General features: G+C 34.0%; 1 protein-coding gene across 2 annotated transcripts; it reads left to right on the top strand.

Annotated features, from left to right (window-relative positions):
- Positions 1 to 11987: 11987 nt before the first annotated feature.
- On the top strand, positions 11988 to 57740 carry LOC115218859 (transmembrane emp24 domain-containing protein 7). 2 transcript variants are annotated; one of them, XM_029788810.2, is made up of 3 exons: positions 11988 to 12834; positions 16812 to 17060; positions 42761 to 43112. In XM_029788810.2, the coding sequence occupies exons 1-3, from the start codon at positions 12655 to 12657 to the stop codon at positions 42983 to 42985; spliced, it is 654 nt and encodes a 217-aa protein (XP_029644670.1). In that variant the 5' UTR covers positions 11988 to 12654; the 3' UTR covers positions 42986 to 43112. The 2 variants fall into 2 exon arrangements, with proteins under 2 accessions (XP_029644670.1, XP_029644669.1); XM_029788809.2 differs by lacking the exon at positions 42761 to 43112 and adding an exon at positions 57431 to 57740 and having other exon boundaries at positions 12004 to 12834.
- The last annotated feature ends 10280 nt before the right edge of the window (positions 57741 to 68020 follow it).

Raw genomic sequence — 68020 nt, 5'->3', positions numbered from 1 at the left:
GTTGAAACTTACTGTCCTTGTTTCAATTAAATAAAATATCTTTGACATTTATCCACTCTGATATAGTTGGCATCCAGCCATATACACCATGCCAAAACTGATAGTAGAGATTGCTACAGTAATTCCCTGGCTTATGGGTTCCTGTCCAACCCATGCCAGCATAGAAGACAGATGGTAAATGACAATGGATGATGGATCCAGTGATTGGATCATAAATTAACATGAAATTTTGATGGGAGGCTTTAATTTACGTCACTTTAAAACAGGAAGTATATGATATTGAGGTGTGTCTCAGATGAGTTGGTATCAAAAGGATTAATCAGGTAGGTCTATAATCAAAGGCACATTGGCCAGGAATATCCTTTCAGACATTGCTGTACTCAAGAAGGTCAATGTGCCGTCTAAGCATTAGTGTTGGTGCTGGTGCCATGTAAAAGGCACCCAGCACACTGTAAAGTGGTTGTTAGGAAGGACATCCAGCCAAAATACCATGGTACCTGCTTTGAACCCTGGCCATGTCAGTTCCTGTCAAGCCATCCAACCCATGTTAGCATGGAAAATGAGCATTGATTTTTTTTTTTTTTCAAGGACACATTAAATTGGTAGGGTGTAGTTTGGATTTAGCTGCTATTTCTAGCAGGTTGGATGTCCACGTAGCGCTAGGGTCTTCATTGTCATGTTATTTCCCTCTTGGCTACCAGGCTGTACATCACTGTGCTAACAACACAATATTTTTCTCTACTGACTCCTGTGACAATATTTTATTTTCAGTGGTCATTAGTTTGATTTTATCAGCCAGCCATAGCACACCTAACAAAATATCACCTTGTATTTTTTATTAGTAATGCAGTTCTGCCTGATGAGCTACGTATTATACAGCCCACTTCAAAAAAGGTAGCTAAATAGCTTGGTGGGGTTACACTTGAAGGTACAAGCTGGGTTAGTGTGCAGAGCAAGCATAGTTTGGACCACAAGTAAATGAAATAATAATTTAGCAAACATAGCACGCAATATATTATTTTAAGCAAACCGTAAAAAAGATTATGAAGAGAAAGGAAATTGGAATGAGGCAGCTTTGAATTTGATAATGTGCACTTGCAGTACAGAAGGTATGGATAACTGGGATATCAGGCGTAGGAGTGGCTGTGTGGTGAGTAGCTTGCTTACGAACTACATGGTTCTGGGTTCAGTCTCATTGCGTGGCACCTTGGGCAAGTGTCTTTTACTATAGCTTCAGGCCAACCAAAGCCTTGTGAATGGATTTGGTAGATGGAAACTGAAAGAAGCCCATCGTATGTATGCTTGTGTGTCTGTTTGTTCCCCCAACATCACTTGACAACCGATGCTGGTGTGTTTACATCCCTGTAACTTAGCAGTTTGGCAAAAGAGACTGATAGGACAAGTACTGGGGTTGGTGTGCTTGACTAAAGGCGGTGCTCCAGCATGGCCAGTCAAATGAAAGAGTAAAGAGAGTTAAAGTACATATGGAAATAATTTTATGATCTTCAGTTTGTCATATGGATAATATAATGCAGAAGGCAGTTGCAATGATATACTTGTTAGAGTAACAAAAGTGTCAGTAATACTGTTGTCAACAAATGAATTGTTGAATCAATAAAAAAAAACTTTTGATTTTGTTAAATGCCAAAAAGTTTTAAATATAGTAAATCCAAAAACAAAAAAACAACACGAGAACCTGGTACATGTAAAGTATTAGGAGACGCTCAGGGAAAGAAAGAAAGCTGGTTTAAAGTTTTGAGCAATGCTTTTCTTCAAAAACAGAGGAAAGTCCAATAGAAAGGAAGGAAATCTCCAACAATTCACGTGGTTTATATATGTGCAGGAGTGGCTGTGTGGTAAGTAGCTTGCTTACCAGCCATATAGTTCCATGTTCATTCCTACTGTATGGCACTTTGAGGAAGTCTCTATTACTATAGATTTGGGCTGGCCAGTGTCTTGTGAGTAGATTTGGTAGACAGAAACTGAAAGAAGCTTGTCGTACAGGAGTGGTTGTTCTTCACTCCTACTCCAGAGCGTCAGTTGCGGGGTCACTCCGAAAAGCTCAATCGAAGGAGAGGGGCTTTCTCCGTCCGGGTTGCGGATCCGTGGAATAAGCTGCCAGATGAGATAGAGAAGATGCCGACAACCACTCGGTTCAAAGTCTCTCTTGACCAGAAATGGCCTGAACTCTTTGCATGAACACCCTCCATGTCCCCCTACATGGCCTTGCTTTTTGAGCCAAAGAATATTAACTTAAGTAGCTTGCTTACCAACCATGTGGTTCTGGGTTCAGTCCCACTGCATGGCACCTTGGGCAAGTGTCTTCTACTATAGTCTCGGGCTGACCAAAGCCTTGTGAGTGGATTTGTTAGACAGAAACTGGAAGAAACCTGTCATATATAGATATGCATGTGTATGTGTGTCCCCAACATAGCTTGACAACCGATGCTGGTGTGTTTACGTTCCCGTAACTTAGTGGTTCGACAAAAGAGACTGATAGAATAAGTACTAGGCTAACAAAGAATAAGTCCTAGGGTTGATTTGCTCAACTAAGGGCAGTACTCCAGCATGGCTGCAGTCAAAATGACTGAAACAAGTAAAGGATTATGTGCCCCCAACATCACTTGACAATCAATGTTGGTGTGTTTACATCCCTGTAACTTAGCAGTTTGGCAAACGAGACCGACAGTATAAGTACTAGGCTAAAAAATAAGTCCTGGGGTCAATCTGTTTGACTAAAAGTGGTGGTCCACCATGGCCAGTCAAACAACTGAAACAAAAGAATATATACTAAAGTAACCCTGAATACAATATGCCAGAAAAAGGGACATGATGATCATATCCTGAATATTTCTTTATTGCCCACAGAGGCTAAACATAGAGGGGAAAGGCAAAGGGATTGAGACAATTACATTGATCCCAGTGCATAACTGGTTCATATTTAATCGATCCCCGAAAGGATGAAAGGCAAAGTCGACCTTGGTGGAATTTGAACTCAAAACTTAGCCCTTCATATCTTGAATATTGAGTGAACAATATATATTTTTTATCTTTTACTTGTTTCAGTTATTAGACTGTGTCCATGCTGGGGCACCGCCTTAAAGAAATTTAGCCAAAACAAATCAGTCCTAGTACTTACCTTCTCAAGCCTGGTACTTGTTCTATCGGTCTCTTGCCAAACCACTCAGAGGAATGTAAACACACTAACACCAGTTGTTAAGTGGTGGGAGGGGGACAAACACTGACACAGGTATGTTTAGATATATATATGTATATACACATACATGATGAGCTTCTTTCGATTTCTGTTTACCAAATCCACTCAAGGCTTTTGGCCAGCCTGAAATTGTAGCAGGGGAATCATTTGCCCACATGGTTTCCAACCATGTGGGCAAAACTTCTTACCACAGAACCATGCCTGCACTTTGTATTCATCACACAAAAGTACTTTTCATAACATGTCCAAGTGGGGTCAGAAAGAAAGAGAAACTATAACTCTACAGAAAACAAACTGTTAAAATCTCTAAAAATGTGTTTTGCAAAGGTATGAAAATACAAACCACATTTACAAAAATGACAAAAAAAAAAAAAGCAATATGCATTTACAGAAACAATATCAAGGAAAGTAAGTGATTTGCTATTATTATCTCCCTTCACATTGTCACAACTCCGAACAGAATACTTTACAGAAAGAACACTCTACATGCAATAAACTTCATAAGAATGACAAAAGTTTAAAAATAATACTACATTAATGGTCTAAAAGTACCTTTATGGAGCTAGGCAGAAAAAAGCTTCATAACATACATAAAATTAGGCATCCAATACATAAATACAATTGATATAAACTAACAGAGAATTCCACATCAGAAATGCAAGTTATAAAAACAAAAACTGGCAACTCAAATACATAAGAATAGACAATATATATATATATAGTCAATTCAAATAAATGAATAATAAAATTAACAGACAAGAGGACGTGCACAAGGAATGTATTAGCTTGACACGTGGTAAAAAGAGAGAGTTTAATGATTTGAGCATAGCTCTTTGTCAGACAGGAGAAAGGGAAAAGTCCAAAGAATGGAAAGAAATCACCAACAGCAGTTACATTGCTGAATTATATACATATATATATTCTTTTATTTGTTTCAGTCATACTGTGGCCATGCTGGAGCACCTTTTTTGGTCGAACAAATCGACTCCGAGACTTATTCTTTGTAAGCCTAGTAGTTATTCTATCAGTCTCTTTTGCCGAACTGCTTAAGTTACGGGGATGTAAACACACCAACATCGGTTGTCAAGCAATGGTGGGGGAGACAAACACAGATGCAAGCATACACACACATATATATGACGAGCTTCTTTCGGTTTTTGTCTACCAAATCTATTTACAAGGCTATAGTAGAAGACACTTGCCCAAGGTGCAATGCAGTGGGACTGAATCTGGAACAATGTGGCTAGTAAGCAAGCTACTTACCACACAGCCACTCCTATACATATGTAAATATTCAAATATTATGGACTTTTCTATCGTAAATAACAGATGGTGAGGCAAAATGCTTAGTGGTATTTCGTCTGTCTTTAGGTTCTGAGTTCAAATTCCGCCAAGGTTGACTTTGCCTTTCATCCTTTCAGGGTCAATAAATTAAGTACCAGTTGCTTACTGGGGTCAATCTATTTGACTGTCCCCCTCCCCCAAAATTTCGCAGAAGATTTGTTTATTGTGATCAAATTCTTGTGCTCACTCTCCCTACCAAATCAACATAACCTGTACTGGTGCATATAGTGCCACACAGTAGATGTCAAAATGATCACAGAGCAAGTGTTTTGCTCAGGAAGAGAATGTGTTCCAACACAACTTCCATGCTAAGTTGGAGATCAAGATTATTTTTTAGTATTAATACTGCTTATGTCTTATTTTTAACACTAGTGCCAGCAAAAACACAATGATCCTATTGTGTCATTGATGGGAGATTCAGCTGTTACATTGCTGCTGAACATCTGTCACTGAAGAATCCATACCAGCAGTGGCAGATGATTCTTTACTGTCCAGTGTTTTTAATGCACTACAAGTCCTTTCAAGGTAAATAAATACAGTTTCTGTGTTCTAATACAGCCTCCACATAAAGTTGGAGATCAAGATTACTTCTTTGCAGTAATTATTTTTAGGTGTGGCTGTGTAGTAAGTACCTTGCTTACCAACCACATCGTTCTGGGTTCAGTCCTACTGTGTGGCATCGCGGGCATCTACTATAGCCGCAGGCTGACCAAAGCCTTATGAGTGGATTTGGTAGACAGAAACTGAAAGAAGCCCATCATGTATATATATATATATATATATATATATGTGTGTATATATGTTTGTCCCCACCAACATCACTTATTAACTGATGCTGGTGTGCTTACATCTCCGTAACTTAGCGGTTCAGCAAGAGACTGATAGAAAAAGTACTAGGCTTACAAAGAATAAGTCCTGGGGTTGATTTGCTCAACTAAAGGCAGTGCTCCAGCACTACCCCAGTCAAATGAATGAAACAAGTTAAAGAATGTATATTCATTCTTGCTGTTTAGCATGCTCATTATAGTGTGTGTATGTGTATATATCACAGAGCTTGCCAAAGAAGACCTTAAAATAGAGGAAATAATAACCTTGATTAATTAACTCGGGGAAATCAAAATTGGCAAACATTTTTATCCAACAGAAACCACAAAATCTGCAAAACATTGCACAAACAATAATAATGGCTACACCACATTACATATTTCATTAAGATATACTCACACTGAAACATCAAGCGTACACCATCAGATATCTTATTAGTTATTAGTTATTAAAAATCATACAAAGAAAACAGGAACACAAAATGAAAAATATGTACCTTACACATAGTTCTTGATCCCTTCCTTTTAATAGACATTGAGAAATTAATGTGAAAATCTAAACCTCAGCTCTTCTGGGCTAAGTAATATCACTAATAAATATGCACCTTAAACACTTCACATCACCACAACACTCACAACCATTCATACCAACAAGATCAAATTTCCAAAATTCAGAAATTGAGCAAAATTGTAGCAATTCTAGAGTCAAGCAAAATTCCTTGTGAAGTAACATCATACAAACTCATCACCTTATTCCTGTCTTGAAAATTTTAGAAAGATTAATTCTTGACACCATTAATCCATATACACCTCTCTCCAGATCTCTAAGTCACAACAACATGGATTCAAACCTCAATTTATGAACCTAGCACAAGGAATACAAGATGGCTTCAGAAAAAAAAAAACAAGACAAAAACCTCTCTCTCATACCATCCTAACTACTATTAACAACAATAAAGTTTTTGGCCTCATTTTCCTCAATCTATGATACATAAAAAAATACTCAACACTAAATTATCAAGCCTTTGTAGTGCACAGGAGCATCATTTCCAGAACTTGTAATTTCCTGAATGGAGTGCCACAGGGAACATTGCTCTCATTTGCAAAAGGATTCTTTCTGAAAATAAAAAGCTGAGTAAGTATTGTGCTACAGAATGGTAGTGAGGTATAGCATTGATTGTGGAAAGGGTGTAAAATCCATTAAATGTTTAACGTTGAACTGCATGAAATCCAGGAGTATGAGTAAGGTGAGAAAGAAGGTCACTCATACTCCCATATTCAAAGGGGTATAGATTTGTTCCTCACCATTTCTTCTTTATGTTATGATGTGAGGTATGCAGAAGAAATGATTATCTTTGTATAAACATGAAATAGGAATAAATATGTGTGATAAATGTAATTAGCACTTCTAGAAGACATTGGAAAAAGTGATTAGGTCAGAATATAGGATACTGGGCTTCACAGGTGAAATGACAAAATTAGATTAGTAGATAAGTGATAATATTCCTCATAAAGTAGCATATAAAAAAATGTTGGGTGTACAGTAGGTAGAAAATTCCTGGCTTAAGTAGCTAAGCATTTCCCAGGTAACCATAGATAAATGAAAATTTTTAATAGAAGTTCAATGAAAGTTTCATACAGCTGCTGCACCAATATGAAAAATACTGTCGCTGCCATTCACACTGGGTGCCCACTCCAAGTAGTAACCACAAACGTGACACCAACTACTATATCTACAGCAAACCAGTTCAAGGGACGACACACTCATATACATTTTGCAACTCAAACTGAAAAAATATGATACGTCACTCTCCAAACATATATGGCAATTAAAATAAAAACACTCTAGCATCAATTGGAGAATACTCTCACATGTACAATCATACCAAGATAAGAAACCCTGCCAACCTTGTACTAATGAATCCTACCACATTCTAATATTCATGGGCCAAATGCTGAACCGAAACTCTGAACTAGTCTCTTTATGCAAGCACAAAACCTTAAAAGTCTAAAACACTTCAAACCAAGAATCTTTTCTCATTGCTGCACTTGTTAATATCTCACCAACTCCCCTCCTTCCACTTACATCATAAACAATCCCCACAATATAACATATAATGAAAACAACTCTTACAGCTTTACACTAAACAAGTACTCTAGAAATTATCTAAAAGTTTCCCTATCTCCAACCAACATCCCCTCAAAGATTTTCTAATATAACTATACAAACTACATATATACACATTAAAAAATGTATATTTGTATGCAAGCAAACTGAATGACCTCTTTCCTTTTTTTTTTAGTTAAATTTTATTTTTATACATGAACATATATACACGTTCTATTCAAGAAGTTTTATAAACAAACAGCATACTCTGCCTCCATAAAACACAAAGGTTTAAATCCCTTTAAACCAAATTGTTTATAGAACTGAACATTTAGAGAGAAACATGTAGACCAACCTTTACTTAAATACTTTTGTGAACATCAAAGAACAAGAGAAACAATTTTCTATACTAATAGCACACTGACATGACTAATAACCCTTATCTTACAAATGGAAACAAGAAATACTCTAGATAAAAACAAGTAAAGAAACGATCAGTAGAAACTTACCACCTATCTATATTATTTTGTGAAAAAAAAAGTTGACACACTCAATTACTAAGACTTTGAATACCGGACTTTTTACCTTTGATCTTTACATTGTCAAAGCAGAAAGATTAAATCCCAAATACAAAAAACAACAAAAATACTGCTACACCCTGTGTCTATCTAACAAAAGAGAAACACTTACCCACTTCTTTACAAAATTCTACACACATGGATTAGTTTTAAACAATAACTCCAAGTTTAATAAAAAAAATTCTCCAGAACACCAACCCATAACAACCCACCCTAGAAACCTAATTACCACTCCACTCAAACTTACACACCCAAGGAAGATTTTAACTCAACAGAGACTATATAAAAGCAAGACCAACTTTGATGCACTACAGTCCAACAATGGCTTAACTGCCTGAGACTTCAAGTCACTGTCAACAACATTCTTAGTTAAGAAGTCTACAGTCATCAGATGGGCATGTAATGAATTTAAGTTGAACTAAGTCCCTGTTAGACACCCTCACTATATTCGTATAAAATCACAACTGATTACATATATACATACACATGTTTGTTCCTTCTCAAGCCATGCCTGGCTCATAGGGCCGGTTTCCCGGTTCCCTTGGTGTACAAGTTCCCTACCTGGACGGGATGCCGGTTTGTCACAGGTGAGCTGAAAGATGCAGAAGGAAAGAGTGAGAGAAAGTTGTGGCGAAAGAGTCAGCAGAAGTTCGCCATTACCTTCTACCGGAGCCACGTGGAGCTTAGGTGTTTTCGCTTATAAACACACATTGCCCGGTCTGAGATTCGAACCCGTGATCCCTCGACCACGAGTCCGCTGCTCTAACCACTAGGCCATGTGCCTCCACACACATACACATATATGCACATTTAATTCTGCTTAATTGCATGATGCGTAATTACCTAGTACAATTAATTATATTACTTCTCATTTAGCATCTATGAAGAATTGAGCAATTAATTATATACAGAAATATCATCAAGTTTAGTCAATTTCATGAGATTTTTCATTTTGATTTTTGAATAAAAAAATTGGTAACATGCACCATAAAATCAGGTTATTTTATTTGATATCAATAAAATACCTACCCAGTATGGTGGATTAGTGGAACTATAAGAATGTCAAACCGGATTACCTTGCAGTGTTTGTTCCAGCTTCTTTGAATTCTGAATTTAAATCCTGTTATGGTGAGCTGCCTGGGTAGTTGACCTACTACATCACATGATTTAGCATCTTAGGTGTATTTAGTCAACGTCCACTCTTATACAAGCAGTTCAGCCAGGTTCACCCTTTAGCATTTAAACCAGCCATATCAGGTCCAAATATTCTACCTTCTTTTATGTTCAAACTGGATAGGTTCACACTTATCCTACAGACTTATTTAAAAATAAACAATCACTTCATCAAAATCTCAAAGCTACATGATCCTGTTTGATTAATTCAAAATGGTGTGAATCAATAAGCATTACATTTGATAGAGTAATCTGAATACTAAAGGGTTAAAGATCTCTTCTTCCCACAACTCTCAGAACATGAACATTGTCTTCCATCTTGGCTGAAAAAAAACCCCAACAAAATCAAAACAAAAAAGGACAAAGAAATAAACAAAAGAAAAAGATGCTGTTGTTGATGCTAGGAGGTGTGCTTTTTACACTAAGATATGAGCTCAAAAAGTCTCACATTTTTATTGTATAAATATAGATAGTAATGTTTATTTGAGTTGAGGTAGTTTTCTCTGTAAGTTTGTAGAAGAGGAGCAGTTGAATAATCAATCTCACAACATCTGGTATTTCGGATAGATTTAGGTAAATGATTAAGTTATCACTTGAGGCTTGGGATAAATAACTTTAAATAGAGTCATAACGTGGAGTAGCAGAGGTTGGTATGTAGAGCATTATGATGATGATAATATTTTGCAAATCTTGAGTTTACATTCTCTGTGAATTGATAAAATAATTACAAGTAATATATTAGGTCTGAATTGCAGATGGTCCAGTTGTGAGAATATGAGATTACCAGAAAGTTATCTATTCTATTACTGTACCTCTTTGTCCATGGTCAAGAAACTTAACTCTCAGCCATAAATAGGTATCACGAAAGGTGTTGTGAAATTCATCTCTGCAAGTAATGTAAACTAACAAGCTTTTTCTTCGCATTCAATGCTGGAGAAAAACTATTTGTTGGAGACCAGCATCCTATGCTGGATGCTTGTGATTCTGACAGTATATAAAAGGATCAAGTCAATATTATAAGTTTCGATACTGTTACCATTCTCTATTTTCAGTTTGTGCCGATTTATAGTAGCTTACCTTTCAACTTATTTTAGAACATGGTTGAGTCTATATAATAGGATTTGACTACACCTCCATTTAGAGCACAGTTTAAGCTATCTTTTTGTGGAAGAAGGTTTATGTTCCTATAACCTGTGTTAATTCTGCAACCCTTTAAAATGGAAGATAAGAAAGTTAATTTTCGGCACTTGATGCTTTTCTTTTTCTGTAAAGGGAAGAATGCCTCACAAGCAACCAAAGAAATATGCGCAGTTTACGGTGATGTTTCTTTATCCGAAGTAGTTTGCAAGGTTCCAAGCTGGAGATTGTAGCCTTATTGATAAAGAGCGATCAGGCAGACCAGCCACTACAGATGATGACCAAATCAAGTCATTAATTGAGAATAACCCACAGTGCACAACCTGAGAATTGGCAGAAAGCCTCAACCTATCAAAATCTGTCGTTCATGAGCACCTGGTAAAGCTTGGGTACACAAATCACTACAATGTTTGGGTACCACGTGAGTTAAGTGAGAAGAACCTTTTGGATCGCATTTCCATCTGTAATTTGCTTTATAAATGGAATGAAAACATGCCTTTTTTTAAAGCGAATTGTGACAGGTGATGAGAAATGGATTATCTACTGAAATGTTCAGAGAAAGCAATCCTGGAATAAGTGACATGACCCACCCTTAGCCACCTCAAAAGCGGGTCTTCACCCTAAAAAAGTCTTGCTTTGTGTCTTGTGGGATTGGAAAGGAATTCTGTACTATGAGCTTCTCCCAAGTAACCAGACAATTAATTCTGAGAAATACTGCACACAACTGGACAAGTTAAAAGCAGCAACTCAAGAGAAACGTCCAGGATTGGCCAACAGGAAGGGTGTTGTTTTCCAACATGATAATGCAAGACCACACATTTCTTTGGGAACCAAACAAAAATTGCTGCAGCTCAGCTGGGATGTGTTACCCCACCCTCCATATTCACCATATATTGCTCCTTCGGATTTCCACTTATTTAGGTCTCTGCAGAATAGTTTTAATGGTAAAAATTTCACTTCCTTGGATGACTTAAAAAGATACCTTGATGAATTCCTTGCCATGAAACCACCTCAGTTCTGGGAAGAGGGTATTTTCAAGTTAAAGGAAAGATGGAGACGCATTGTGCCACAAAAATGGTTCATATTTGGTTGATTAAAAATATAATGGCAAGTATTTATTGACCTTTTTCTTTCCTTTAAAAATCGGCACGAACTTTCCGGACAACCCAATACTTTATTACATTTATTGGTGATCAATAACTTATTGATTTCTACCCACATTTGTATCATCGATACATATGCAGTTGATTACTTGTTTCATTCCCATCATCTTCAGTTTTGAATGACGTCCTGAGTATATATATTTTTATTTAGTCGATGTTTTGGCTCGCCCACATCATTATTCAGATGGGCACAAACTCACTATATTAAAAAAAAAAAATTGAATAGTATTGTGTACGAAGTTTTCTTTTTCTTTCCCCTTTCATTAGAAGTACTTACGGATCTTTACAATTAATAACTATTATATTCTGTCTTCAATAATTTAGCATACTTTTAAGCTATATTTTATTATTATTATTATTATTATTATTTTTTGCGGATATACACGTTTATATAGAAACACGGGGCAAAATATCAACGCATCAAAGCGGAAGCACGAAATTCTACCGAAACGCCGTCTGGCGAGCGGAAAAGCCACGTCACTCGGTCCGCCATCACTGTCGCCATTGCCGTCACTAAGCATATAAAACCTGGCCGGCTCCGATACCACTCACACGCCCCTCGAGTTGTAAAAAAAGAAAGGAGAGGATTTTGTTTGCTCCATATTGTCTTTCTTCCTTCTTGATTTTTTTTCTTTTCTCTTTTTTTCTTTTGTAACAATTTCCTTCTCTGGACTGTCATTTCTTTGGAAAAAAAATAACAATATATTCGTCTGCATCTTCTGACAGTGTTTATATAAATATTACCATAAAACATATTTATACGCACGTACAAGCATATGTGTATATTTATATATACATACATAATACGACACATTTACACATGAGTAGTATAAATCATATATATAAGCATATATTTAATTATCAATCGCTGTTTCTTTGAACGATACGACAATAACATAAACCCAGCCGGTTTCAAATCGAAGCCTCGCCACTGTTTGTTGTCGTGTAGTGACTGACTTCCTGCAGTTGTTAGAGTTTGTTTGTTACTGTGATTTTTAATTATTATAACTACTTGTTTTTTTGGGGGAATTAATTTTTTTTTAGGTGGGTGCTTGTTGAATATTTAAATTTTCCTTTACTAGTTATTGTTATTATAATTAAATAGTTACAAATGGAGTGTCTTGCGAGTACTTCGTCGACTTCAATGTTCGTGTTTGTGACAGGACTGCTATGTCTTTTAAATGTGCATACTGTGCTGTCCGGGGAACTTACGTTTGAGCTACCGGATAACGAACGTATGTGTTTCTTCGAGAGTATAAAAGAAGGCCTCAAAAGCACACTGGAGTTCCAGGTGAGTTAAAATAAATTAAAATTATTACTATTATTTTATTTACTATCATCCCTTAACGTTCAAATAACATCGTAATTAGTTGTGCCTTTCATTCCTTTGATATCAGTAAAATAGGTACCAGTGGATAACCGGTTTCACCCTTTCCCCTAAAAATGTGTGCCAATGTTAAAAATCCCCCATTTATATCTTTTTGTTCTGAGTTAAATTTTCGTCTGGAACAACTTTGTCTTTGATCCTCTCCAGGTCTATAAATGAAAGTACCACTCAAGTACTGAGGTCGGTAAAATCTACTGTAGATTTTTCTCAAAGGGTTTTTACTCATGAGTTAGAGTTACAAGTGGAAGATAGGTTTTAGCAAATGGTTGTAGGGAAACCCGATAACGTCTTAGACTACTAATTTGCAATATTTAGTTATGTCCACCAACACTATGAGCTCAGTCCTACAAGGTTATACATAACTTTTATTTTTGCGAGGATAGGTTCAATATATGTTACACATACACATCATCTGTGATGTATCTAGGTATAGAAAGGAAATGCTTGTTTCGATCTCACAAATAGTTGTCTCAATTTCCTTGTTTTATAAATGCTAATTAACGTAACCATCATATAGGTATGAACACAGACAGATACAGGTGTTAGTGGGTGTTACTTATTACGACTGTAACACTGAAGACGAGGTCTTTAGGTTGGCTTCTTCGCCATTCCATGGCGATCACATCTGTTATTAAAGCAGCTTAGGACCTCCGCATGTTGAGTTTAAAAAAAAAAGGGTTTTTTGTGGGAAATTATAAAGTAATTACAAGAGGGAGGTGTCGGTAAACCTCTATGAAACCACGGCTGCGTGTGCATATGTATGAATGAAATATCCTCGGGTATAACGTATTTGAACACCAGTTCACGTGTCGTGAGCTGGCATCCTGTTCATTGTGTCTTATGCAGGACCCTGAATGCTTCAAAACTTCCGTTCCCCTATTTATTCGGGGAAGGTTCGTCTCTCAGTTTGGGGTGCCACATAGAAACTTTGTCATCGTGTATCTGGTCAAGGTCAATTTAACCTGGCAGAACGTACTTCCTCCCCTCAGGTTACTTAATGACCATTTTTTTCGTATATTAATAGATAATTTATATGAATTCATGTAAGGTTTAATGAATGGATGGCTCCATTGAGTTGCTTGTTCTGCCACGTTAACTAGGAGCATACCAACGTTATGATACATATTAGGTGTGAAAGTTGTATATTTTAACCAAGAATTTAAATAATAATAAAAATAAGGTTTAGTGACTGTAAACATTTGGGTGTACAAATGGCTAAATTTTACAGAATTAAATATTACCTAGAAAAAAAATCAAAAATAATTAAACAATATTTATCTGTAAATATGGAGATTATCATTTGACACAAAATGCAATTTGACAATTTTATACGCACTCATGCATTAAATTGGACTGGTTGTTTACCCTTAGTTTAACAACTAGTATTCATCTCGTATGTTTTATGTATAATAAAAATCAAGCTGATGGAATGGCGAAAATAGTAGGGGACAGGATTGTTTTTTTTTTGTTTTTTTTTTTAATAGTTTAGTCTGGAGGAAGAGTTGTATCTACGACCTTCACTGGCCCTCCGAGACCGGTGAGATCGATACTTGAAGGATATGTGCCGGGAGGGAATCCCCAAGTGTCGATATTCTGGGACGAAAGGATTGGTTGTAGTGGTTAGTTTGTCTGTCTTGGAAGTGGTGTATATGTGGAGTGGTGGTGAACAGCGTTTAGAGTCGGAGAAAAGAGTGAATCGAGGGTGCTTGCGTGAAAGTGACACGAAAGCAGTCACATTTGAGGAGCAAGGGGCATTGTAGCATGGTAGAAAGGGCAGTGTGGAGAGAGTGTGTCTGTGAAACAGATCTTGGAGTTTGAGAATTTTATCCTATCTCTCACTATCAGAATTCACATTCTTAAGGCGTTGACTTTGCCTTCTATTCAATTGAAGTTGACGAAAATAAAAACCGGGCATGTGCTGGAATCGGATCAGTCACAGTCATTTCTCCCTTAAATTTTTTGGGTTTGTGCCAATGTTAGAAATCATTCTTATGGTTAAGGAGCACTCGTTTGTAATTTTTGTTAAGCAGACTTAAATTTCTACAGTTAGCTGAATTATACACACCCACCCACACACTTATTCATTTAATATCCATGCTAGCATGTGTTGGGCAAGTGCTTATTTGAGGCAGGATTTTGCAGCTCGAGATTCTTCTTGTTATCAAACCTTATCCGTGTTGTAACACACACACACTTATAACTTTGATTATTAGAGTTTAAGTTTCATGAACATTTTAACATATATTGTAAACTTTTTTAATTGCAGTTAAGCAATTTGGCATTAAGTTACATCTCTTTTTTTTTAACATCAAGTTCAAATTCCACTGTAGTCTACTTTGTTTTCATCTTTTTAGGGTTAATAAAATATATACCAATCAAGTAGTGTGGGTTAATTTATTCAAATATACTCTTCTGAGGAACCTTATGAAGTGCTTAAGGTTTCTATAATCATGTTCTAACACTTCTTTTTATTTTTCATATCGAGTAATCACCAGCCTTTGTGTAGATTTGTGTTAGAAAGTCCCTCATATTTTGCTTGGAGACAATCAGTATCATATGAACCATTATGGGGCTAGCAAAGTTACAATTAGCTGGTTCTTTTAAGACTTATCTAACACTGAAATGCTCTCCACTCCAGGAAATCTTAATCCATTGGCTCACTTCCTTCATAATTGTTATGTGAGATGGTTTATTTGGTAGAGCAATTACTTTTACTACAAGATGCCCTTTTGCTAACCAGTCAAATGGAATCTGTTTGTTTAATAGATACAATATAACAAAAAAAGTGAGTTTTGAACTTATAACTATGCAGTTTGTAGTCTGGCTGCATAACTGTCCTGCAGATTTTCTTGACACACTAAAACTGAATTAAAGAAATCGAGAATATTTAGCATAATTTAGTATCCTTTTCAAACCTGGCTGAAATAACATTGAATATACTAGTATTAATTTTAATGACTTATGCAAGTGGTAGTTTCCATATGTAAGAAAAAAAAAAACAACTTTGTGATGAGATGACTAGGTCATCATCCTCCATTGTCATTTAATGTCCATGTTCTATGCTGGCATGTGTTTGAGAGATTGACAGTGTCTGCCATGATTACTGTGGCTGGTTGCTTTTGTAATGCCAACCACTTTACAGTGTGTAACTAGGTGCCTTTTTTGTGTCACCAGTACTAATGAAGCTGCCATACAGTTTGCAAAACTACAAACTTTCAGGAGCCAGCTTTATCCAAGGTTATGAGGGATAAAAGTATGAGAAGGGTGCACTAGTTCATAGCTATTATTGTCTCACCCCAGAACTATCTTGAAAATAATAAATAATTAGATTTCAGTCATTCTAATTTAAAAAAAAAAAAAGTGAGAATGTATTTTCAAAGTGAAAGTTTGAGAATCCGGTAAATGATGTGACATGAAATTCTGACCATTTCTCTCAATCTGGTGGCTAGCCATATCCAATCTTTTCTTGTGTAAACCATCAATAACAGTATCTTTTCTTGCCCATCCATGAATTATGTTCATCACTATATCTTTTCCACTACTATCTAGGTCTTGCTAACAATATACCACTTCCATCTCAAAACCATTTGATACATACATTGACTATTCTATGTTGTCTTCTAACCAAATTGCTACATTATAAACACTGCTTGATTCTGTTGCCTCTTTCCATAATTTTCTTAATATACATCAAGAGTATTAACGTGAATATTAACTGTAATAATCACATTCAACTATCCCTATGCTGCAGTTTCAAAGAACTTGGAAAAATCAGGGCCACTTCTCTGCTTCTCCAGACTAATTATTGACATTAACGGCTTTAAAACTGGGTGTTTATTATTTATAATCAGAAAATATATAGTGTTTTGTTTTTGTTGCAGGTAATAACTGGTGGTAGTTATGATGTTGATATGGAACTTTCAGCACCAAGTGGTCAGATATTATACAAAGACACTAAGAAACAGTATGATACCTTCACGTGGACAGCTGACCAAACTGGCGTGTATAAATTCTGCTTTAGTAATGAGTTCTCCACATTCTCCCACAAGGTTGTCTACTTTGACTTCCAGGTAGGCGACAAGCCTCCTCTGACTGCTGATATTGACTCACATGCCACGGCACTGACTTTGGTGAGTATGTTATACCTTTACAACTATTAACCGCATTATAGGTTTCAGTCATTAAAACAGGAAACCTGTCTCGTATTATGTGTTGCTTGCTTTATTCTGTTGGAGTGACCACTGGTTCATTTACACTTCAACATTTAACTTCTCTTCATTTACTTATCTACTTTTTAACACTGTCGCATGCTTATTTTTTTTCTGCACTCTTGATTGTCATTTAATACCAGTAATATATCTCATTGCATATACTTTCAAATTGGATCCTTTTTACTTTTATTGTTTTTGTGAGTGGGAGGAATTAATTTTATACCAGGTAATAAAATTGACAGTAACTATTGCAGGGTATAATTTCAAAAATAAAATGCTAGGAACACGGTTTGTATCTGTTTCACTGTTTAAGATCGAAAGCACAATAACCCTGCAGAAGGACTTGGCTTTTCTTCTGTGAAATGTTTTTATCTATATATCATTTTCACTGAGGATTATACACCCATTCTTTTAGACCCAGATTAAAATTTGTTGAGTACCTTATAAATTTATGAGGTGCGATCATAAGTTCTGTAGTGTGCCAACAGATGACAGCACTTGGTTGGATTTGCAGTGAGAGCTAGCAGTGATATCGCTGTGTTTACTTCGCTAGTTGTGAAATTTGTATTTTTACAATCACATACTGTAGTCTGTAATTTTGTCATGGACAGGAACAAAGAGCTAATGTTAAATTTTGCATTAAACTTGAGAAGTCTGCTACAGAGACATTGAGCATGCTTTGGCAAGCTTATGGCAACAAGGCAATGGGTTGTATGCAATGTTTCAAGTGGCACAGGCACTTCAAAAGTAGAATATCCCTGGAAGATGATGAGTGATCTGGAAGATCTGCCATAAGCATCATCCCTGGAAATGTGATATTGTGCATTGAGAATTCATCCTGTAGGGCCAGACCATCAATCAAGAGTTCTACTGTTATGTTTTGAAGTGTTTGAGGGAGGACATTCAGTGAAAGCAACTGGATCTGTGGAACATGAACTGGATTCTTCATGACAACAATGCACTCTGTTGCTGAGCTCTCCTCCCTCGACAGTTTCTTGCCAAAAGCAACATGTATCGCTTCTGCACCTGCCCTATTCACCAGATTTAGCACCTGCAGACTTCCATGTTTTTTCCTCAAATGAAAATGCAGCCTAAAGTTGCTGTTCTAACACTGTTGTTGAGATCCAGAGCAAATTGCAGAAGGTCCTCAACTCACTTACAGAAAACTTCCAAGCTGGATTCTAAAAGTGGCAGGAATGCTGGGACTAGTGTATTGCTGTGCAAGGTGATTATCTTGAAGGAGATAGGACTTAGGTAAATAAGTTATTCTTTATTAAACATATCTAGTCCTAGAACTTTTTGATACCACCTTGTATATGTACTGAAGGGCCATTGCTTATCTTCATTTCTATGTTGAAAAGCAGGTTAGAGATTAATACTACTCTTCATGGGCTGCTGGTCTAAAACTGCTAACATTACCCATCTGATCTGGTACTTAATCCTGGTTGTTTGAATTTGAGTAACTATGTAAAATCCTGCAAGAATTGATTCTGTTTAGCCATTTAACCTGCTAAATTTAGCTCCCAAATCGCTTCCTTCTTTACAGCATTTAAGCAATATTGATTTTACATCGAAAAGTCTCTGTGGTGCTTCTGGACCAGATTTATCTCTCCTTGAAATTTTCATGTAAATGTTATTAGATATTATAACTGTCTGTTTGATATATAAAGAGCAACAGGTCCACTGGTGGGACTTGAATTTATGTGATTATCAAATGTAGTAGATATAAGGTTTCAGTCCTCTATGGGCGTGCACTGTTTTCGTTCCAGTTGCTCTTATAACATTCCTTTCCTGTTATAAAACCTTGCACAACCATCCATCTCATGGTTGTTTCTACTCAACTAACAAAATAAAAACTATAAAATTGTTGTTTTGAGTATGCTAGTGAGTTAAATGTCCAGTTGTCTCTGTTTTTCCTAGGATTAACAATAACTGGATGAAGTTGTATAATTATAGTTTAGTTTAAAATGCTGCATGGTTGGATGTAATTTGAAGGAAATTTAGCTATTTCTAGCATATTGAGAAATCAGACTCCCCATTTGGTTCAGCGGTTTGAGAAGGGACTTTTACAGGTATTAGACACAATGTCTAACATAATTCATTATAATGTAATTTGAAAATATATAAAAAAATTTCTATTATGTCTAAATTTATTAATTTTTCTCTGATTTTACTTCTCAATTGGAATCTTTTTATTTTAGTTATTTATGCTCTTGGAAAAAGAATAATCATCACAACTCCCCCTTTCATTTCTCCCTGTAGTTATGAGTCATTATTTATCTTTTACTGTTCTTATTTCATTTTTTTTATGGTTACACATATCTGTTACTTAGCTTAAATCATCTCTGATTCAGCAGACCTATGATCAAGAACATTCCAGTTATAACTCTTTTCAAACAGTTATCTCCTACTACATTTTCCAACATGCCTTTCTTGTCTTTAAATAACTTTTTTATTTTAAGCTAGTTGCATGTGATTTTATAGTGAGTTGTCTATTCTAGCAGGTTGAGCAACTACATACAAGCTTCCTCATTGGTTGAATATTTGTTGCTATTTAGTATATATTTCTTGCTGAAACTTGTCTGAACACATGATCAGCAAAATAAACGTAAATTTTATAAGCTTCACAAGTTTTACACGTATATTTTTTTAAAACAAAACACTATATGAAACACTTCCATCCGACCCTTATGAGTATGAAAGATCAAGCACAAAAATGATTATGATATATATTCTACATACCATAATTACACATAACTGGATGTTTACTCAGATCAGTTTCTGTTTGGTATTGTTTATGATGAAGAGAAGGCTAAGCCAATTTGCAGAAACAATAATAGCAATAAAAATAGAAAAGTAACAATACATATCCATTAAATCCTTATAGCATATATACATATTTTTTCAGTAGAATAATTATTACAATTACATAGTTACATTGGCAAATATAAACGTGTGTCTATAGATGTTTACATGCATGCTTATATATACTTTTAACCCGGTGTAAATGCACATAGAGAACATATGTTCACCAATATGTGTAAATCTATTCATCGTTAGGATCAGTCTTGAGTTGCATGACAGCTCCTGGGAAATGAAAATATAATTAATGGGAATATAAAGTATTCAAATTTTGCTGTTGACATATTATCAGCCTTTGACTGAAAGACTTGTTAATCAAGGAGTGATCAAGTTTGCACTGATCCAGCAGACCAACCAGGGGCTATGATGGATTGTGTTTAAACTTTATGGATATTATATTGTATATTCCGTCTGCTAACTGTCCCAAAAAGATTTCCTAATTTGTGAGAAAAAAGATCATATTAGATTGTGTAGTTTCAAATAAATTAATGTAGTCCTGAATGCATACTGCTTGAAAAAAAAAAACTTTGGGTAGTAATGGCTAGAATACTTTTGATCATAGGTTTGCTTAAGCAATTACTTGAGCAACCATTAGTTAAGAAAAAGTGTAACTTTACAGTTTAGAGAGACAGCCAACCACCTGGAGAAAATATACAAAGGCTTTTCCAGTAAATCACGTTCTGAAACTTGAATTTACAGAATGATCAAATCCATACTAATATGGAATAATGAGCTTAAAATAGTTAAAAAAAAAAAAAAAAGCCAAATTTTAAAATATAATTGTACATATATTAAAAATATAAGTTAAAGTAAGAATCATGTACATTATTTATTCATGCTTGAGTGGAGGAGTCCTACATTTAAAACATATTTTTATAAAATTTCATTTTTACTTTTGCTACAATAACTAAGCTGACAACCATGAAGTGGAAACTGTTGGCTATTTTCTTTCAGTTAAGCACTAATGCATACAGGCTTGCTTTGTAGTAGTGGTCTGCAGCTACTGTGCTAGATTTTTAAGCTCTTGAGTAAACTACTTATGAATATTGGCACAAATCAGAAACAATACTTGATTATTTCAGTGAGATCTTTATAGTGCAATAGGTTATTTTAGTTATAACTAATATTCATTGTCTTAAAGATTATGAACTTCAAAAGTCAGATCGGAACTCATTACCTTCAAATCATTTATCAACACACTTTCATTCACTTATCCAATTTAATTTTTTTTTAATAAATGAGTTTTACTGAGAGTTAACAATTACATTGTGTAAATTATTTTTTGAAGTTTTAAAGACAAACACTTGGTTTATACCCATATTTTACCTTTCTAATTTTTGTTTTTAAATATGTATTTTTGTCATAAACACAATTTACATAAGCATTATCTTCTTTTGATTAATAATTTTTAAAATCTTAAATACATGCATTGTTATGGTACAGTTAATAGTACTTTACACACTTTACAGCATTCATGAAAGTTTGTTACTCTACTATTCTAAGTTCAAATCTTTTCAGGTTCAACTTTATTAGAGTCAAAAAAATAATAACTCAAATACTACTATTAATGTCATCAGATATTTTTTTTTTTATAAAACTGCACTCCAGATCACTGAAACAAAAATTATTTTCCCAAAAGTTTGAGTAATTTGTGGTAAACTACTTTAGCTATCATTGGGTGAAAGATGAGATTTGGGTATATATAAAAGATAAGGATAAGTGAAATATCAAGAAGCCCATGAAAAAGTAAATAATAAGGTTTGATCTTGGGATGCTGGAATGTAACAAGTAATGAGACAGTGTTAAAGAGCTATCCAATGTTGATGATTACAGTTAAAGATAAACAAAAGAGAAAGAATAAAATTCTAATGAATTGTTGGTTCAAAATAGAACTTTGGAAACTATGATTCTGTAGAGCAAATACTATAGAAATTGCTTATGTGGTTTCTCTTATGGTTCAATAGAATGAGAAAGTAATCGAATAGTTGATTAGAGTGAAAGTCTTTCTTAAAGACTTGGTACAGTGATTGTTTGATCTAGTGACAAGGTGTATAAATAGGACTAAGCTAAAAGTACTGTTGGAGCCACCTGTCAATAAAAACAATGGCTTGAGAAGCCTTTGTTGTTTCTTTAATCCCAGACAACTCTAATTAAAAGAATTCCAGCTGTGACCATCCAGTCTTTTTTCAGATAGTGTATCTAGGAATACATTATTCAATATGACTCAGCATGGATCTCTAGAAATAGCAGCCTAATTTCCCTTCTATCACATCCAACTATGTATGATTGTTAGATATGTAGAAGATATTCTTACAGGGTTGAAATAAGATACTACTGGAACTCCTTAAGTATTGCCTCATTCAGTGCACATACATGGGGGAAACTCCTGTTAATGTAAAATGTGTGGTTACCAGAATTAGTTTACCAGTTCCAAAACATTCATTTAAAATCCACTATTTATATTTTATGTGAGGAGTTTACTTTTTACATCTGTCTGTTCTATTTTCTATTGGGAAGACTCTGGACTTTTCTCTATCTCAAAGAAGAATGCATCCACTTCAAGTGTCCTGAAAAGAGTGTCTTATGGAAATTTACATTTGTAGAAATTCTCAGTTTGTAGTTCAATCTTGCAACTAAGAATAGATGAATAAAAATAATACTTCATAAAATCGAGAAATTGTCAGATTTCTGCTTCTATGTTGGGGGATATGCCACTGGCAAAATAACATGAGCAAGGAGAGTTCTAGTTTTGAGAATTGACTCTGCAAAATGTTTAGTACAGGGTTTGAATGGGACAAGTGCATTCAGTGGACCAAGGTAGGAGATATGTAGCTTGCCACCTTCAGAGGAGAAGTGATTGTAGTCGTGGTTAGGAAGAGACAGAAAAAAAAAAGCAGCACATTTGTTGGTCAGTAAATGTAATGTGTTGGTGAGTATGCATCACTCTTAGTTGACAAATCACTTGCTAGTAATACATTGTCCTTGCTACTTAGAGCATTAAATTAAACTTCCATGCTGGACCTATCTGCACCAAAGCATACTGATTCAAATTTGTATAGCACAATATCATTTTTATTGGATACAAATTATGGCTACTCTATGAGTAGGACTTTGCTAGCTGTCACTTTTTATCTAATTGTAAACTAAAAAAATAATGATTTATTGTGATTGATATATATGAATGCATATACAGTCATAATTTTAAAGACATAGTCTATGAAGCTAGGCCTTATGGTTAAACTACAGTACTTTTGGCAGCTTATGGCAAAAATTTTTGGATGTTTTTTAAAAAATATATTTTAAGACTCATCAGGGATCAGTTACCTTTGTTTATCAAACATCTGAAAGCAAGTTGCTTAGGACTACTTGTTAAAAATGTAAACCAGTTTGTGAGGAGTGGCTCAATATCATTTACATAATAAAATAATAAAACAAAGCTAATTCCCAAGCATTTAATAGCTTGAATACTAACATAGTGTGGATTATGAAGACAAAGCTAGTACCTTCAATCCTCATTCCAAGCTGCTGAAGACCCTGTAATAGAACCATAGTGCCTGATTCTCTCTGTCTCTCTCTCACACGATTCTTATATATATTTATTAAGCATATTGTTGTTGTTGTCTTAGTAGAAGTCATTGTTACATTTTGAGTTTATGCAGTAGAGTTGAGATTTGTAACTTCTACAGTTAACTTGGTCATAAAGACCGTGCCTCAAGCAAGTTTGCTGGAGCAATTTACATTCCATTTGGAATATATTTCCATGGTGAAATGCTGCTTCAGTGGAACCTACATAATTATTCTTAAGCCATGTTGTATTGTTTTAAATTTTTATGATTGTTACATAAATGATACATGTATTTAGCTTAAAATATACATTTCATTGGAATTTAACAGTAACCAATCAAAAAACAAGATTCATTAGCATCAGTGTTCCATGCATTTCCGTAGCATTAGTTGATGATGAATCTTTAATTAAAAAAAACTGCTAGTCCCTTTTGCTGCTACTTTGCCAGCCTCCACCCACCACCATTAGTAGAGGTAATGTAAAATGGTGGTGATGTAAATAATATCCTGATCAGAAATGCATTAAAACATCAAGAGAAGGTTTTGACTACTCTACCTATAAACTATGGCACCTGGTGGTACATAGTAATTAACTTTTTTTTTTTGTTGCTGAACGAAAGTAAATATTTAATGTAAATGTTTTCCGAACATTGAGTGATGGTGTCTTTATTGATTATTTTTGTCAAACAATGCATACAATCCCATTTCTTTCAATAAGTTAAATATTTATAAAGAAATAAAAATCTACCTCCAACCTGTACTTGCAAATGTTAGAGCAGTCAGTTTGTGTGCATTGCCTTAGTCTCTTTGACATTTCGTTGACACAACACCATATGGAGTTTTAAAAAAGATGCGTATAGATTGTTTACAGGTGTTAAAAGTTTATTTTAAAAGAAATATGAGAGGATTTTCTAGTTTGAGTAAAATATATCATGCTTTTAGTGTTGAAATATTTGTTTTGTTTTTCTATTTTATATACGTCCCCCCCCCTTGATTTATATTGAGTGAATTAATACAATTTGCACTGATAAGGGTGGTGAGTGACAAATATTCAAATGATAGACTAAATGCTCTGTGATGTCTTGCTTCCAAGTACGACTCCTACAGAAGTTAACTTTGTCTTTTGTCTTCCTAGGGTCTAATTATCCACCTAAAAACTTTGTAGCCTTCTGGTAATGTGGGCTCAGGCATGGCTGTGTTGTTAAGAAACTTGCTTTGCAATTATGTGGATCCAGGTTTGATGCCACAATATGGCAGCTTAGGCAAGTTTCACCTACCAATGCACCTGGTCAGTCCAACCTGTGGAGAAGCTTGTTTGTTGGACAGTACCTAATTAGATGTGGTTTCTCTTCCCTTTCCCTCCACAAGTCTTAGAAACCCTGCTAAGTTAATTAGTGTTAACTTTCCTCCTCTGATTCAACCTTCATAAATACTCTTAGCATTGATGTATCACTGAAACCTGTCTTTGGAGTTGCTTGTGTCACAACCTTGGCAATAATATCTATGAATTTCCTTCACCAACCTTTGTTTAACTGCAATTAATGTCAGAATATCAAGACCTTGCAAATACTAACTAGATCAGTTGACCATATCAGTAAAGTAGAATATATATTCCTTAATAAGCTAGAATGTAATTACTTAATAAGCTCTTAAGCCTCCCAGTACTTTCTATGTACTATATTTTGAAATACATTTATCTATGAAAAATTGAATTACTTCTTTTCATATAAATTGGTATTCAAGTTTCATGAATTAAAATCTTCTTTGCTTGATTTGACTTCTTGTTTCTCTGCTTTTGGTTTTATGTAAGCATCTGTTTTATAAATTTGAGATTTTAATTAAAAAAAAAAATGAAACAAAATTTGAATCATCTGTTCTGTCAAAGTATATTTTGAGAATTAGAAAAGTAATTTAGACAGCTTTTTTGTATGGTGTGCATGTACATGTATTTGACCAGTAGTTATTGCTCAAATGTTCATGTGAACAATATATGCTCAATTTTTTAGGTGCACATACATGTTTTTGTTTCTTGTGATTATTGTTTGACAGGAATTTTGGTCTTAATAGTATTAAAACAAATGTTGTTTTGGAAGTTATTTTTTCCAGTGGCAGCAACAAAAATGTACGATTATGTAAATAAATAAATAAATAATAATGGCATTTCAGAACTGACAGAGAACTGGTTTTGCAGGTACGATTAGAGAAGTTGCAAGACTTTCATACTTGTAGACATCATTGTTATCATTTTAACATCCACTTTCACATGTTTGCATGGGTTGGACAAATTTCATTGAGGCAGATTTTCTATGGCCAGATGCCCTTACTGTTGCCAAATCTCATCTGTATTTTTTCCCCCATGGCTGGACATGTTTCTATGGAAAATTGGCGCAGCACCACTTGTGACAGTTACTCTCAGTTATGATGTCAAGCTAAATATGTGCACGCGCACACATACACACACACACTCACAACAGGCTTCCTACAGCATCCATCAAATCTACTTGCAGAATTTTGATTACTTTGGGGCTATAGTAGAAGACATTAGCTCAAAATGTCTTGCTGTGGGACTGAACCTGAAACTAAGTTCTTCATCGCAAAGCCATGTCTGTGCCTATCAGGGGAAACAAGGAAATTGAATAGCAACTATGATAATGTATGTGGTATGTGTAATAAATGGCAATGTTGACTTCTTCCAAGCAAATGAATGTGTATGTGCATGGTGCATGTTATATAATTAAAAAGAGCAAAGAAATATTTTAAAGGAGCCATTGATATGATGATGTGGGATAAGATGGTGTGACATGTACTGAATCCTGTACATGAATTTGTAGTTTATTGAAATTTTCCTCTAAGCAATCATTCATTCATCATTTAATGTCTGTTTTTCATGCTGGCATGGTTTGACAGGAGCTGGCCAGGCTTCATGTCTATTTTGGCATGGTTTCTTATAGCCTTTTGTGATTTGATAGGTGTGTTGTGGGTTTCATCTTTTGCTCATTTCATTTGGTATTCCTCAGATATTGAAGCAAATGACATTCTCTGCACAAGTTATCCAAGCTGCTCTGACAGCTGAAGTACCTGAATCATGATACACATGGACAATGTCAGTCTTTATGTTTAGCCCTAATATTTGCTCTGATTCAGCATATTTATGATCAGAAGTATACCAAATGTGGCCCTCCTAACTTTTGTTTTTACTGAGTGTAGTGTTTTTAGGACTACCATGTGTTTTGTTCTTTTTTTGGTTACTATTTATAGCTGATTACATGACTTGGAGAGGCTTCCCCATTGACTCATTTGTTTTTTTTTTTTCCCATTTGCCAGCAAGAATTCAATTATTAAATTCATGTGACCGTATAGTTGTCTGTGGTAAAATATAAGTTTTATGGTATTACAGGAATGGTGAGGCTGTTGAGCTGGGAAAATGATTTCTGCATCAAACAAACTGCTCAGTGGCATTTCTTCTGACTTTGCAGTCAGTTCAAATTCTGTTGAGGTTGATTTTTTGCCTTTCATCCTATCAGGGTGGATAAAATAAATACCAAGTGGAGCACTGGGGTCAATGTAATTGACTAGTGTGTTCCTTGAAATTTTTCAGGCCTTGTGTCTGTAGTAGAAACAATGGTGAGAATTTAGTTTCACTATAGTCTGTTTTATTCTATATTTTCAAGCTGTATGAAATATCAACATGTTTTCTTTTTACTGCCCTCTTAGTTATTTATTCAGCTCATTAGTTTTAAGCATTTTGAGTATCAATAAATTTTAGTAATAATCTTCTATAGTTAAAGTCAGTACAGCATTTTTTTTTTGTGTTTCTGTGAAATAAATTTGGTTAATGGTATTTTTTTAAAAGGGATTAAAAAATTATTGGATTGCCCAGTACCTTTTATTACCTCCACCCATCGTCTATGTATATATTTAACGAACTAGAAATTTGCATTATTTAAATGGTTCTACCATGTTCAATTAGAAAGAAATCCAGCTGTTGCTACAAGTCTTTTTATTTCTATAAGCTTGTTAGTTTATTACTATTGGCTTTTCTTCCATTTTCATCTCAAGTATCTATTTTAATCTACCACCTGTTCTCTCTATGGTCTTAATTTATAGATTATTTGTATCTCTAGCAGCCTTCTCATTATTTCATCAACTAAACAATTTCTAAATTTCATCTAGTATTCTCATCCAGTTATTTTATTTTCTGTTCTACCTGTTGTATTGATATTTATGTCAATAATACATGGGTATATAAGCATACAGTAACATTTAGGCGTGTTTCAAGTGTATTTGTTCATGTGAGTGATTAGTGCTTTTAGGTGTGACATCTGTTTTTATTTCAAACATATACACAAGCATGAATAATTTTTACTTATTTCTCTAATTGAGTAACGTGGTGGTGGAACGTTGTAGTTGACAGGGCCATTAGGGAAAAGAAACAGGCATGGAAGGACTGGAAATGTGGTGATAGCAGGGAACTGTATCAGATTGCCAGAAGGGAAGCTAGGAGACAGGTTTACTTAGCCAGAGGGGAAGCAGATAAGAAAACAATTTGCCAATGTTCTGCATTGTGAGGACCAGAGACTTGAAGTGATTTGTATTGCAAGACTGTGTGTGAGAGAGAATCGTGATGTCACAGGAGAGAAATGTGTCCGCATGGATGGTGGCTCACTTACATTTAATGTTGCTGCAAAGAGAGAGACTTGGAGATGTCACTATGAAAGGTTGCTCAATAAAGAGAGTGAATGGGAGAAAGAGAGTCTGCCAAATGTTGACCAGCTATTCGAATTGATAGTACCTTGGTAGATAAAGCAATTAAGAGTATGAAGACAGGGAAAGCCCCCAGCTCATCAGGAATCACTGCCGAGATGCTTAAAATATCTGGTGGTGTAGGCTATAGTCTAGTCACCTGTAGGGAGAGAATTAGTTTAGATGAGATGCAGTTTGGGTTTGTGCCAGGGAGAAGCACCACTGATGCTATGTTTTTGGTAAGACGGTTTTAGGAGAAATTCCTAGCTAAAGATAAACCTCTGTATTTTGCTTTCGTTGACATGGAGAAAGCTTTTGACTGGGTCCCCTGATCCCTTATCTGGTGGTCAATGCGGAAACTAGGGATAGACAAGTGGTTGGTGAGAGCTGTACAAGCCACGTGCAGGGATGCTGTCAGTAAGGTGAGAGTTGGTGAAGAGTATAGTGAAGAAGGGTAGAAGTAGGGGTTCACCAAGGATCAGTCCTCAGCCCCCCCCCTTATTCATCATAGTCCTCCAGGCAATATCAGGAATTCAAGACAGACTATCCCTGGGAGCTCTTCTATGTTGATGACCTTGTACTAGTAGCTGAGTCACTACCATAACTAGAGAAATTACAGGTGTGGGAGCAAGGTCTAGAATGGAAGGGCCTTAGAGACAATCTAGCAAAAACCAAAGCCTTAGTAAGTAGGTAAGTAGACAAATCACAAATCCCTTCAGGTAGATGGCCCTGTTCGATCTGTAGAAAAGGAATAGGTTGAAACTCCATGAGATGTACCCGGTGCAAGCTTTGGACACACGAGGTGCAGCAATATCAAAGGAAGGTTAACTGGGAAGATAGTTTTTGTGTGTGGCAGATGCACAGGGGTAATAAACACCGACGATGTACAGAAGATAGATTCCATCACATGTTGGAGGAAAAACTAGTAGTAGTTCATAACTTTTGTTACCTAGGTGATCAAGTCAGTTAGTGGGAGTGGATGCTCTGAGAATGTAGTGGCTAAAATAAGAATAACCTGGGCAAAGTTCAGAGAGCTCCTACTTTTGCTGGTAACAAAGGGCCTCTTGCTCAGAGTGAAAAGTAGACTGTATGATGCATGTGTGTGAACAGCCATGCTACACTACAGTGAAACATGGGCTGTGACTGCTGAGAACATGCGTAGGTTTGAAAGAAATGAAGCTAGTATGCTTCACTGGATGTGTAATGTCAGTGTGCATACACGACAGTGTAAGCACCCTGAAAGAAAAGTTGGACATAAGAAGCATCAGATGTGGTGTATAAGAGAGACAACTGCACTGGTATGATCATGTGTTGCATATGGATGAGGACAGCTGTGTAAAGTGTCACACCCTAACAGTGGAGGGTACCTGTGGAAGAGGCAGTCCCAGGAAAACATGAGATGAAGTGGTGAAGCATGACCTTTGAACGTTGGGCCTCACAGGCAATGACAAGCGACTGAAACCTTTGGAGATATGCTGTGCTTGAGAAGACCTGGCAAGCCAAGTGAAATTGTAGCCGTGGTTGATGCCAATGTTGCATAACCGGCCTGTTTAAAAGTACCCTTCAATTATCAGGCTATATGCTGTGCTTGAGAAGATCTGTTAGGTCAAGTGAAATCGTAGTCTTTGCCAATGCCCCTTGACTGGCACCTGTGCTGGTGGTACGTAAAAGGCACCTTTCAAGTGTGGCTGATGCCTGTGCCGGTGGCGTGTAAAAAGCATCATTTGAGCGTGATTGATGCCGGTGTCGCCTGACTGGCCCCCATGTTGGTGGCACATAAAAAGCCTCCACTACACTCTTGGAGTGGTTGGCATTAGGAAGGGCATCCAGCTGTAGAAACCTTGCCAGATCAGATTGGAGCCTGGTGCAGCATCTTGGTTTGCCAGTCCTCAATCAAACCGTCCAACCCATGCCAGCATGGAAAACAGATGATGATGATAACCAGATTGGCTACTTGTTTCTCTGGGATTGGTTAAGTGATGTAAACATCTGATGAGAACCCAATAAGGTTTGAAAATCAATTAAGGCTGTTCATAATTTTTCAGTCTACAGAGAAATAAATTTATCCTCTTTATGTGTTTGTTACATTGACTACATGTGTGTATATTTATAATATTGGACATTTTATAAAGTTAATTCTCTTCTGAAACATAAGGATCTGTGGAAAAGATACATCTTGTTTTCCAGTTCTAGTAGCTTTTTTCCATGAGTAGAAACAAGCTGCAAGCCAATTAATCTGTCATCACTTCCAAGGTGCTGCTACTGTTTGTAGATGCAAGTTATATCATTCCACAGTCAGTATCTATAAATGCTGTTATGTCTAGGAAGAGTTTTTATGTGGTTACTCAACCTGCTAGAAAAAGTTGCAAAATCTCCTTTTGAACCATAGTCTATCAAAAATAAACATATTGGATCCAGAATACATTATTCCTAAAAATAAATGTGATGATTATGATTTAAATACCTTTGATCATAGATCTATGAGATAGTCAGGTAGATTCAGCATCCCTACAATGGAATGTTGTGATCTCAGTCATTTATACACCATGGAAACTAAGTAACAGACCTTATAAGTCTTAAAGCTCAAGGAAAAAAAAAAGATTCACTATAGATAAGTACCTTCACTTGAAACAAAACACTGATAAGATAAAAAAAATTCTGAGCCTTCTGATTGGTTGTTTGGTATACTGTCAACTCTATCTGTAATATTAGAATTATCAAATATAATAAATTATATGGATGAATTTGATAGCAGCTAGAACATTAAATTAAAGCTATTGTTTTGTCTTCAAGTAGATGCATACAAACTTAAGTGAATGCATGCATATTGAAGATATTGATATCACCATATGCTTTGTATTTTGCTGCTATTGACAGGAAATGAGCTGGCAGCATATGAAACTGTTTGGACGGGGTTTTTAATGAATTATTTTTATTGACTTATGAAACACATTAGATGTGAAAAAAATTGGCAAGGTATTTAGAGGTAATGATTGCACTTTGTGTGTGTAATGTTAATAAGGTTGTTAACTTTAACCTTTTTTGTTGGTGCCTTATTGTTAGCAAGTAATCCTTCATTCCTCTGTCAGTGTTTTCATGAGAAAATTTAATACAGTGATCTAATATTTCAGTTTATTCAGATACTTCAGATCATCTTGTAAGTCTAGTATTTTTGGAATGTAAATGGATATAAAGTATCCAGAGGATTGAGGCTGAATCTTCAAAAGATAAATTTTTGTTTTCTAGTTGTGATCATCCCACCTTTACCTTTGGGTAGCATGTATAAGATTTAGACCTTGTAGTTTTTGTTAAAAAAAGATAATAAAATTAATAAAAAATAAAACAAAGTACACATAAGAATTGGTTGCTATCATGTAGAATGGTTGAACGAATGTGGAAAGTCCCACATTAAACTGCTCTGGTCAACACTTTAAAGGTACTAAGATGTTTGAGGCAGATGCAGTGCTGCTATGCTGTGTAGGAAGTTCCTTTGATATTTCCTGCCTCCTAGTCTTTTAATATCCCTTCTAGGGCAATAACTTAGCAAAAACTAAAAGAACTGGAGTAAAATATAATATTTATTGTGTCTTTAGGTTCTAATTTTGAGCCCTGCTGGAGGAGTCCTGTTTTTCTTCCTTCTAAAGATGATAAAGCAGTAGTCATTTACTGTGATTAGCTTAATTGACTATATCAATTTCTTTATTAAAACTATACTGTTGACTTTACTTTTTTATTTAGAACCTATAGTAGTATTTATAGTAGTGGTTATTTTGCTTTTTCAGCTTTATATGTGATTGCACAAGCTGTCAGATAACTCCTTAATAACACAAATATTGTTACTATAAAGTTAGCATGTTTAAGTTCAAGTTTCTTTATGGAACATGAAAAGTTCATTAAAAGAAGTACATTTTGTATGTGTCTATGTGAATGCATGTCTAAGTGTGTTGAAAAATTGAGCATTGACATATTAGAAGAGGTGATTGTTGATATTGACATGTAATGTAAGTAGATAGTACATGCTGGTTAAACAAAATGATGTAGTAGGATCACAAAGGTTGAGAGCGGGTTGTGTAGAAAAGAGTTGAAGTTACATCTTGTCTGAGGTTAGATCCCCCATATAAAAGAACATGAAATCAAGGCTCTTGAAGAAAGATTTATGAGAGGCCTATTCAATCATTCCTGTTTTGAAAAAGGGATGCTAAAATAAGGGTGATTGTTGGTTACAAATTAAAAAAGGGGTTGGATGTTATTACAAATATTGGATTGGGGCTAAATGGAGGCAGAGGAAGATATGTTAGGAGACAATTATTGTCTGATCCAAGGATTTAGGCTTCACAGACAAGATGACATAGGATTGTGGAGAATGGTGTCATGCCATACTTAGAATACAGAAATCATTCCAGTATCAGATAATTAATAATGTTCTTTATATATATTTTTATTTGAATGAGAAGAGTTGGTTAATGTCTGTGTATATTCAAAAGCAGTGTTAATTTGATTAAATACTAAGTTACAGCTGAGATCTGATGTACATAGTGCATATACAATAAAGCTGACACATTTAGTGCATGTATATGTATGTACACAGAAAATTTAAATGATATTAGATTATGAGTTCACTAGATTGAGTTCAAATCTGCAAGTAGGCGTTAAAAAAAAAATTTTTTTTGTTCCTGAGTAGGTCACTACAATCTCAGTTAACTTAAGCATTTGGTATAAAGATACCAAACTTCTTCAGTTAGCTGCAATATGCAAACAGTAAACTAATACTATATCAAAGGAGAATATTTATTGTGAGCTTGCTCCTTGGAAATCAGTTAATCACCATCTTGAAAGATCTCTAATTTTTATGGACAGATTATATTTGTAGCTTTTAAAATCAAAACAGTTTGAGGCACAGTGGTTGTAAGATTAAGACACATTGCACTGTTTGCTTGGTTTCTTGGTGATAACAGGTTTATTTTTTTACTGCTCACAATTGTATGGTTAGAAACAAGAAAAGTGTATTGTTGAGCTAGTGGCATGAACAAAAGGATATATAAGAAAAGTTTATATGCATCCTTGTATATTGTTTACTGATCTTAGGTTGAGTAGAGTTTTTGTTTGAAGTTTTCTATTTTCTTAAGTTACTCCAATATCTCTTATTTTGTGCCTGTCTATTGTTTCTATTAAGTTCTGATTTTACAACTTGAAACATTTCACATGGCTGGCAGTTCTATGTATATATATTGTATGTGTGCCAGGCAACTAATGGCAAAACAAAATACAATGAAAAACAAAAGCACCAAACAAAAAAAAAAAAAAGGAAAAATGAAGCAGTTGCATAACAGGATAAGGTGGCTGCCACTTATTACCACACTAACAATGAAAACCTCTGACAAATAGTTGGTCCTGTGGGTTGATGTCTAGTGGCCCTGTGAATGTTCTGTCACCAACAGTATTCAGTTCAGGTGATTTAAATCTGGAGATTTAGAAAGCTATTTGATGTTGGAGTTGTATGATCACATGGCTGTCTTGGGTCTTGCCAAACATGAACTGTCCTCTTACGTAGAACTTGTATGATTCTTTTTGCACCACTTATCTTTTAAGCTTCTTGGTAATAATTCACATTGGTCTGCTGGAGCTCTCATTTTTATAATAGATCTTAGCCATAGATGCCAAGTCCCTTGCTTGAGTCTTCTAGTTTTTTCTTGAACACTATATTCAAGAAGCTGGTGATCTCTGAATTGCTAGAGCCACATGCACAGTGTGCTTTTTCAGTTTTTGTGTCAAATTGGAATTTGCCATGTTGATGCTGTTGATACATTTGAAAAAGAAATGAGCAAGTCGATGTTTGTTGCATACTACAAAGTGTAATTTGGGCCACCTACCATTTACAGCCCACTATAGTTTGTTCACAAATAACCAATACACTTTGCATTTTCTCTAATTTCTTCCTGTGTCTTCCTTGGTTTTCCTCTCCTGTAGGTTCCTTCTACTTGGATTGTCAGGCTTTACTCAACAGTCGTTTTTAAGGTGCCTCACATGTCTATACCAACTCAGTCATCTCTTTTGCATGCTACTTATGATTCCTCTTGTATCTTTTTTACTCTCAGCTCAATTGTGCTCTGTCTATGCACACTAATATGACCCATCCAACAGAGCATGTTCATCTTATTTCTTTCCAATCTTTGCATATCTTCTGCATCTAATACCCATGTCTTGCTACTATACAACATTGCATGTCATACAAAAGCATCATGCAATCTGTCTTTCACTCTGAGAGAGAATTCCTTTGTTAGCAGTGTCAATAGTTCCTCAAATTTTTTTTCATACTGTTATTACTATGGTAGCTGTGCTTTCAGAATACTCTTCTCCACTGCTAATTAGATCACCTAATTATAGGGAACTTTTTGAGCATTTGAAGGAATTTATTTCATGTATACTCTTACTGTTAATTATATCTGTTACGTATGAAGTCTATCTTTACTGTCAGCCTGCTTATACTGCTTGTGATCCCACTACACTTCTTGTGCATCCATAGTTTAGAGTACATCATTTGGAATTCCTGCCCCCTTCTTTTCTGCAGATCGAGCATGGCCACTTCCAGGATGGTTATGGCTGTTTTCTTTTATGCTAATACTTTAATCTTAGATTTATTTAAAGGTCTTTTGATTCTTATTTTGCTTCCAATTTGAAATTTCCTCTTCTGGCTGGTGTGTATGCATGTGTGTAATGAAGTTTATTAAATAGATATTTGTTTGCAAGTTAAGTGGCTATGTGCAGCTCCTTTGGGTTGCCATTGTTGTATCTTTGTATAAGAAGCGTTAGTCTGTCCACACAAGTATTGTGTAAATCTGATGTGTAAATTGATTGGCAATATACATTTAGCCTTTGGCAATAAATCTGTCAATCTTTTATCCAATTCTCATCTAACTCAGAATCTATATTTCAGTAGAGTTCTACTTATTGAAGCCACATTTTATGCTATATTTATTGCTTCATACTATAGGCACATGTATGGTTAAGAAGTTGACTTAGCAACCACTTGGCTCCAGGGGTGACCCAACTGTACATCATTTTATGCAAGTGTTTTCTATAATTTAGGGTTGACTAGTACCTTGTAGGTGGAAATTGATAAACAGAAACTGTGTAGATGTCTACCATGTGTGACTAAGATTCTTTATTCTGGTCTATAAACTGGCGTTGTTTCTGTAGGTTCCATAAAGCAGCAGTTTGACAAATAGAGACCAGTAAAAGAAATTCTGGGCTCATATATATTAACTTAGATGCAGTCCAATGACTGAAGCCAGAGAAAGAATAAAGGAATAAAAGAATCTGCTTTGCTTCAAGTCTGATTTTCACCATGATTTGCTGATTTTCATCATGGTTCTTCTACTTGAATGTAAAGCTCAAACAGTGTGTTATAAAGCATTTTTTAAAATTTATAATCTTGTCATGCTACATTCTCAAGAAACAAGGGAGATATTTAATATGTGTGTGTGTATATATATATATATATATATATCTCAACATTAAGGGAATCTTAATTTAGTTTAGACCTCAAAATACATTAGAATTTCCTATGTAAAAATTCCATCATAGCTACTGCCCAATGACTGAAACAAGTAAGAGATAGAAGATATATTTGTTTACAACAAAAGGGTGGAAGCTTGTATGTAATTATTGTAAAGTAGTATTTCCTTAGTCTTTTGAGGCTTTTAGGTTAGTCTGCTCTTTGCAAGCATTTACTCCCACCTACAGTTTTCCTGTGGGTATTCAAGTTTGATATCAGCCTTATCAACCACAGCATTCTGGGAGAGCCTGTAAATGTTATAGGTACTGTCCTCCTTTTGCTAACTTTGACATAAAAACATTGACAAGTGTCAAATCTGAGCGGGCTTTGATTCATGAGTTACTGTAGTTCAATTATTGTTGATACAGCTGAAAATGCTATGAATGTCACAAAATCCCATTTCCAGTCATCTATAAAACTGAGCCAAAGTAAGAAATCGCTATAAACTTACTGTTTCACATGTACCTCCCTGGATGGGAGATAGGAATTACTAATTTCTTACTGATTGATGTACTTTCTACACACTCTTCTATTGCTGCTGCTTTGTATATGTGTGTGTTTTGAAGCAAGGTAATTGTACTTTTAATTTGAGTTATTGCTACGACGACTTACACTTTTCGGATTTATTAATCATCTCTTTTGTGTATTTGTTTGTTATACAACGTTGTGATTAATTTGGTCTTCAGTTATTCATGTACACTATTTACATTGGTCGGACTGGTGTTCTTATCTTGATTGTTGCTTTCACTACATTTTCATGCCTATATTTAGATATATGTATATATATTTGAAGTTCTAGTTCAGAACCTTTATTTATAAATGTTGAGTTCTAAAACCCTGAATCATTTACCTACTGTTTTGAGATTCACAACATTGATATCTGCCAAGTAGAAATATTAATTCTACATTCTACTCAGCCTATGTTTATTAGTAAATATAGGACACGTGAAGACAATTGTCACTCAAAGGTGAAACTGATCAAACACTGATGCACATATAAAAGATTACATTAATAGTCTGAAAGAAATTAAATTGTGATGGTTAAGTTAAAGAATAAAACACATGTCAGTGAATCCAAAGTGAAAAATTCATGATGTGCGTTAACCATGCAATGGTCTAGAATAATAGTAATAAAAAGTGGAACATTATCTCAGATAAACTATTCCATTAGATGGTGTGTTTAAGCTTTTTAACATGCAAGTAGTTGCTAAGTACTATAGTATTTCTTAGCTCCTATTTTGAAATATATATATAAATATATATATGTACATATACACAGTGAGGAACAAGAACGAACAAAAATAGTTTTTCCAAATTATATACACCATTCATTAATGGAAAACCATGATATGTTTTCTCCATATACACTTGGTCTATGAACAGTTTCAGTTATGAATCAATATAAGACTGTGCTTCTATATTGATAAATGTTATAAGAACAGTGTAAGCAATCATTTCTCTAATCTAAGAAACAATTATTAATCCAAAAGTAATTCAAATAACAATAACATCAAAATAATAACACTAACATCTATAGCAGCTGTAACATTACTACCACTTCTAAGCTTTAGCAAATGAGTTCTGTTCTGTCTTGGCTTCTTAACACATCTGCATTATTGGCTGATGTTTGTTCTTTGTTTCTGAAAATGACCAAAACTTTACTACTATACACCACAACAATGGGGGATGGATCTACACAGATAATCAGATTTGTGATTGCTTCTGCCTATAATTACACCTTCTAAGCAATGAAACTATAGAAGTGGCTGTACTTCATTGTGGCAGATTCTTGCAATACCCTGCTTCTTACAGTGAAAGATTTGCTGTCTGTGTGTGTGGTTTGAAATCGCTTGAGTCTTGACTTACACTGTACTTAGATGATGGTGAATAAGGTCTGCACTGGATGATCAGCCCCAATCTCTCGTCCCTGATTACTTTCTGGAACAATAGCATAACATCCAAGATGATTGGGGTTTTATCAGCAATGCAGTGAGAAGACCAGGTAATGCTGCTGGATATTGCCTTTCTACCAGTTGAAACTTGTTGGATTTCTTCTGTGCAATCAACTGAAAATTTAGTCCTTTCAAGCATCTTAAACAAAATTGGTTGGCCATTGATTCTTCTGAATTCCATTGTCTACCTTTTGGTAGGTTTTTTTTTTTCTGAGATGGTTTGTTGAAGTCATTGATATTACCTGACCTTTCACTGACTTGGACATAAAAAAGTTGACAAGTGTCATTTCTGAGAGTGGGTTTTAATTCATGATTGGTAATAATTCAGCTATATTAAATAATACTGATGAAAATGTCATGGACACCACAAAATCCCCAAATTACTTTTTTCACCAAGCAAGCTTGATGGGGCTATTGGTTTAGTCACCAGTGACTTGACTATGCAACAGATTGTATTGAGTTGCATGTAACCATTAATACTTGTAATGACAATAAGCTACATTATGAGCCCTCTTGCACACCTAGAGTTGGTGGCTGAAAACGTATTCCTATGTTTTCTGAGATTCACTTTTATTAGATTATTGGTTGGAATAAGTCCTTCTCATGTCATACTAGAGTTACAGGCTTGTTTTATCTATGTTGAAAAGATGAGAAGCTGAAATGGACTTCAGCAGGACTTGAACCACAAACCAGCAAACTAGAAATATATATATATATCTTGTCTGATGCTCTTACCACTATTAAATTATTATCATCCTCTTTTTAAATTACCTAAATATATTGAAAAAGTTTTTAAAAATGGGGAAAATTCTGAAGACAATCATCAAATTGGTGAATAATAGTTTTAATCAATCCTGTGGATAGTAGGGGTCATGAAATAGTCACACTTATAGTGTGACTGTGATAGTATTTCCATCATGCCTCAACAAGGTCATAATAGATATCCTAACTAGCAGAATGAGTTAACTTATTTTAAAATGTTAGCACCTATGTACAGCTAGATGTACTGTGCTATTATAGAGTTAAATATTTAGATCGTGGACACCTCACTGTTACTCTTTGGATACAAACTGCTGATTCCTCAAATAGCTGATATTTTATTGAATTAGATATGTTCAGCACTCCCTTACTGTACAATTACATTGCTGACTCTCAACAGTAAGTAAATTTTACCTGTACAATTAATCTGTTGTGATTTTTGACCACAACCTGAGCAATGCACATAAATCAAAAGGCCTTAGTTAACTTGCTCTAACAAAAGTAATCCCATAATATGGTTAGCTATTGGGAAAGTTATCCATTCTTGCTTCAGTGGCATTCAAATTAATAAACCCTCTCTACTCATGTCAATTATTATTAATTTCAACAAAATATATCTATTTTTGTATTGTTTGTTTATCCCACAATGTTCTCCTTTATTTCATAGTTGTTTGACAAAATCATATTTCATCATGTATCCATAACTCAGGCTGGCCTGGCCAATATACAAGCCATTTGTGTGCATTCACTCCATCACTGCTATTCATGTACACCTATGTTGCTGTCAATATTGTAGTTTGGTTTAGGCTTCCATGATTTTCAAACTGAAATTGGTTGGTGAGACTGATATGAATGATGCTCAGTTTAAACATCTGTATTTTAATATCTGCAAGAAAAATATGTACAGAAAGGGATTTCGAGCATTTGAAATTTTGGTATTGAAGGATTGGGAAGTAATTTGTGTGGGGTTTGGAGATATATATATATATGGATATATATATATATATATATATATATATATATATATATAACACAGTATGGATGACAAGAGGCAATAGATAAGAGATTTAAGTGGAGGAGGTATGCATCTAGTTAGTTTTGAGAAGCAGAAGCCCTTATTGCAGCAATAATGGAATTAAACAGAATAAGGCAATCTGTTGAATGCAGTTGCATACAGTTAAATATGTTTGTGTGTGTAGCAGCATAATTGTCTTAGATGTAGGCCTACTTAAACTTTGTTGCTGACCCTGAGCAGAAAGATCTGGGAAGCAGATCTTATGTGAAAGATGATCTTGCCAAGAAAGATCATATTTTCATGTTTAGCATTTGTAGTAACTTTGAGGTTATTGTGTATTGGAACATCAACAACCACAAAATTGTGTTACAAAGATGTGGTTCCTTAGAAGAAAGCTGAAGGTATCTTATGCTGACAGTAATAAACAATGAGCTCCTTAGATGAGCAAAAAACCATTGGAAAGCTTCTCACTGACATAAGGAGCTTTGAGCATTTGGTGACAACTGAGAAACTGAAAAGAAGAAGCAGATAGAGGAGAAGATACTCAATGGCTTTACCAGTTGGCTTCAGGAAAACCATCCCAATTATGTTGTGTTGGGGTACTAGAGGGTATGGAGGTTCATGATTATTGTTATCTTAGACATGGTACATGGAGAACAAGATTGCTGCTTGCAGTGATTGTCAAAAAATATAAGATTGTCATATCTCACCCTACCATTGAATGTTTTCAAGGTCTCTGTTCATGAAAGAAGTGCAGGTTTCATATGGAGTGTTTAGATTGTTTTTCAATGTTTTATTCTTTATTTAATCATGCATCACTTAGTGCAACTGAAACTAGATTGATCAGACAATTGCATTTCCTTGTACTCAATATATTTGTGGCGTCTTGCCTGTATAGCAAATTTGTTTTTGCTTGTAGCAATAATGATTCATACAAACCTGTTTTAATTTCTCATTGAGACCTCTGTGCTTTAATGTCCTTGAATGCATCATTGTTATTCAATCTCATATCTTTCCTGTATAAAATCTATGGCTTTTATTCCTGTATATATATGAATAGGTGTAGTTACATATTTGTGCACACTGGCATATGCACATTGACAAATGCATCTATTAATATGCAACAGCATGCACACTGGCATTTTAGTTTTCACATAGACCTTTGGATATGCATATTTAAGCACTTTCTTTGCTCTATCTCCTTGGTTGTATTAACATTATCCATGAAAATGTGTGCATTTGTTGAACTATCCAACCTATTCAAGCATGAAATAGATGTAGAATAAATATAAAGATAATGGTAATTATTTAAAAGAAAACAATGATTAGAAAAGAGGAATACTGAGACAAGTAATTAAGCAAGTTGTTGCCAGAGACATAACAAAACATTGCTGTGAGCCAATAGTTCAATATCTTACTCACTTAGCTATTGTATTAATGATAATATTTTCTGGCATTTGCACGAAATCCACCATAATAATAATAATAATAATAATCATCTTAAATAGATATTTAATTGGGGAAGGTTTTATATGCAATTGACTTGATCTTGCCAGTATATAACATTGTTTTATTCTACCTTAGGTTGAAGCTGACCTAAGTAGAATGTAGTTATTGAATTAAATGTGGAGGAACTACTACTGTTAATAATAATCATTATCTGTAGTAGATGAGAGTTCCACAATTTCTTGCTGAACTAGCTGTGCAGATTTGTTTATAGTAATCAAATGTTTGTGCTGGACATTATCAGCTCACTCCCTCCATCAAACTGACATTGCCTGTACAGATGCACAATGTGTCATATATTAGATGCAGAGCTATGTGAAATGAAGAGGATTGCTCAAGAACACAATACCTTGGCCAGTCCAGGAATTGAAATCACGATATTGCAATTTTGAGTTTAACACCCTAACCACTAGGCCACAATAATAGTAATGATAATAATAATAATAATAATCCTTTCTATTAAAGTCACAGTGCCTGAACTTTTGGCTAGGTTGGGGCTGGTCAATTACATTGACCTCAGCGCTTGACTGGTACTTATTTTACCAACACTGAAAGGATGAAAAGCAATGTTGCCCTCAGTGGAATTTGAACTCAAAACAGACAGATAAAATGCTGCTAAGCATTTTGTCTGGTATGGCAACAATTCTGCCAGCTTGCCACCTTCAATACTAATAGTACTAATAAGAAGCTACATGGTGTTAATAATAATTTTCACACAGTGATGAGAAACAAATAGTTTAGTTTTAGTCATAGAATATCAGGGGCTATTTTGGTGTGTGATCTACAATTTAAAGGCATATTACTTTAGGTTACTTTTCAATTTCTAAAAACCCTTCAGATGTTACCTAAAGATTTTTACAATGCAATAAGCAATGAGATAAAGGCAGTTGTATCTTCATGAAAAAATGGCCTTTTAAATGATGCAGAAAATGTTGCACCATGTCATTGTTGTGGTGGAGAAATGCAGGAAGCTTGAAGAGAAGAGAAAAGTGGTGAAATTTTGCCAACTTTACGTTGCAAAACGGGCAGCTCTCAAACTTTTGTGATCTACGTGCTTATTTTAATTAGCATATTGTTTATTCTTGGTTTTTTATTATTTACTAAGACATAAGTGAAACATGGTTTTATTATTATTAAAATAGTAACAATTTTGAAAAAAACACATTAACAATGCTAAGTATGTACAAAAGAATTTATAAAAAATTTAGAAATTGCAAAGCAAACTAAAAAGTAACCGAAAGTAATTTCTCTTTAAATTGTAGATCACACACCAAAGTAGCACTGAATATTATTTTCATATCATCTGTGTAAAAATTTAAATAAAAGCATCCATGTCCTAATTCAAAGTTGTTAAATTAGCTTTAAGGTAGTGGAACATCAATACCAAAAATAGTCATAACTAAACATTAGCTCTTAAAAAGAAATGGTTGGCTGGTTGGCTCATAATCTCTGTACAAATCCACTGTAGCCATGGCTTTTATTTGTGCACAACAGAATAATTAGCTTATGTTAGTCATGAGCAATACAGCAACAACAATAATATTCCTTGCTACATTTTGTTATATTTATTTTGATTTTGTTTATTTCAATTATTGCTTATTTTTATTTAACTTTTGTTTGTGTGCGGTCAACTGGAAAATGGTGTTTGTCTGTTCTCTTGTAGATGGAGAGCTCAGCTGTGGTTAACCATGAACATTTAAATCAGATAGTGGACTATCAAACTCATTTCCGACTTAGAGAGAGCCAGACTAGATCATTTGCTGAAGACCTCAATGAGCGTGTGCTGTACTGGTCCGTGGGTCAGTCTTTAGTCATCTTAATCATCACAGTTGGGCAGGTGCTCATCATGAAGAGTTTCTTCACTGATAAAAGAGAGGTCAAGACGTAAGGCAGGGCAGAAAGCAAGAAAAACTACAAAGAGGTTATGAGATGCGGATCATGTTTATTTCACAACCTTACCTTTTTTAACTGGAAAGAAGAGAAAAAAACCCATCAAATATATATATAAACAACAAATATAATAAAGTAGGGATGGGGTCTATTATTAAAAAAAAAAAATTAATGAAAACCAGAAATTTGGACATTTTATCCAATCAGAAAACAGACATTGCAATTGATTTTTTTTTTTTTCTTTTGTGAGAAGATTTAAACTTTAATTATAGATGAAGCCAACCATATATTTCATTGTCAGATAAACAGAAAGACACTGGCTTATAGATTATACCAGTAGCTGCAAATAATTTCTTTTGCTTATATTTGCAAACTACAATTACTGCTGCAATTTAAAATTGTCTAGAATTCTAATTGATAACCTCTCCCATGAAAACGAACAACCTTTATCCATACAGCAACACCATCTTTCCCTTTGTCTTACTATGCCCTACTTGATAATAAACTCCTTTAAGTTAATCTTTTAATGAAGACAGTATTCAAAGGTTCAGTATTATTATTTTTTTTTTTGCTATTTCTGTGAAGTACATGAAATAGGAATATAATCCCTTCCTGCTCATCCTCCTATCAATTTTATACATTTCCTTGAAGAGCCATGAACTTACCCAGCTTTTCCCCTACCTCATAGCAAAATGAACTGTAGAAGTTGCCTGCTCATCTAAAGTGAGTGTGAAACTGAATGATAATCTATCCAGCCATCCAATTCCTTATCTTTATCTTTTTACCTCTACTGGCATTTGTTTATTATTGGTTATGTAGAATAAGAAAAAGAAAAGATGATTTTCAACAAGACCTAGGGTCTTAAAAAGTTTTTTTGTTTGTTTTCAGTTTAAAATTTCAAATGGATGATACTAAAATGTTTAAATAAATGAGCCAATCAAAGGGAAGAATAAATAGAATTAAAAATATTTTTAAATGTTAAAATTGAAATTCATTTTAACATAAAAACTAAATTGATTAAAAAAGTGAATTTTGATTTGAGTTGAAATTTTGATTTCAGTTTTTAAGTATTTTTTTTTCAGTTGATTTTAAAAAATTTTTCACTCATAATTCAAATTAAGATGGCTATGATAGTTTTATCATTTTGAAATTTGAACCAGTGAAAATAATTGAATTTGGTTGTATGTTTGTCTGTATTTTATGTCTTTGGGTATGTTGCATGAAAACCAGTATTTTTTATTATCATTTGGTGAATTGGCAGAATTCTTCAGAACATCAAACAAAATACCTTGCAGCAGTTAGTTATGGTCTTTTACACTCTGATTTGAAATCCTGCTAAAGTCAACTTTGCCTTTCATCCTTCTGGAGTCCATAAAAAAAATTTCTGGCCTTCTGACTACATCAGAAATTATTTTTATCACAAAAGACCAACAATTGGAAAGAGTGAAAAGAAAAGGTAGAGTTTCGGGCAAAATGCCTCACTGTATTTAGCTACCTCCTTTTACTCTTTGAATTCAGATTTTGTCAAAGCAATTTTATTGTTTATTTTGTTAAAGTCAATAATATAAGAAACAGTATTTTATAGTTGATTCAATTGAGTCAACTATGCTCCTCCTCTATAAGTTTATCCTTGTACCAGTATAAAACCCATCATGTTCTCATATATAAAGAGTTCAAATCCCATTAGAGTTGACTGTGTGTTTCATACTTTCAGAATCAATGAATATTTCATAATATGAATCAAGTTCTGGGGTAATTTAAATCAAATATTCCTCTCACTGTATATAAATGGCTGTGTGCTGATGGTTGAGTGTCAGAATTAGTAAAACACTGGATAGAATGCTTTACAGTGTATAATTATATCACTTTACATTCTGAGTTCAAACCCTGCTGAGGTTGATTCAGCTTTTCAACTTTTTGGACTTGATAAAATAGATATTTGAGTCAGTTGGATTGACAATACTTTCCAAATATTTGTGGCCTTATGCCTGTGTTACAAATCATTTTTATTATTTCAGTATTAAAACTGACTGCATTTATTCAGTCATGTAATATAATAGTTTGGAGAGAAGTAGTGAAATATAATAGTTTGAAATGTTCCAGCGTTTTATGATTATTAGGTGAGAGTGGCGAATCAACATTCATTGTCTTCGTGTATTTGGTTTCATTTCTGTACTTTCAGAATTTAAATTTCTCTGTAGTTTACTTCATTTTTCATCTCTCTCTCTCTCTTTCTTTCAGTTTAATAGAGTTGTAGTAGTAATAAAGTTGATTCAACTGTCTACATCCCTTCACCGTTGTGAAAGTTGGTCTTGTTTTTATTTATATGAAATTATTGGGTAGTATATACAGTATTATATGTGTAGTATTTCTAAGTGTTATTTTTCTTGTTACTAAATCCAAGTTTTGTCTTGTTTGTTTTTCCCTTTTATTTCCACGATGATCAATAAAATTACACCAATGTTACAGTGGGGTTCATGCATTTATAATCAATAACTCTGTAACAAAAATTAGCTTTGTGATTAAGAAATCTTTATCATCTTCATTCTCATAAGTTTTGTAATTGTCATAATTATTGTAAATTGGTAGAGCCAAGCTATGCCTTTCATTATATAGTTTTATCTGTCTACATTGAATTTAATTCTCCATACACTCAATCTGTAAGCACTAGATGTAAACTGAGGTTGAGATAGTTTACTGAACAATTACTTTGTATGTGTGTGTGTGTCTTTGATTCATAATTTTTAATTATTTTTAATGAACAAATCTACCACTAAATTAGGGTGTTATGATCTCTGAGTTACAAAGCAGTGAAAGAGTTTGTGAGTTCCGTTTTCAGACTGACTCTGCCAACCTTAGTTGAATTACTCTGGGGTAAACTTTTATTAAAAGATGAGTTTCAGTTCATTTTTTTTTTTTTTTGCATATTTTATATTTGAAACTGAAAACATTTTGGAGTTAGTCTGAGAATGTCAATGTCCATAACCTTTGTATGTTCCACATTTTCATTTATGAAAACATCCAAGTATTATGGTAAGTTGGAGCTAGAGTAATTCAAACTCAAATCAAAATTCAACAATGAAACTTTAAAGATTGAATATTTTTTTATTTTACTTCATATCAATATTTTTCATTTTGTATTTGATATGGCTTTAGTTTAAATTTTTTTCTAACATGATTCTCTTTTGGTTTATAAAAAAATGCTTTTATCAATTTGATATTTTATATAGAACATTTAAAAAAAAAAAAAAAAAAGTACTGAAATTACCATCTGGTTTGATTATTTTAATTGGAAATAATTTGTAAATTTTTTTTTTTCAAAATAAGCAGACTAGTGAATTGTTGATATATTAAGATTTTCTTTGAATTCATTGTAAATTTTGTAAACATTTTTTTTATAACCTAAGAATTTTTTTTTTTTTTTTTTTTTTTTTTGTAATATTTCAAGATTTAAAAAATATTTTGATTGTTTTTGTCCAGAAATCAATAAATGAAATGTTTCTCTTTTGGCGAAAGTGTTAGTGTTTTTTTTTTTTTATATCATCAAAATATGAATTTTTATTTTACTTATTCATTGAGGTAAAATTTGAACTGTAATAAATTAGGCATGTGGTCTCTGAGAACAGTGCTATAAAAGTGGTTTCCAAAGTGAAACTGGCCCTCTTGGCCTAGGGTAGTCGGGATTGCTTAAACGGGTGTTATGGGTGATAGTATTTTGAAGAAGACAGGTGTTTTTTTTTTTGTTTTGCTTAACATTAAAAAAAGCCTGTTAATTTTTAATAGTATATAACCCATTATTCTGGGTAATATTAATTTCATGCCACAGTTGATGAGGTTGTTTTGGTATTATGTAGCATTGCATGGTTGTCTGATTTATCTCACAACCCACAACATATTTTCTTAAGCCTTGGGAGCCTTAAGCAAAACTTTGTTGAAAGTATTCAGTCCAAGTCTCTTGTCTGAAGATAACCTGATGTCTGTGGTGCAATGCTTCCTACTGCAGCAACCCATAAGTTGTTTCTTCCTCCCTCAACCACCAGTTTTGGTTATTTTATGAAAATCATTCTTCTAATTCATACAATTAAAATATATGATAAAGTTATGAAATTGTTTTTAACCTGCCTGAGACCACCTCTAGTTGTTTGACACAACTGCTTGCTTTAAAGTGTCTATATATAAATCAAAACTTTCCATCCCACTTTTATGTAAGAGTTTTCTTTGATTGTTAAAACATCTTAATATACCAGACAGTGAAAATATTCTTAAAATTAAGGCTACTAAAGTTAATCAGTCTTGCCATTAGATCTGAAATTTTGTGATAGCTGGCATGTAGTTTCTGTTCAATACTAAATTCATTGTACACACTTTTATCATTAACTGGACATCATACTGTAAGCCCCCCCCCCCAAAAAAAAAACCTCCAAGTGTTTATATATATAATACAATATATAAGCTCTGTGTGATCCATATCTATGAATTGACTTCAGTTTTCTTCCACATATTCCAAATTGTACTGGTAACACCCAGAGCATATATGCCATAAATTTTCAATATTGTATTACCTATATGAAGTCATACAGGGTTGGCCAAAAGTCACCTCACAGTAAATCAAAACCATTTAATTCCAAGATTTATTTATGTTTAACAACTGAATGAATTTAATAAAAGCATCTAAATATGAAACATCATGAAAATTGTTCAAACTGAAGTCCTTGAGCAATACATTTTTTTCCGTTTGAGTCGATGCAGAATTACAGATAATATTTATGGAATTTTGATTTACTGTCGGGTGACTTTTGGCTAACACTGTATATTACAAATAAGTACGAGACAAACTGATCGCTGTAGTGCCATTTTAAAGTTTTATTAAGTTGAGGATACTATTTTTCCTGTTATAATTAAATACAAGTAACAGGGCTGAGTTGACAGTTTCCCTTCAATACAGACCTTGGGTCTTTGCAAGAAACTGTACTTGTTATTATTTATTGCAGAATTGTTAGTGCATGAGACAAAATGGTTAGTAGCATTTCTTCCAGCTCTTTTACATTTTGAGTTCAGATTGTGCTACGGTCAACTTTGCTTTTCGTCTGTTTAGAAACAAAGTACCAGTCAAGTACTGGGGTTGATGTAATTGTTTAACCTCCATTCCCCTAAAACTATTGGCCTTCTTTCAAAATTAGAATTATATTACTGTCTGTCTTGAGCTCAAATCCTGCCACATTCAACTTTGCTTTTATTCCTCCAGGGTTGATAAACTACGGTACCAATCAAGTATTGGGCTGAGGTCAGTAACATGAAGTACATGTCAAGTACTCAAAATTTCTTGCTTAGTGCCTTTTAGGAACAATTATTATTATATTACTGGTTAAGGTAATATGTTCACAGATTGTTGCATACTGGACAAAATAACTTCCATAGTAATTCCAGTCTTGCCATCATTAATTTCATTTTAACATCTGGCATGGGTTGGATGGTTTGGTAGGATCCAGCAAGTCAAAGCATTGTGTTGAGCTCCAATGCTTGCTTTGGCATGGTTTCTTTGGTTGGATGCTCTTTGTAGCATCATATACCAGTAATATGTATGGATTGCTTAAAATCTTTTACATACTTCTATTGCAAAAACTTACTTTGATCACAGTCTAAAGTAATCATTTTCATCATTGTTTTAACAGTTAAAAGTGATTAAATAACAAAATTGAAGATGCATAGAATGAAATTACTTCAAACTTAGAAATGTAGTTGTTTTAATATGTTGATCTGAATGTATATAGAAAAAATTACAGCATTGGTAGTGATGGACTGAATAATTTCTCGGAATCTAATGTCATCCTTGCACATTATCAGTTTAAATCTTTCCAGGTTGACTTTGACTTACATCTCTCTGGGAATTTATAGAATAAGTACCATCACATACTGACTGTAACTATCATATTTAAGTATAGCTCCTTCAGCAAATTCGTGACTTTGTACTCTTGTAAGAATGTTCTCCAAGTCTAATTCCAAAGACAATGGGTAAGTTGATAAAAATCTTGAAAAACTGGATATACTGTCAAGAGAAGATATTCTTTGGCTATTTTTCAAAATTTTGACATTTGCATGTACTTTGGGATTTTTTTTTTTCTGTGGAGAACTGAATTTAATCCTTTCTTTCTGTGATACAAATTCTTTTTAAATGGATTTAAATTAAAACCTGTAAATATATATTCCAAATTTACTTTATATTCACGTTAATCTATATTCCAATCACCTAGTAATTAAAGTTATTCTAATGAATTTATTATTTCCAAAACTAATTAATTAAAACAAAAGTAGTCTATTTCAAAATCAGTATAGTAACAAAACAGTTATTGCTGTTTTAAATCAGGTTACTAACTTCATGCGCTCCACTTAAGCTCTATATTGTCATTAACTAGTGGAGAGCTACAGTTCACTTCTGAAAGCTGTAGGGATTATATTTTCTTCTTTTCATTAGCTTGCAGTTTTAGTCTCAGATTTGATTTGAAACAAAAGCTTACAATAAATTAACATTCCTTTTTATGTAAAAGTAAAATGTCTCAGTTACTTAATGTCATTGAAATCTGTAATTAGTTTTGACGTACTATCATACATGACAATAGTGGATTGGAAAAAAAAAATGCCATTATATGGTGGTTGGCAAAATTAGTAGTGCATGGATCAAAATCTTTTGTTATCTGGTTATGCCCCTTGCAATGGTTGATCTTCAACTTAGGATTTCAGTAGTGTTAGGGAGCCAGCCCAGCTGGAGGTTTATCATTATTCACATAATTCTGAAGAAACTAAAATTAAACACAGGATTTATGGATTTTTGTGGGCACAATTGCATACCTTGTTTTCCTATAGTGCTTATAGAGTCAATCAGCATGGGAAGACTTGCTCTTCTTCAAGCTCTACCTACATGGGAAGTTGATCTCGTCATGTACAGTTAGCTGCCAAGTTTACTTTGAACCTACTGATTATGGTGGCAAGTTGTGCCTATTTTGCTGTTTCAGCAAGGTAAATTTTACTTGAAAGCTAAATGTCATGATCATGGACACACTCAGTGCCATTGCTAGAATATAAACTGACAATCTTTGACCTGTTTGTCTAACATTATTAATAAACCATTCCTGTTTTTCTACAATTATTGTCGCTAATGCAAACTAAACAGAATCTTGTACCACAGATTCTTATATAAATGTACAGGTTCTCTGCTTACCTCTTATATGGTATTTTTTGGTTTGCCCCAAAGCCTGTTTCAACTAATTTGCACTGACACTACAGCTTTTTGACACATTTATTTTTGGCTGTCTTTAGGAAACTGTTAGTATCCATCTGTAGGATACTTGGGGATAGGGTTTAGTTATAGTGTTAACAAATTAAAAATGGCCTGTCTAAAGTGTACTGGTTTATTATAAACTGTTGTAGAGATGATCATCGTCTCTATGGTTACAATTCCATTTTGTTTTTCCACAAAATAGTAATGAATACTTGAAATTCATTTCTGTATTTTCTGGCATATAATTTGGTGTATATAGTGTAAACATTGTCATAACTATCTTTCCAAATCCTGCTGCATTTCACATAGTATTTTTGGTCTTCTAAAGTCATCTTATAAGTTGACCTGTCTAATTTGGTCTGGAAAATTTGATTTGTATGTCAGAAAATACAATGATTAAAAAGTCGGTTGATATTTTTGAAGAAATGATATGAAATGGATTATTAAATTTAATGATTTTAAAGTGACGTCATTTACAGTTTGTTCGTATTCAATAGACTTGATTTTTTTTTTTTTTCTGCTGGTCTATTGACAACTTGGTCATTAGTTCAACAACAGGTTGCATCCATGGGAAGGGGACTTGTCACAATGGTTTGGTTTTCTTGACTGATAAGATAATACTTTCTTCCTTTTTCAAATAAATAAAAGGGCCAAAAAACAACTAATAATGGATCTCACATATGAAAGCAAAATTGAGATGGAACCTCTACTAGACATAACAACCAAATCTTCATTCTGCAAATCATATTTTCAAACAGAAAAGGACATATTGTGTCATATCTTAAAGAAAATGAGGGGTTGGTCATAGTTGGATTCGCTTTCTTAAAAAAAAAACAAACCTATCTTCTCTTTTGGAACTGATCTGGAACTAAAGAAGAAAACAATAAAATGGAAAATAGAAAAATCAAAGAATAAAAAATAAAATGTGATAACCAAATTGCTTTAGGTTTCTATGTGCTTTGATAAAATGCTTCTATCACCAGGTGGTTAATTGTATTGATTTTTGGAAAATAGCCATGTTACACTTTGCAGGGAATACTGAAACATGAAGAATAAATCTCTGATCTCTCCACACATACATACACATAACTCAGAGTAATTTTTAAGAGCCAACAAAGGAGTGTTTATGCAGCTACTTGTCCTGCCAGAAACAGCAGTCAAATCTTCCTCAAACAACAGCCTGTTATTTGGATAAAGGAAGACCATGTTGGATAATGTAGTTTTAGATACAGCATGTCTGAATAAAAGTCATGACTTGAGTGCCTTTAATCATAGGTCTGCTGGACCAAGCCTTACCATGTGGCCAGGGGCTAAATTGTAGTAACAATAAATGTCTTTTTAAAATTTCTTTATTCTCATATGAGGCTTTTTGGGAATTTGTAACTCTTTCTACTAACAAGGTATAGTATAGAACTCGGGTCATACTGGACAAGGGCTGTTGGTAAGATGTTTATGAAAATTTTAACACTTCTATCATTTTCCCTCTCCCCAATTGATGAACTCTTCTTGCAATAACTGGTAATAAATAACTGTCCAGTCATCATTGCAGTAATACTTATCTTCTTTGTTACTATTGTAGGGTGCTGTATGCTCAACTGTTAGAATTGCAGGATTTTTTTTAATATCAGGAACTGCATTGTTTAATAATAATATCCTTCATTTAAGATGGTAGGTTGTAAATTTGAGGGATAATTGGCTACTGTTTCCAGCAAGTTGAGTGACCCAAGTGGTAGCTCCTTTATTAAACAACAAGACCAGCTGATATACATTGACAGCATCTTACATGGAGGAGGGAATATTTTTAATATCAAGGCAGACTAGATGATATAAACATTTGTTCGAAACAACTCTTTCCCTTCCATTCTTTTAAACTTTCTATTTCATTCTTTTAGAAAGGTGGTAATTAGTGTCAGAGGCAGTGTGAGGTATGAATTACTTAGGTAGTATGTGACAGGTGATGAGAAAGGCTAGCAGTTGTTTTGGTTACATATATAGATATACTTACTTTAGTTTCATAAGACTAAGAATTCTGCTCTTCTGCTGAAATTCAGTTTAATTGATCATGCCTATTGTCAACATATTTGAGGCTTTATTTGAATATATCATCATCATCATCATTATTAGCCAGTATAGGATGATTGTTTTGGCACAGCTGACATTTTGATATGTCTCTTTACATTCTGAAATCAAAGCCATCAGGATCAACGTTTTATCCTTCTGAGCTCAATGAAATAAGCACCAGCTATTATTGGTGGTATAGAGTCAATCACACTACAAAATGCCTGATTAAATATGTTGTGATATTCAGTTCCATTCTGATTTGTTCTGAGTTCAAATTCTGCCTAAATTAATTTTTAACCGTCATCTCTTAGGAATGAAGGGTAATGTTTACCAGTGAAATTTAAATTCAAAGCATTTCTCTTAATTTGTGTTGCTCATGAAAAATTTAGGCTTTTATGTTAAATATATTCTCAAAGTTTCAACTTTCTTTTCAAGATGATACTCCATTTTTATCCTATTTTCTTATTTTCTGCTGCATCCATTTTAGTATAAAGGTTAGAGTATAACCACCAAATAATATACTATTTAAAATTCCACCAACTGTAAGCTCCTTATATTTTCTTTGTCTTGTTAAAAAAATATCCTAATCATTTTATTTTTGCTTAGATCAGTAAATTATTGGATAAATGCCTTGTGGCATTTGTTCCTGTTCTTTACATTTCAAGTTCAACTCCCACCAAGGTTGAATCTTTCATGCTTAACCTGTTGAAATATAAAGTCCTTTTTCTAATTAGTAGGGTTGATGAATTTTGACTAATTCTCTTCCCTGGTTTTGTACCTATAATAGAAAAAATTATTAAAGATTCATTATGATGTCAGAAAAAAATGTTTTGTGGTATTTGTTCTGGTTCTTTACATTCTGAGTTCATATCTCACTGAGGTCAGCTTTGCCTTTCATCCTTTCAGGCTGATAAAATAAAGGCACCAGTTAAGTACTGGGGTCAGTTTACTCGACTAAACCCTCTCTCAAAATTGCTGGACTGGGACCTACTTTGAAATTATTATTATTATAATGTCAGGGAGCTGGCAGAAGTGTTAGAGCTTAGAAATAACTGCTTTGATGCATTTGGTCCAACACTTAACATTCTGAGTTCAAATCCTGCCAAAGTCAACTTTGGCTTTCATCTTTTCAGATCAACAATATAAAGTACTAGTCAAGCTCTCTGCTCAATTGCATTAGCTAATTCCCTCTGCTCATTTATTGGTTATGTGCCTAAATCAGAAAAATTATTACTGTTATTATTATTAAGGCAGTGAATTTGGCAGAATTGTTAGCATGCTAGACAAAACGCTTAGGGGCATTTCATCCATCTTTACATTCTGAGTTCAAGTTCAGCCGTAGTTGACATTGCCTATTATCCTTTTGGGCTCCATGAAATACCAGTTGAGCCCGGGTGTTGATGTAACTGACTAGCCCTCTTCCCACAAAAAAATTTCAGGCTTTTCACATCCAGTAGAAAGGATTATTATTATATTATTCCTATTTGACTGTAGATGGCAGAAGCAGTAGACTATCAGACTAAATGCAATGCACCCTTTTTAACATTTTTGTCTCTTGTTCATCTTCTGCAGTTGACATGTATGTATTAAATTTGATTCAGTTAGCTATGTCTTTCTCTAGAAATTTATTGCCTTGTATCAAATGTGAGAAATTAACATAATTCATAATTGTTAATGTTACTTAACCCTTTTGTTACCATATTTATTTTGAGATGCTCTGTGTTTCAATTAATTTAAAATATAACAAAGAATTTAGTAAAATAACATAGTTATCATTAAGCTGGTGTTAGGAACATAAATTGCAACTAAGGTTTGGTGGAAGATTTTTATTCAAAACTTATGAAAACAAGACGTTTGTACTACAGAGCCATGGGCAGTTTCAGCTGATTGGTATCAAAAGGGTTAAAGGTGTACATGACTGAACCAGTAGAATATTAGATTAAATAGATTACAGCATTTAATATCATACTTTTCTGTAAGAGTTCAAAATTTTACAGAGATTGGCTTTAGCATCATTTTTTGTTTTTTATTCCTCTGCTGTGGATGAACTATGTATTAGTATCAGAAAGAAAAATTGATTATTGAGCAACAAATTCAAGCATGACTCTTATTTTCTGCCTTTAATATATTCTAATTGTTTCAGCTTGCTTTCTAACAAAAAAACAAAAAAAAAAAAAATCAATCTTTCTCTGCTTATCCTATTTGCTTGATTATCTTATTTTCAGTGATATTTATTTATTTTCGAATGAAGGTAAATGATAAAATTTGTCTAAAAGATTGTATTTATTTAATTAAACAGATACAAAATATTTATTAAAATGCATCATCATTTGGCATCCATTTTCCATGCTGGCATGGGTCAGACAGTTTCACTGGAACAGGCTAGTTGGAGAGTTGCACCAGGCTCCAGTCTGTTTTGGCTTGGTTTCTATGGCTAGATGCCCTTTCTAATGCCAACAAAATACCACTTCAGAAATTCTTTGAAGTTTTTTCATGACTTTATTTTTTACTAAATTACTGTGCTTATTTGTTTCAATTAATTCTGAATATAATCAAGAATTTGAAAGGCTTTGGTATAAAATATTTTCATTATTAAAGTGGTGTTTGGAACATAACTTTATATAACAATGGGAGATTTTATTTTAAATGGAAATGATCTTAATACAGACAATTTTGTATTATAAGATTGAAGACAACTTCAAGTGGGTGGGTATCAAAAGGGTTAATAAAATTATTTTGTTAAGCCTAGTGACTAATAGAATAACTACCAGGCTTAACGAAATTAGTACTGGCATTAATTTGTTCAATTAAAATTCTTCAAGGTGGTGCCCCAGCATGGCCACAGTCTAAATAAGTAAAAGAATAAAAGAAAAACCAGACAAGGGAGCTATGTTGTAGTTTGACTTGCTCAGTGTCTCAGCCAAATTTTTCCCTAACAAACACAATACTGGCTTTAAAATAGGTGATCTTACATAAGCCAGCAAGAGAGCTTCTGTGAAATCAACCTGCTCAATGTTACCACCAAATCTTCTCCACCATCAAACTCTTTAGTATATGTAACCCTCTTGTTACTATATTTTTGTTGAAATGCACTGCATTTGTTTCAATTGATTTTGAAAATAATGGAGTATTTAGTAAAATAACTTAGTCGTTATTGAGCTGGTGTTTGGAACATAAAATCAACATGAAATTTTGATGGGAGGTTTTAACTGAAATTGCTTTAAAATAAGAAGATTGCATCATAGAACCAAAGACAGTCTCAGGTAGTTTGGTATCAAAAGGGATTAAATGGAAGATCACATGAATCAGTAAAGGAGTTTCTCTAGTTGTTGCTATGAAATGCAGGTTAGCCTTGCTCAAGCAGGTTTACAGTACCTAGGTACTTGTTCAAATAACTAGGAATAGCCTATGGTACTTGTATCTGGTTGAGGGCATCCATATTATATACAACATGCAATCATTTTGTTGTGTAGAATGCAGTTTATGAGTCAGTGTATTGCATTCCTTCAGTTGTCCAGTCTTGAATAACTGCTATTAATGTTTAACCCCAAGTCAGCCCTGGTTGAGCAGACCTATGACCAAAGGTGTTCCAGCTATGATCAGCCAATCTTTTTTGTATATCTAGGACTATATTGGTTAGTGACTACTTTTTTTGAAATGGTTGGTTTGATTGGAAGAAATTTGGCCGTTATTTCTAGCATGTCAAGTAACCACATAATCTCCCTTGTTAGCTTGCTGGTATGAATGACTATAGCAAAGGAGAAGCATGCAAGGTGGACTTGTCCAAGTGTAACATTAGTTTCTTTTCAGTTGTTATGTAGTTGCTTGACTTGCTGCATATAGTGACTAAGTCTCTAGTAAACTTATTAACTTTAAATTCTGAACTATGATATGCAAGATCAATGAAGCAGTAAAATTTCCCTCTACAAAATTTAAAATGGTGATCATGTGATTGGGATTTTGGGTTGCATTCTGGAGAAATTTGAATTAAATTCTCTGCTAAATTTGATTGACTTTTTGCCATGCATTTATAAACTTTGTACACTAACAAAAAAAATCTGTTCAACTAAGTATTTTTAAGATAACAAGACAGTGTTTTAAAGTGTTATCATTGGGATGGAGTCTCTATGCAGTCACTAGGCCTATTAGCAATAACAGCCAAATCTCCTTCAAAATCATGTCCTACCATCTTAAAGAAAAGGAAATTAACATTGGTTACTATTTCTTGTAGGCCGAATAGCTAGTGACATGATATAACTGCATGTTAACTAACAGATTTTCTTCACTAAAGCATTGAATCTGTAAAATATAACTCTGGATTTCTGGTCTCCATTTTTGATTTAAGAATGTTCTTATATTGAGTGGTAGAACTGCAGAAACAGAACTTAGTATACTGAGTATGTGTGTTAATCTTTTTACTTGGCAGAAAGTTAGGAAGGAGTTGTGAGTTTTGTGCATGATGCTTATTAAAGGTTATAGTACTGCCATGAGACATTGAGGAAGCCACAGTTTGGTAAGTGGCATGCAATAAGGGAGCTCTGGTTTGATAAGTGGTAAACGTCACTCTCAGGTCTTTGTCATTTTCAGCTAATTGTATATGAAATTAAATGACAAAACAACAAGAATTTAGGCAATGAACTTCATTAGCCTAAAGCTGTTTCTGCTATAAGATGCATCTCTGAATACATGTGCACTACCTTCTAGCTTCCTCAGAGCTTCTAAAATGAAATGCTAGTAAATGCTTTCCCAAAGAACTCATTTGTGAGTGCACTGCATCCTGTAGCAGAGAATAGTTGTAAACTGATGAAATTCATTGCATAATTTCCTGTTCCTTTGTCACATTACACTTTGTACTCAACCAACACTTTATTCTGAAGCTAATGTAAATTTACTACTAATGTCAAATGATTAGTATCTCTCTCTCACACACACACAACACACACATTGTGACATTTACACTCAGTTTTGTATATATATTTTTAAATCTGATTTTAAGTGTCTTCTAAACACTTTCAAAACAATGTCATTAACACTTGTTTTATTGAGGACTTGTTATGAATTCCACCTAAAATATAATTTTCGTATTTTTTTCTTCTCTATCTTCAGATGGAGCAGACTTCAGTGAATACACATGCACAACTGAACACCATTGCTGACTATCAGACTCACTTCAAGCTGCGGGAGTCCAGTGGGCGAGCTTTTGCTGAGTTCCTGAATGAGAGAGTATTTTTTTGGTCTATATGTGAGACAGTGGCAGTGATTGTTGTTGGAATTGGCCAGATCATAGTTCTGCATAGCTTCTTCACAGACAAACGTCCAGCTAACACGATACAGTCATGATAGCTGCACTTAGGGCCTTACCCTAATACATGTATAATTACCTATAATATATATATATATATATATATATATATATTCAAGCTCAACCTCTCTCATGTATATATATATGTATGTATCTATGTATGTATATATATGTATATATATGTATGTATATGTGCATGTATATGTATGTTTATATGTATATATATATATGTATGTATATGTGCATGTATATGTATGTTTATATGTATGTATATGTGCATGTATATGTATGTTTATATGTATGTATATGTGTATATGTATGTATATATGTATATGTGTATATATATGTATGTATATCACCTAGCTGTCCGGATGTTTTGCGTTCTTGTCCCATTTTGTATTATATATATATATATGTATGGATATGTATGTATGGATATGTATGGATATATATATGTATGGATATATATATATGTATGGATATGTATGGATATATATATATGTATGGATATGTATGGATATATATATGTATGGATATATATATGTATGGATATGTATGGATATATATATATGTATGGATATATATATGTATGGATATGTATGGATATATATATGTATGGATATGTATGGATATATATATGTATGGATATGTATGGATATATATATGTATGGATATGTATAGATATATATATGTATGGATATGTATAGATATATATATGTATGGATATATATATGTATGGATATGTATGGATATATATATGTATGGATATGTATGGATATATATATGTATGGATATGTATAGATATATATACGTATGGATATGTATAGATATATATACGTATGGATATGTATAGATATATATACGTATGGATATGTATAGATATATATACGTATGGATATGTATAGATATATACGTATGGATATGTATAGATATATATACGTATGGATATGTATAGATATATATACGTATGGATATGTATAGATATATATACGTATGGATATGTATAGATATATATACGTATGGATATGTATAGATATATATACGTATGGATATGTATAGATATATATACGTATGGATATGTATAGATATATATACGTATGGATATGTATAGATATATATACGTATGGATATGTATAGATATATATACGTATGGATATGTATAGATATATATACGTATGGATATGTATAGATATATATACGTATGGATATGTATAGATATATATACGTATGGATATGTATAGATATATATACGTATGGATATGTATAGATATATATACGTATGGATATGTATAGATATATATACGTATGGATATGTATAGATATATATACGTATGGATATGTATAGATATATATACGTATGGATATGTATAGATATATATACGTATGGATATGTATAGATATATATACGTATGTATATGTATAGATATATATACGTATGTATATTATATATGTATGTATATGTGCATGTATATGTATGTTTATATGTATGTATATGTGCATGTATATGTATGTTTATATGTATGTATATGTGTATGTGTATGTATATATGTATATGTGTATATATATGTATGTATATCACCTAGCTGTCCGGATGTTTTGCGTTCTTGTCCCATTTTGTATTATATATATATATAATATATATGTATGGATATATATATGTATGGATATATATATATGTATGGATATATATATATGTATGGATATATATATGTATGGATATGTATGGATATATATATGTATGGATATATATATGTATGGATATGTATGGATATATATATATGTATGGATATATATATGTATGGATATATGGATATATATATGTATGGATATGTATGGATATATATATGTATGGATATGTATGGATATATATATGTATGGATATGTATAGATTATATATGTATGGATATGTATAGATTATATACGTATGGATATGTATATATATATATGTATGTATGGATACGTATGTATATATGGATACGTATGTATATATATATGTATGGATATGTATAGATATATATACGTATGGATATGTATAGATATATATACGTATGGATATGTATAGATATATATACGTATGGATATTATAGATATATATACGTATGGATATGTATAGATATATATACGTATGGATATGTATAGATATATATACGTATGTATAGATATATATACGTATGGATATGTATAGATATATATACGTATGGATATGTATAGATATATATACGTATGGATATGTATAGATATATATACGTATGGATATGTATAGATATATATACGTATGGATATGTATAGATATATATACGTATGGATATGTATAGATATATATACGTATGGATATGTATAGATATATATACGTATGTATGTATAGATATATATACGTATGGATATGTATAGATATATATACGTATGGATATGTATATATATATTATATGTATGGATATGTATAGATATATATACGTATGGATATGTATAGATATATATACGTATGGATATGTATAGATATATATACGTATGGATATGTATAGATATATATACGTATGGATATGTATAGATATATATACGTATGGATATGTATAGATATATATACGTATGGATATGTATAGTATATATACGTATGTATATGTATAGATATATATACGTATGTATATATTATATATATATATATATATGTATGGATACGTATGTATATATATATATATATATATATATATATAATGTATGGATACGTATTTATATATATATATATGTATGGATACGTATTTATATATATATATATGTATGGATACGTATTTATATATATATATATGTATGGATACGTATTTATATATATATATATGTATGGATACGTATTTATATATATATAATGTATGGATACGTATTTATATATATATAATGTATGGATACGTATGTATATATATATATATATATATATGGATACGTATGTATATATATATATATATATGTATGGATACGTATGTATATATATATATATATGTATGGATACGTATTTATATATATATATATATATATATGTATGGATACGTATTTATTTATATATATATATATGTATGGATACGTATTTATATATATATATATATATATGTATGGATACGTATGTATATATATATATATATATATGTATGTATGGATACGTATGTATATATGGATACGTATGTATATATGGATACGTATGTCTATATATATGTAATGTATATGTATATATATCTTATATATATGTAATGTATATGTATATATATCTTATATCTATGTATATGTATGTATATATATCTTATATATATCTATGTATATGTATGTATATATATCTTATATATCTATGTATATATGTGTGTGTGTGTGTATATATATATATATATATATATATATATATTATATATATATATATGCATATCAAAATGTATGTGTATACATATGTGCATATCAATATGTATGCGTGTACATTATATATATATATATACACATATATACATACATACATACAGGCATTAAAAAATACATGCACCTACATCACCATTTCATGATAAAATGTATGTTTTTAAAAAATAAAGTTTCTCCACTGTAAAAATAAAATGTTTTTGTTTGCTTGTTTGAAAAATGATAAAGTCATTAAATGACATACCAGACAATGTAGGAGACTTATGCTATCTACTTGATCTTTACTGCTAGCATTTTCACATTACCAATGACTGGATCTTTTGATTTTATTATTCCATGTTCTCAAGGCAGTGAGGTGACATAATTGTTAGCATGTCTTAATGTTCCGAGTTCAAATAATTCCACCCAGCTTGATTTTCTGTTTCTTTGTTTTGGGATCAATAAAATAGTAGCTATTGAACACTGAGGTCAATGTAACCCCCACAAGTTTCAGGCTTTGTGCCCATATCAGAAAAGAATTATTCCATATTAAACTACAGTTAGACTTTGAAGGTTAAAGAAGTATCTTTTTCTTTTACTGCCAGAACATACTGACGTTGCAAATGAGATAAGCCAACTGTCTAAACTAAACAAGCTTTGTTAGAGGTAAAATAGTTCTGCAGTTAGCCATCTCGCCGTGGCTAATGTAAGTTTTCTCTATATACACCTTATTGCAATTTATTATAAAAAGATTGTTTTAATATGTTAATATTTAGTATTAACAAGGTGCTGAGTTGGCAGATTTTTAGCCTGCTGGGCAAAATGCTTGGTGGTATTTTGTCTGCCTTTGTTCTTCCACCTGAGTCAACTTTACCTTACATCCTTTTGGGGTTGCTAAAATGAATGCCTGTTGAGCACTGGGGTCGATGTAATTGACTCACTTCCTTGAAATTGCTGGCTTTGTGCCAAAATTTGTAACCAATATTCAGTATTAATATACTACATTGCTGACTTATTAAAAGATAATTTGAGTTTTACTTTGATGTCACTATTTATTTGAGGCTGAAGAAGCAAATTGCTAGGTAAATGGTTGTTGTTTGCAGTAGCCCTTTAGCTTTTAAACAGGCGATATCCTGCCCAAATATTCTACTTGTCATATGTTCAAAGCAGCCAGATTTGACCTCTCACACCTATCATACAATATCTATCTAAAAATAAACAATCACATCGTCGAAGCTACAAGATTAATTCAAAACAATGTGAATAAATAAGCATCACATCTGACTAATCTGAATGCCAAAGGGTTAAACTACCATATCATAGTTCTCAAGTTCAAATCCATTGTAGGAGTTTTATTCCATCTTTCAGTTCTACACTACTTAATTTCCACATGCTTCCGTTTACCCTTGGTTGTTGGGTATCAGTAAATAATGTGATAAACTGATGTCCATTCAGAGAAAAATTATCCTTTATTTACTTAACACACTGAAAGTACTGAACTTTAAAAGCTCCTTAAAGTCTTTTCACATATCTTTCTTTTTGTCTTTCACTTGTTTCAGTCATTGGACTGTGGTCATGTTACAGGGATATACCCAAGCTGACACTGGTTGTCAAGCAGCAGTGGGGGACAACACCTACACATAAATATACATCAAACTCGGTGACTGGCATTCGTTGCTAGTGGAGCGCTAAGAATATCATATGAGTGAGATCATTGCCAGAGCAATAAGCTGGCCTTTGTGGTGATGACATGTTAAACACACCATTCGAGTGTGATCATTACCGCGTCGCCTTACTAGCACTTGTGCTGGTGGCACGTGAAACATTCGAGCAAGGTCGTCACCAGTGCCGCTGGACTGGCTCTTGTGCAGGTGGCACATAAAAAGCACCATTTGGGCGTGGCCGTTGCCAGTACCACCAAACTGGCCCTCGTGCCGGTGGCATGTAAAAACACCCACTTCACTCTCGGAGTGGTTGGCATTAGGAAGGGCATCCAGCTGTAGAAACTCTGCCAGATCAGATTGGAGTCTGGTTTGCCAAATCGTCCAACCCATGCTAGCATGGAAAGCGGACATTAAATGATGATGATGATAGGCTCCTTTTAGTTTTTGTCTACCAAATTCATTTCCATGGCTTTGGTTGGCCTGGGGCTATAGTAGAAGACTTTCACCCAAGGTGCCATGAAGTGGGACTGAACCCAGACACGTGGTTCAGAAGCAAGCCTCTTATAACACTGCTATGGCTGCACCTATATATTTACCTTTTACATTTGGGTTTGAACAAAATTGCTTTAATTCATCTCTGTTCAATATATAACAGGTGGCAAGCTGGCAGAAACATTAGCATGCCAGGCGAAATGCTTAGCAGTATTTCATCTGTCTTTACGTTCTGAGTTCAAATTCGGCCGTGGTTGACTTTGTCTCTCATCCTTTTGGGGTCGATGAATTAAGTACCAGTTATGTACTGGAGTCGATCTAATCAACTGGCACCCTCCCCCCTAAATTTCGGCGGCATTGTACATGGAGTAGAAAAGAATATATAACAAACTTACTGTTGATGCTTCTAACACTAAGTATTTCCTGTAAATAATTTACCAGATTTTTTTCTTTGCCATCATCACCTCGGGACACATCATGACTCATACGTTAGAATGGCCCTTACTACATAGGACTACACATGCACATACCTAATTTTTCCTAAAGAGGGACTGTCTGAATAAGAGGTAAAGATTAACTTGTAACATTAAACTACAACTAACACCTCACTGATATATATATATATATACATACAGGATCGTTAAGATGCCAGGCTAAATACTTACTGGCATTTTGTTTGTCTTTACATTTTGAGTCCAAGTTCCACCAAAGTCAACTTTGCTTTTCATCCTTTTGGTGTTGATGTAATAAGTACCTGTTGAGCAGTGGGGTCAATGTAATCAACTTGCTTCTGAGATTGCTGGCCTTGTGCCTAAATTTTAAATCAATATTACTGTACCTCAAATGAACCTGTCAAACCCCTAAACTGTCAGTGTACTGGCAGAATTGTTAAGCATGTAGGACAAAATGTTTTGTGGCATTTTATCCATCTTTACATTCTGAGTTCAAATTCTGCCAAGGTTGACTTTGCCTTTCATCCTTTTGGGGTTGAAGTATGTCAAGTACTAGGGTCTATATAATCGACTAACCCACTACCAACAAAATTTCAGGCATTGTGCTTATAGTAGAAAGCATTATTACTGTATCTCATTTCCCACCATGTTCATATTTCTTTTGTTCATAAAAGTTCAAGCTAAACATCAACTCCCATCAAACGTAGCTGTTTGAGACTTGCTCAAACGGCACCTCTGTTGGTTTGGTTATGCACTCCATTATCTTACAAGGTGAACAATTCATCTATGACAGTAGTTCTCAATTAGTGGAGGCGCAATGGCCCAGTGGTTAGGGCAGCGGACTCGCGGTTTCGATTCCCAGACCGGGCGTTGAGAGTGTTTATTGAGCGAAAACATCTAAAGCTCCACGAGGCTCCGGCAGGGGGTGGTGGTGATCCCTGCTGTACTCTTTCGCCACAACTTTCTTCCTGTTTCTGTTGTACCTGTATTTCAAAGGGCTGGCCTTGTCACTCTCTGTGTCACGCTGAATATCCCCGAGAACTACGTTAAGGGTACACATGTCTGTGGAGTGCTCAGCCACTTACACGTTAATTTCACGAGCAGGCTGTTCCGTTGGTCGGATCAACCGGAACCCTCATCGTCATAACCGACGGAGTGCTAAAGAAAAAGAAGTTCTCAATTGGGGTCTGTATGGCCCTTGGAGGCCCACATGATTTTTTGTTAAAATTTATGAGCAATAAATTTTATATTCTGAATTTAAATCCTGTCGAGGTTAATTCTCCGAGTACTGGTTTGAATTAATAGCTACTTTCCCACCAAATTTGTAATCCTGTATGAATGCTAAAAATTGTCATTATTATTAGTCTTCAAGTAAGGCAGCGAGCTGGTAGAATTGTTAGCATGCCAGGCAAAATTCTTAGCAGTATTTCACCTGTTGCTATGTTCTGAGTTCAAATTCCGCTAAAGTCAACTTTGCTTTTCATCTTTCTGGGGTTGATAAATTAAGTACCACTGAAACAGTGGGGTTTATGTAATCAACTAGTCCCCTCCCCACAAATTTCAGCCCTTGTGTCTATAGTAGAAAGGATTATTAGCCTTCAAGGCGGTAGGCTGGCAGAATTGTAGAATCTTTAGTACGCCAGGCAGAATGCTTTGTGGCATTTCATCAATCTTTACATTCTGAGTTCAAATTTTGTCGAGGTTGACTTTGCCTTTTACCTTTTCAGAATCGATAAAGTAAATACCAGTTCAGCACTGGAGTCTATGTAATTGACTTACCCACTCCTTTGAACTTGCTGGCTCTGCACCAAAATTTGAAACCATTATTATTAGTGTCTTCCTTAGGTGTATCAGTTTTTATTTCAGTAGTGGCATTGCAAGATAGATTTAGGTCTGTCATGAGCCTAAGGACTCAGAAAGCTGGAGCTTTTACCCAATTTCCTTGGCACATAAGTGACTGGGATTACAACACTCTGCTGAATAGGATATTGATCCATTGCAGGGGTCAACTCCCCAGCTATTGGTGGGGTTCAGTTGTGCCAACTAAGTGGACTGGAGCATTATGAAATGAAGAGTTTAGCAAAAGAATGCAACACACCATCCGATCTGGTAATCAAAAGTGCAATCTTATATCTTGAGTACAAGATCCTGACCACTAGGCCATAAGCCTTCATATTGCAGGATAGCTCTATTATTGGTTTCAAATTTTGGCACAAGGCCAGCAATCTGGGGGTGGTGGGCATAAGATGATTAGATTGACGCCAGTGCTCAACTGGTACTTATTTTATTGACCCTGAAAGGATGAAAGAAAATTGACCTCAGCAGAATTTGAACTCAGAATGTAAAGATAGACAAAATGCCACTAAGCATTTTGTTCAGCATACTTATGATTCTGTCAGCTCACCACCTTAGCTCTATTATTAATATATCAAACAAGCTGAGAGATTGGGTGTTCATATTCTCTCACCATCAATATATTTTCTTTGTGGATCAGTTCACCAAACAAAAAGGTCGATAATTCATATTATCATCAGCAGTACATTTTCTCTCACGGTCCAGTCTACCTGGCCATAATCAGGCAGCAAAGGCTTGTATATTAAATTGCTGAATCACTGTGAAATTTGGTGAGCCTCCTTTTTGCTCATTGAGGAAATTTGCCTGAAATAAACAGCCATCTTATTCTGGAGAGCACAGGCATGGCTCTGTGGTTAAGGAATTCTCTTTGTAACAACATAATTTCTTATTCAATTCCACCAAAGTGGTACACTGGGCAAGTGTCTTGGGTTAATCAATAACTTGAGTAAAATTCATTGACATGATGAAAACTATGCAAGTGCATTGTGTGTGTATACATATACACACGCACATTTTTTTACTTGTTTCAGTTTTTGGACAGTGGTCTTATTGGGGTACTGTCTGAAAGGGTTTAGATGAACAAAACAACTTATATTTTTAAGGCTGATACTTATTCTATTGCCAACTTTTAGTGAACCACTAAGTTATGGGGACATGAACCAACATTGGTTGTTGAGCAGTGGTGAAAGTCACACATACATCATCATCATCGTTTAATGTCCGTTTTCCATGCTAGCATGAGATGGACGGTTCAACTGGGGTCTGGGAAGCCAGGAGGCTGCACCAGACTCCAGTCTGATCTGGCAGTATTTCTACAGCTGGATGCCTTTCTTAATGCTAACAACTCCGTGAGTGTAGTGGGTGCTTTTTACGTACCACTGGCACAGGGAGCAGAGGAGGCTGGCAACGGCCACGATTGGTTGGTGCTTTTTACGTGCCACCAGCACTGGCATATTCAGATGGTGTTTTTACGTGCCACCAGCACGGGTCTCATAACTACAATTCCATTTGATCTTTATTTTGATGTTGATATACTTGGCCCAATAGGTCTCCTCAAGCACAGCAGGTCACCCCACGATCCAAGGTAAGCACCGCAGGCCGTTCTGCGATCCAAGGTACTTTGAATGGGCTGGGACTGGTTGTGTGAAGCTGATGTAGGATACAGCCATGAACTCACTTTGTCAGGTCTTCACATATATAATACAGACATACACGATGAACTCACACGGCTTTGGTTGATCCAAAGCTATTGTAGAAGACACTTGTCCAAGGTGCCATACAGTGGTACTGAACCCAGGACCATATGGTTGGAAAGTAGACTTCTTACCACAGAGCCATGCCTGGACCTGTACGGAGTGTGCATATGTATATTTATGTCCATGTGTTTGCACTCTGACACTGCTTGTATAGCAGTGGCATTTGTTTCTGTTCTGCAGTTTAGATATTTAGCATGCAAAAGCTCATGTCTAGTGACCTTGATAAAATGTTTTACTAAAAAACAAAGGCTGGCATTAAGAAGAGCATCCAGCTATGGAGTACTGCCTCAAGAAGTCTTGTACAGCCCATGCCAGCATGGAAAAAGCAAACATAAAATTGATGATGATAGTTAAAAAGGACTTAACAGCTTAATCAGGAGGCAAAGCAGCACCTGTGACTTCTGCATGACTTACGTGACTAGTGAGATCAATGTGGTTGATGGTAATCTTCAACATCACAAAATCTAAGGACAGGAACTCATGGAGCAAAACACATGGTGAAGAGCAAGTAATAATAATAATTTTAGAAGCCAAATGTGAATTTTTGTCTGCTGTTAACCAATGATTTATTGTTCTGTTATGGTTTGAAACTATGATTAAAGCTTTTCAAAATATTAGCCTTATCTTCAGAGAAGAAATATTTTATCTTTACTTGTTTCAGTCACTAGACTGCAGCCATGCTGGGGCACCACCTTGAAGGGCTTAGTTGAACAAATCAACTCCAGTACTTATTTTTTTTTAAAGCCTGGTAGGTCCTTATTCTATTGGTAATTTTTTGCCAAACTGCTAAATTATGGGGATGTAAA

Source organism: Octopus sinensis, linkage group LG14 (assembly GCF_006345805.1).
Source record: "Octopus sinensis linkage group LG14, ASM634580v1, whole genome shotgun sequence".
Classification (NCBI taxonomy): domain Eukaryota; kingdom Metazoa; phylum Mollusca; class Cephalopoda; order Octopoda; family Octopodidae; genus Octopus; species Octopus sinensis.
Note: the sequence above shows the minus strand (reverse complement) of the source record. Positions and strands in the feature narration are given on the sequence as shown.

Bases quoted from the DNA above. Each gene is read 5' to 3' on its own strand.
- LOC115218859 (XM_029788809.2), top strand. From the start codon at position 12,655: ATGGAGTGTCTTGCGAGTACTTCGTCGACTTCAATGTTCGTGTTTGTG. The intron at 12,835-16,811 runs GTGAGTTAAAAT...TTTTTGTTGCAG, and splicing joins AAAGCACACTGGAGTTCCAG to GTAATAACTGGTGGTAGTTA. The intron at 17,061-57,430 runs GTGAGTATGTTA...CTCTATCTTCAG, and splicing joins ATGCCACGGCACTGACTTTG to ATGGAGCAGACTTCAGTGAA.